We start from the raw sequence: 72,089 nt of genomic DNA, 5'->3' as shown, positions 1-72,089 counted from the left end.
AAAAATGGTGATATTATATGCATGAACGAAAATAAGAAGTCACATGTTCTACGTGAGCAAAAGGATTATCTGCTAAATTTAGTTTTGCTAGAGGTTATTAGTTCAATAGCATAAATTGTGCGCGCGTTGTCTATTTCACGCAGTCCAAGCTTTATTCCCGTGTTTCGAAACTTCGGTAGGCGTCGGGACGCGTCCCGTTCGTTTTGCTGCGCGCGGCTGGGAACGCTAGAGTTCACGCAGCCATCCGCACTTTTCGCTGCGGTCGGGTAAATAGAGAGTTTTAGCAAGTTACGGAAATACGGTACGCAAATACGGTAAGGCAGTGCGGTAGCGTTCCTCCTTTCCCGCTGGTTGCACTTTTGCCGCTCCCCGTTCCAGTGACAATGCGTACCCCATACGGCAGGTGTCTCGTTAACAATGTGTGGGCTGACAGGCAACAATAAGCCGTGACAACCCCACAGTAAATTTTGAAAAAGCTTTTGTGGTGTTGGGGTGCCTTCACCGGCAAAAGGTCGACGACCTGGAAAGGAGGAGCGGTACCGTCATACGGTAGCGTATTTGCGTACCGTATTTCCGTAACTAGCTAAAACTCTCTAATATGGCTCGCTAACTGACGGCTTGCAAAATAGTTACTGCGCATATGCGAGCAAACTTGTTTTCCACACGAAAGCATCAACCACAGACTAGCAGAGGAATATTTCCCATTTACCACTAACCCCTGTCTTTCCTTTCTTTCGTTTTCCCCTTTCTCTCAGAGGAAGAGGAAACTTACAATGAGGCGTGACATTCCTGAAGAAGCCTTAGTGCTGATCCTGCACCTTCGTATGAATGTGGGGGGGTCAACACGCTTAGAGGATAAAGCAGTCAGGGAAGACGTTTTACAGGTGTTTGCAAAGTGGGCGCCAAAGGGGTATTCAGACGGGGGAGAAATGCTCGGGGGGTAAAGGTGGAGCCTAGTGACGTCAGCTCGCGAGGAGAAGTCTCCACAAATGCCCCCCCCCCACTCACACGGACGAGGCAAACGGAGGGGGAGACCAGTGTTACTAGGCTACTCTGGTGGCTTGCACCACCCGTTTGACGAGCTGCTGACGACGAGCTGCAGACGACCATCCAGCTGCAGACTGGACACCCACTGCCGCTCTCTGCAGGAGCAAGTGCAACAATGTGGCCAAACAAGAGCCCGAAATTCCGCCACATCCTCCACCGCAGGGGGATCGTTTGTCCTTTCAGGGGTATTGAGACGGGGGAGGAATGCTCGGGGGAGACGAGGGGATTGCGGATCACGTGACCGCGACGTCACGGATTATCGAGTGGGCGTGACCCCCCCGCGCCTCCTCGGAGGAGACGGGGACGTTTTCCCCGAAAGGACAAACAATCCCCCGGCGGTGGGGGATATGGCGGAATTTCGGGCTCTTGTTCGGCCACATTGTTGCACTTGCTGCTGCAGAGAGCGGCAGTGGGTGTCCAATCTGCAGCTGGATGGTCGTCAGCAGCTCGTCGAACGGGTGGTGCAAGCCACCAGAGTAGTCTAGTAACACTGGTCTCCCACTCCGTTTGCCTCGTCCGTGTGAGTGGGGGGAACTTGTGGAGACTTCTCCTCGCGAGTTGACGTCACTAGGCTCCGCCTTTACCCCCCGAGCATTTCTCCCCCGTCTGAATACCCCTTTCGGGGAAAACGTCCCCGTCTCCTCCGAGGAGGCGCGGGGGGGTCACGCCCACTCGCTAATCCGTGACGTCGCGGTCACGTGATACGCAATCCCCCCCGTCTCCCCAGAGCATTCCTCCCCCGTCTGAATACCCCTTTACTGTCGTAGGTTTTCGATAATCTGTATTCTCTAAAAAGAAAAACACCCAGTATACTATACATACACGAGGGATGCTTAGAACTTCATAAGAATATTAAAGCGAAACCTAGTTGGACCGATGGCGATGTGTAATTTAAACTGAGCCCACGCGGCGACGTATTGAAAGTTGGTAAAGTCATTCCAGTGTACAAATCTGGTGACCCGAACCACCCGGGTAGTTATAGACCAATAACTATTCTCAGTACAGTGAACACCCTATTCGAAAAACTCATTGCATTACAAATAAATGCATTCTTTGAGAACAATAACATTATCTGTCCGCAGCAGCATGGTTTCATTGCAGGTAGATCTACTGCAACCGCCGTTTCAACACTTTCACAATTCATTAACGCCGCTCTAAACAGGCAGGACGTTGCAGTATCAATATTTCTCGATGTAAGGAAGGCGTTCGACACAATCTGTCATGCTAGACTATTTGAAAAGTTAGTCTTGTGGAGTCGTTGGAAACGCGCTTCAATTCATCCAGAGCTATTTCCACGCACGTAGACAGCAAGTTGTAATTGACAAACATTGCTCTACTTTTGCTGATGTCACATGCGGAGTACCACAGGGATCGGTTTTGGGTCCCATTTTCTTCTCTTTATACGTCAATGATCTACCGCTAGCTCTTAAGTTCACAAAAGTCCTAATGTATGCTGATGATACAGCATTACTTTACTCAGGTAACTCACTTCCTTCACTGCAAGACGTTATATCGAAAGAAATGACAATAATAAATAAGTGGTTTACAGAAAACAGGCTAGCCATAAATACTGAGAAAACTCAATACGTCGTATTTCACTCAAGCAGAAAAATAGTGAACTACAGCAGCCTTAATATTTCTCTGACCAACCAAACTCTGAATAGGGCCGACTTATTCAAATACTTGGGAATTCTTTTTGACCATCACTTGCACTGGAGAGACCAGATCAATGCTGTGTGTAGAAAACTAGCTTTCAGCTGTTATGCACTGGTCCGTTCCCGCCAATATTTTCCTCGTTCTCTACTTCGTTGCATATATTTTTCTCTGTTTCATTCACACCTCGGCTACTGCTGTGAGGCCTGGGGCCTAACATACAAAACTTATTTAAGACCTATACTCCAGTTACAAAAACGTGCTTTAAGAATAATAACACTCTCCCCCGTTCATTACCCCAGTGGCACCCTATTCAATGATCTTCATATTCTCTCATTTACGGCGCTAAGAAATTATAAGGTAGCTTGCCTAGTTCACAAAATACTGTACACAAACTTTCCACTACCCAACACCATATTCAACTTCCCGCGTGCAACACCAGACAAACAAGTCAGTTAAATTTAAATCTTCCTCCCTGTAACAACGTTTATGGCGAACGATTGCTAGAATTCTTCGGAGCTGTAACCTGGAACACTGTGCCTCTGGAAATAAAAACTACGCGTAACTTCAACCTTTCTTGCAAACGCTTTTTCTTGTCTAATGAATTGTAATCACCTTCCGTACGTAGATTGTACATCACTGAAACTTCCATATGTATAAAAGCAATCATTTTTCATGACCAATCATGTGCGTTGCTAACTTTTATGTATTTTCTCTATTGGACCGGCTACTAGCCACGTAGGCTATTGGTCCAAATATTATGTACGCATTTTTTGTATACATGTCTTAATAAACTCATTTTGATTTGATTTGATTTTGATTTGATATAGGCAGTGTACAGTGGGGTTTTCGAAGTGCGACAGCAGCGCAAAAGCCCACAGCGTAGCCAGCACAAGCCGCCACTTTGAACCCGTCCCCGGCTAGAAGCGAACACGACTCGTGCTTCTCCCACCGTCTAGACCGTGCATGCTTGGCGGGGCTATCGCCGCAGGACCGGTGTGGAGCACGTGTTCCACCCTTCTTCACGCCCCTATTCGCCTTTTCGGTCGGTTTCAAGATTGCGATAGCAGCAGCAGGTGTTGCACCCAAGAAACTTCCGGTCACTTCAATTATCACTCTCTAACACCGAAGCAGAAAGCATGCTTTTGAAGTTGTGCCAGAGTAAGGAAAGACTCTTTTTCCGCTTTCAAGTAAAAAGAAGGCGCTGAAAGTGAAGGACTAACTCTTATAATGTTGCGTGTGCAGCTCAGTAAAATATTTTATAAAATGTTTGGCCAGACACAGGGAGAAAAGTGTTGAAAATGTGCCGGTTACTCGCTAAGGCTTTTGTTCCTCGACAACGCTACTCGGCTACTCCGGCGCACAAAACCGGAAGTCGTCCAGCAGCTTTGTTTGTAAACAGCGAAAGGGTCTATACTTCGTCTTTGCGCCCTTCGCGTGACCAAGCAGTGAAGTGGACGAAGTGGACGCTCACTTAGCGCGCTAATGTCATTTTTTTTTTCGCTCACGCGAACGCCGCACAGACGAAGTAGATGCGCAGCTGGCGCGCTCAGTTTTCTTTTTTACCGTATTTTTTGTACCACGACCAAAAAAAAAAAAAGCTTTGCAGTCAGATGTACTTAACTAAACCTGTACCGGTACTACAGCTTTCCGCTGCGATACGTGACAATAGCTTGAGCGTGTTAGACTTACACAAAATTGGCACCATCCGGCGCAAATGTATCTTTCATTGCGTAATAGGGCATAAAAGCGCGCGAGTTCATACGTCAGCCCTTCGCTGTTACCCGCGCTTTTGACGTGACGGAGTTCGTTTTGCTATTGACGTATACGTTTCTGACGATATCAGCACGGACTTTCTTTATTTCTGCAACTTCCGTACTGCCGAATAGAACAGCTTCAGGTTTACCTCACAATTGAACCAGCGCTACGAAAGGTCCTCGACTGAGGTAATGTCCATAAACATAACTCTCGCGGATGTGCGATTCCGCGAGTCCCGGCCGCGGCGGTCTCATTTTCGATGGAGGCGAAAATGCTTGAGGCCCGTACTTAGATTTAGGTGCACGTTAAAGAACAAGATAGATTTACCAGCGCAAAAAAGACAGGACATTTAGGAAGGACACACACACATAGCGCTGCTTGTTAAAGAACCCCAGGGGGACGGAATTTCCGGAGCCCTCCACTACGGCGTCCCTCATAATCATATCATGGTTTTTGTGACGTTAAACACCAACAGTTACTATTATTACTGCGATTCCGCGACACACACACTCAGCTGCATTGCTGACTATGTCCGTTGCGTGCAAATGTATCCGTTTCCACAAATGGCTGAAGCATACGACTGTAATTCAGCGTCCTAAGCACGTAGGTGATCATTCTCTTTCCTTCTACGTTTGCGATCTGTGGCAGTGAAGTGAAAGATGCGACTAGTTTCACATTTTCATCAGCGTTAGTTTTAAGCGTGGGATAATAATAATGATAATAATTGTTGGGGTTTAGTCCCAAAACCTAGATATGATTATGAGACGCCATAGTGGAGGGCTGCGGAAATTTCGACCACCTGGGGTTCTTTAACGTGCACCTAAATCTAAGTACACGGGCCTCAAGCATTTTCGCCTTCACCGAAAATGCTGCCGCCGCGGGTGGGATCCGATCCCGCGACCTTCGGGTCAGCAGTCGAGTGCCATAACCACTAGACCATCGTGCCGGGTTTTAAGCGTGGGATAGACAAGACGTAAACAAGTTGTTCACAACATGAATAAAAGCCAAAATCAGACTTGCCAGTATTCGAAAGTGTCCAGAATAGCACCCCCTGGACCTGGGGTGTCGTCTGCTAACTAGTCGCAGCAGACGACTGTGCGCTACGCCGTGCGGTTTCCCAGTTTACTTATCTTTATTTTTGTCATTGACGTCTTTTGGGTACAGAACTTCGTTTTAATCATGATACTTCATGCAAGAAAAGAAACAGTCAAAACCAGGCGTCTATCGTGCTAGAAAAGCGAACGGTCTTACAGAAAGTTAACAGAAAGATGCACGTCGCGCCATCTGCAGCGACAGAAGAGAAGCGCTAAGCAGACGACGGAGGGCGCACGAAACGCGGCATCTCTTGAGCTTCTGTGTGCTGTACAGTTCTCTGTTCGGCTCTATCTTTTACTTTTATTTTTTTTCTACAATGGAATACGTGAGCCTACTGCTCCACAGTTACGCTTCCCGAACCCAGGTAAGCAAACTAGAAGTCCGTGCATCATGGTTCGCCACGACGTAAGATGTTATACCGGTGTGACACGGGGCACTGCTGATTGCGATTAAGCCCGATAGGTATCAAATCTCTCAGCAGTGATTGGCTTCCTTTATGCAGCTTGCGTAAGGAGCCAATCGCGATCGAGAAATGCGATCCGGATCAGGCCCGATCGTGATCAAAACTGACCGCGTGATCAACACCGGTAATTAACGCTACTCCAGCATGTGCTTATAGCTATAGCGAAGACATGTTCTCTATACAGCTTCGCCGTGAAATCCACCCCAAAACACAAAATTTAAGGAAATGTAAACAACTTTCGGGTACTTGTTTACCAATGACTTTTTAGCAGTGTTGTCGGTAACGCGTTACAAGTAACGGCGTTACCGGTAACGCGTCACTTTTTTCGGTAACTTAGTAACGTACTCGTTACTATTTCGGAACTATAACGGGTAACGTACTTCCGTTAAAGGGGTACTGACACAAAATTTCGCGGCCGAGATAGCCTGCTGGATCGATTTCCGTGTACGTGCGTGCACCATCTGCGAAATATCGACAGCGAATAAAGGTTGGAAGGTATTTTATATGAATATTGAAGTTCGCGTGCGCGATCCAGCATTATAGGGCGCACCTATTGCATTGACACCCTCGGAGGTGACCCGAGGTGACCCCCCTACTTCCCCTACGTAACCGTTGTAGCCGGTACAACAAGTTGTGATGACGTCGTAGCCGCCATTTTTGTTTTGACGCGCTCGCCGCTGCGCTGTTGGTGTCTCAAGGAAATCGTCGCCAACAGACGACAATGAGGAGGACGACGACAACGAGGACGATGATGGCGACGTCATCGCGCAGCACGTGCGGCAAGCGTGCGAATGCGAGGAGACGACGCGAACAGCGCGGAAGTGCGTCACACTTCTGTGTGCTGACGTGATCGAGCGCTGCAGCCGCTAGGTGGTGATAGTTGCACCCGGAGGCTTGTCGTTTTTGAAACCAAAACTGACACTGGTCGGTAATGAGGAGCCTGTAATTAATTATCTGTCGCGCGCTGCAGCAAACGATGTGCCGTGTTATGACTAACAGGCCCCCAGCAACACATTGCAGCAAAAAAACGCGAGGCCAAAATTTTTGTGTCAGTACCCCTTTAACATTTTTCGGTAACGTGAGGTGTCACGTTACTCGTTACTTTTTCATCCTGTAGGTGCCTTTTTCCCAGAGCTCGCCACGACGAATTCTTTTGTCGCAGCCTCGGAATGTTGTCGGCCTGCCAGGCATTAACAAAGAACGTGGGGGCGGAATCACTTTTGTTTGTGGAAAATGCGGGGACCAATTCCTAAGACGCGCCGACTACCTTTGGAAAAAGTTGGGCCATCGCCACACAAAGCTTAAAAAAAGCTGCGGAATCCGCCATGAGAAACTGTACGGACATGTTTTTCGTGGAAGTGGATTGTAGCAGGTGGATTGCTGGCACCTGCGCCTTTTCGTGCCCAAGAGACAGGCTGCCCGAAGAAAAAAGCGCATGGGCTGGTTTACTCCATACCATGTGCTGATCGTGAGGCTTCGTACGCGGGGGAAACAAAGAACATCTCCGAGAGGCAACATAAATAGGACGTTGACGGGTGACAAAGTCGTAAACTCGCTGGGCACAGCGTGGTGAAAGACCAGCGCATCGAATTTAACAAGCCCCGCGTCGTTGACTTAGAAGCCAATTACTATAAGCGGCTTTTTGTGGAACCCATCCAGGCGACAACTGGTAACGTCAACCGGTCTACAGGTGCTCTGCCGATCGAGAGTCTGCCTCAACGGAATTCTGCACATCATGGAGAATAGGCGTGACCCCACGGCAGGAAGAAGACCCTCAAAAAGAAAACGAGTGGGACGCGAAACGTCTAACTTTTTCTTGTAACGAAAAAAAAAAAAAACTTACTCACTACCTTGGTTGGCGTCGCTATGTCACACGAACAGCTTTAATCGCGGTTAAGCCAACTACGGTTACGGCTAACCACGGTTACAGGCAGGTGTTTATCGCAAACGGGTAATTCCACGAGAGATCGTCACGGATCCGAAAATGGATGTTTTAGATTGAATTGATTATTTTGCATTTTATGCACATGTGACCCAGTAGCCTGAAGAGGAACCTAGTTTTATTATTAGCTGCATAATTTACGAGCAAAAAATAGCGAACATATTCAATACAGAGGGACCGATTTTATTACCTCTCGTTCTCGAACGTTCACAGTGATGAAAAACGCAAATATTACCGTTACAAAGACATTTTGTGTATGACATGTATGCGCAACAAAGAGTAAAGTAACATTGTTTGGAACTTGTAGAGCGAAGGAAACTATTTTTGAAGTGTCTAAATATGCGACATTTTTTATAGTTGCTACATAATAGTTGCTACAACGTTGATAAGGCTTATCAACTTTGTTTTGAAAATGAATATTGCTTCTTTCTATCTGCAACTACAGTTAAGTTTCTGGTTATTGAACTCCTGAGCGAATCAGGCTGATCTTAAACACTCTATACAGGTTAACAGGTTGTATAGGTTAAAGTGAACAAAAAATGTATATTCTCCGATATTTTTTCAGTGACTAGGCTATTAAATCATTCCTTTATTACTACAAAATTTGCGCATCTATTTTGCTAGTAGAAGCACGCCGTCAGAATTACTGTAAACTTATTGAAAGTTCAGTGATGCTTTCTTTGCGGATAGCTTTAATAATTGAATCTCATAGTGTGTATAATGTCACATTGAGAAAAACGGCTTCACCATGTGCCAGTTAGAAGCCATCACATGCAATTCTACAGGCAACTTTAAGCCACTATAACGTAGCTAAAGTCCGGTACATTTGTGGAAATAATTCTCGTTAAAGCAGCATTTTGGGTGCAATCGTTGTTTGGGTTCTAAGTTTTATGTGAAACGTAAATTTGTGATTTAAAAAAATTCCTAATCCGGGTTCCTGCAGCAAAGACACATTGATTAAAATTTATGATTGCGGAGTAACGGCAGAGGTAACGTCCGTTACCTTTTTTCGGTAACGGTAACGGTAACGCGTTACATTTTTTTGTAGGTAACGTAGGGCGGTAACGCGTTCCTTTTTTTATGGTGTAACGAGTAACGTATTTAGTTACTTTTTTTCAGTAACGCCTACAACACTGCTTTTTAGCTACCACGAATTAGCAATCGGACACGCTACGTTATAAGCGCGAAGCTGAAAATCCTGAAGATTTTTTTTCCGCCTTATTATAATTGGTAGCTGTGATGTTGGTTTAAAAACCAGCTGTTTCTGAACGGTAGCAGCCTTATCTCAATCTGCGTCATGTAATAGAAATGCTTTTCTCGGTCTCCATGCCTCAGCGATGACGTTGCCGCGAGTACTTATTTTTCATATTGTACCACTGTCTGGCGGGAAATTTCGCTGCACGGTCCACGCGAATAACTCTCGTGTCACTACAGGAATGCTGGGATATGGAAAGTTCGGCTTGCACTCTTCACTTGGTCCGAAACGAGGCTGCGCAAAGAGCTTCTTGGAGTTTCGGTTTTTCTCCAGTACATCCTGGCATACAGAGCGTCGTTATGCATAGGTCGGCATACTCACTCGCGCGAACCACTGATTACCGCTCGTCCCACACTCATTTCACAGGTCGAGAGCGTTAGCGAGGGACGAAGGGTTTGAATAGACGTCGTAATAGCCAGTGAGTTTGAGCGCACGCGGGTCGGAATGGTTGCTAGCAAGTGCGTAAATGGGAGTTTCTGTCGACCATTCAGTGTTGACCAGTATGAGTTTACAGAGATTATGTGAACGCACTGTATGAGCACTCTTCCAGAGAATGAGCCAATGTCCGCTTATTTTGCGAACCTATTTTCAGGTAACTTGTGCTAAGTATTAAAGGGACACTAAAGTGAAGCATCAGATCAGTTTAGACAAATCATTTGTTCAGAACTCTGTTGTCATTAATTTCGCCATCATGCGTTAATTATTAGAAGAGGAAGGTCAAAGTTTCATCTTTGAATTTCGTGCCGAAACTTCAGCACTTTTTTTTTTCCAGCAACCTTTCCTTTCCGAGATGTCCGTATGGATTTCCTTGTGGCTTCGTGCTACAAATGGGTGGTTGTCAATCCGCTTTTTTCACGACGCCCCGGCGCATGTGCCCTTCCCCTAGCGGAAAAGTCGCGAAACGTCTCTTCATCTCGGAGGCTTTGCTTCTGGCAATACCGGTTGTCCCGGCCCCTACCAAAACGGCAGAAGGCAGCGCCGGAAAATGGAAGAGGCCAGGGCAGTAACTAGGTTCTGACACCCCCCGAAATTTTTTCATGCTTTAACTTTTCGGGTGGCACTAAAATACTTTCACGCCTTCACAGCGACCACGAGTTGCCAAAGTTAGCCGTTCTACGCAAAAACACCCCCCGAAAAAAATTCCTGGGTACGGCCCTGGAAGAGGCGGATTATCCCTTTCATTACCCTTCCTCCACCGTGCGGTGTTCCGCAGAACTCGTTCGCAATATTCTGTGTCCATGTGATTTGAGTTGTTGACTAATACGCCCTCGCGCTGCCAATTGCTAACATCCTGGTTAGCTCATTTGGTAGAGCGACCGCCCCGGAAAGGTGTTGGCCCCGGTTCGATCCCCCAACCAGGACGAATTTTTCTTCAACTTGAACATTTCCTTTCCGGGAGGTCCGTATAGATTTCCTTGTGGCTTCGTGCTACAAACGGGTGGTTGTCAATTATCCCTTTCGTGAACGTCAGTGTTACGTCACCAATTTCAGTCTTTTTGCGCATTTTGGCCACATGGCTCAATGGAAGTTTCTGAAGCTTGCTGTGTTTAGACTTTCTGTCCCTTAGGACACAACGTAATGTTTAGCGACAATCTACTACGTACGTCCTGGGGCGTCGAAATCTATGACGTCATGGCGAGCTGGTGCAGGAGCCCAAAGGCGGCGTCGCCAGCTGTATTTCCTTATCGCGCGTTTTCTCGCCTACTAAAGGCCTGACCACACGTACGCGTTGCAGCGCGTGGCGTGTAGAGAGAGAAGAGGTTCTTGGTGGAAAATAGAAAGGTGGGGGAGTGACATAACTGCCTCTCAGTCGAGGACACCACAACCGGGGTAAAAGGGAAGGAGGAGATATATGGTGGGAGGGAAGGGAATGTCACAACAGGTAGAGGGCAGAGGAAGGGAGAGATCCCTCGTTGTCATCGCTAATCAGGCGTTGAGCACGGCCTAGACGCGGTCTGCGAGTTGCGCGGCATCACGAGCACCGCGCGTAGGGCACCGCGAACACGGTCCATGGCTCCGGCCGGGTGCAGCACATCGTTCATGGAGGCGCGCGCCAGGTGCTCCGGTCCCTCCTGCTCGCACTGCGGACCGTCTGGCCCGCCGAGCGCCGGCACCGCCCTGTGCGGCGACTGCGGTGAGGAAGAAACGCTCCATCTCCTGTACGTCTCCTGTACAGCGTGCAGCGTGGCGTGTAGACGCGGCGCTGCGCCATCTCCCAATGGAGGGAGAGGGCGCGCGGCTACACGAAGCTGCGCGCGCTCTCTTTACAGGGAGAGTGCGCGGCGCCGAGTCTGCACGCCACGCGCTGCAGCGCACACGTGTGGTCAGGCCTTAAGCGTCTTCTCGCGGCAAGAGTGGTGCTTTTGGTAATGTGAAATAGTAATTCACTAATAAAGAGAACAATTGTTTAAAGGGACACTAAAGGCAAATATTAAGTCGACGTTGATTGTTGAAATAGCGTTCCAGAAACCTCGTAGTGCTTTTTTCGTGCCAAGGAAATGCTTATTTTGAAAGAAAATCAGGTTTTAGTGGTCCGCACGGCGTTAGTGCACTTCAAATCACCCGCCTGAACGGGCCTTCTGACGTAGTCATATTTAAAGAAAAGCGGCGCACAAAAAGACGAAGACAAAGAAGGGAACCAAACACAGCGCTGTTTTGTTTCTGACGTAGCAGTTGCCGTGCCCATCGTTGCCCGCCTTTACTGCCCGGCCGCCGACGCTAGGGTTTCTTGCGGCCATAAACAGCGGCCATCAACGTTGCCAAGACGCAGCCACGGGCCACAACGAAACTATGTATAGTTCACTGTAACGAAGCTTAGCTTGGCCAGCAGCAGTAGTAGAGTATCAACAATGTGAAAATAGCGAGAGCCAAGCACACGCAGCTTTACGCGATACCGAAACTACCATTGAGACGCGCAGCTCGGAGAAAACGGAAGTTTTGAACCACTCGCGCAGTTCCGCATGGTAACGCCGAGAGGTTCTTTTTTCCATGATTCAAACAGAAACGAACAAGGAGCATTTTATTATGTCTTGTGATGAACGGAAGGTTCTTTATCGCAACTAGTTCGATTACTAGTGGTTAATTGTACTCGGACTCTTGACGTCATCGGGATCATTTCCAAAATGTCCCACTCGTGACGCACATCGTGTCCTACATTTACCTTAATTTCTTGATTAGTAGAGCACTGTTGCTGATACTAATGACGTTTTAGACATTCTCACACATTGACCTTTCACTCTGACATAAATTGTTATTTGCCTTTAGTGTCCCTTTAATGTCACCCAACTACACGATTAGAGAACATTAACTCGTCAAGCAAAATTGTCATCGGGAAAGTCCACTCCCGAAAAAAAAAAAATAAGTCTGTTGCTCAATCCGTGTGATACGTGGTAATACCTTCAGAGCTCGAGCGAAAGCGCACGAAATACGAAAATCCAACGGGCGACCATTATATGGCTGACCACATTCTTTAGCATGTGTGTTACGGCGACAAGTATTCCCGCAACATTTGACTACGTTTTGTTGTTCTTGTTTGTTTTTGTTCCTTGGAACAACTATTGAATCAGTGTAGCTTCCACAAGCGACGCTTTCGCTTTTGCCCGAACGTCGAAGAGTATAGAAAATAAGTCGGATTAATGCCCACTGGTATATTTCGTCTTATTTTGCTGTTTAAATATGATGTGATTGTTTCTCTCTCTCTCTTTAACCTGAGCTAACGCGGATGTTTTCTTTAGGAACGCTACTAGTGCGCCGCGCTTTGCCATCGCGGCTATCTTTATGAGGCGAAAATCTGTCATGATCACGAGACGGTACAAGCTGAAATATACCGTAGCTCGAGGCGCGCGAGCTACTCGTTCACTTCGTCTTTGCAGCGTCCGCGTGGCTTAAAAAATAGACTAGCATCCTCTCAAGCATGGCTCGAGGTGCGCGTTCACTTCGTCCTGTGTTTTGTGTGTCACGCAAGCCCTCGTTGACATACGTTATCGTTTGCAGATGCCGCATTTCTATGGAACTTGAAGTGCGAGAGGCCCGTGTACTTAGATTTGGGTGAACCCTAGGTAGTCGGAATTTCCCGAGCCCTCCTCTATGGCGACCCTTGTAATCATATTGTGGTTTTGGGACCTCAAACCCCAACAGTTATTAATCGTTTGCGGATTACTAATTTACCACTCAACCATGATCAGCCGGGTCGTTGAATGTACCGTAGTTAGGTTAACGCTATTTCAGCGTCACAGCCACCGTTCGCAATGTAAAGCAAGTCAGTGCTGCGATCGCTTCATACCCGTGGTTTGCACACATGCGATTTGCAGGGAGAACGTTGAGCGGGTCCTTGTAAACGCGAGATCTGAGTGTGCAGCAAGCTTTCGTTCACGGAACGCTGGCAAACGCTTAATTCAGTGCATATGTCGGATTTTCGCTTCGTTGTAAGCGAAAAAGGAGCATATGCGCATATCATTCTAGCCTGACCGCTTGCTCGCGCAAGGATGTATAATCAGCTGTTTACCTTTGTCTTGAGAGCCTTCACTGAGCAATTGCAGAAATGCGTATTAGTGCGCGCCTTCTTAGTCGAGCAGCGCGTCTTGTTTAGATGAACTGCGCTCACGTTGACGGAAAAACGTGCATCACGAGCGCCGGCGTACCTCGAGTTTTCCCGCGAAGTTACGGCGGCGGCCGTTTCCTCCGTCAGCAAGTGCTGCTTTGCAAACACCTGTTTTGTGAAAGTGTAGCAGTGTTTGTGAAACTTTGTAATTCTCCATGTACCTTAAAGGGGTATTCAGACGGGGGAGAAATGCTCGGGGGATAAAGGCGGAGCCTAGTGACGTCAGCTCGCGAGGAGAAGTCTCCACAAGTGCCCCCCACTCACACGGACGGGGCGAACGGAGGGGGAGACCAGTGTTACCAGACTACTCCTGTGGCTTGTACCGCCCGTTTCGCCAGCTGCTGACGACGATGACCCCAGCTACAGATGACCCCAACTGCAGACTGGACACCCACTGCCGCTCTCTGCAGGAGCAAGTGCAACAATGTCATGTACAGCGCAAAATTGAATTGACATGTACAGCGCAAAATACAACTCGGATGGCAAATAAGCACGCACGGCCAGCGCTGTTTATTTCTCTTTCCCCATCTCTCGGCAAAGATGCGTTCGCAGAATCGTATACGCGTAGAAATAGCTCAACATCGGTATACTACAACGGAAAATATTTATTATTACTCATATGAATTCATCTCGCCCGCTGCTATAATTAGCCTCTGCCTGTGTGAGCGGCGGGCAGCCTTCCTGAATTGCGTCCGGAATGAGACACTTTCCGGCTATTCCGAAAAAAATGTTAGCTATAGTTCAGCATAGTAATGCGATGCTTCGTGTGCATACGTCATTATAACGCCGCGAGATTTCAGATTTGTGATGTCCCGTAAGAAGCAGGCCATTTTATGGCAGACCGAAAAATTTTCGACGAATGGCCAAGAAGCAATGGTCAGAAATATGCTGCATTAAATATAGCGTGTTCTCTTAATTTTTACGCAGTCGTGCATAAGTGGTCACTACGTGACTGATCATTCTCGCGTCATTTGTTGCATCGCGTTACGAGCAGGTGTTGTGTGCATCGAGCCTGAAAATTTCGACCAATCAGAAACACCTAACGACCAATGCGGAAGGAAACAATGCGGGGTAGGTTAACGTTATAATCGCCCACATTTTTTCAAAGAAAATTCGCGCTTACACTGTTCGCATGTGCGCATTTCCTTGGAGGGGCCGGAAGGCCTTCCAAGCAACGTCGTAAATGCAAATACGTTGAGAATAAAGAATGTAATACGCCTCTAATACAAATTCTTGATTTTAAGGGAATCTTGTGGTTGACAAGTTAACAACAGTGGTAATGTAGTAGCAGTAGCAGTAGTAACAACGTACTAGAAACACTATTTCGACTAAAAAAAACAAGCAAGGCAAAATATAATAAACGCAAACCTGGATATGTGCAAGAAAGTGCACTATTAATTAATGCAAAGAAAAGATGCACTAATTGCTGCCTACATTATAAACGCAATTATTAGTGAGCAGCTTTTAGACATTAACGAAGTGTCATTGAATGATACAAATCTAATACTGGGAAGGCCGCCATGGACATAATTGTATTCATGCATAAAGTTGTTGCGTGGTTAATGTATAAAAAGTGTTGCTCGTAATACTATTACACGCATTACGCACAGCATATGTATGGTTGTCCCAGGGTATGCTACGTAAAACGGACTACACTTTTTCTGTAATGTTATTAAATATAACTAAGCAAATTCTCATCGTATATAAAAATCACATCAAACTGAGTGCGAATGAAGTGCTCTCTCTATCTCTCCATGTGTATATATATATATATATATATATATATATATATATATATATATATCGAAAGGACGTTTATTGGCGGGCACTACAGCGGCAGTCAAGGCGGGGACCGACTCTCAGCACGAGCTGCGTTCTCTCCTAAAGGGGAGCCGAAGAGGGCGACCCACTAGAAGGTGCTGGAGAGAACCAGGGTGTCGGAACGAAATGTTTTTCGTTTCGGTTTTTGTTTCGTTCCGCCGCAAAAAAGTTCCGTTCCATTTCTGTTCCGGAACGAAAAAAAAAAATGTTCCGTAACGGTTCGTAACGGTTTTTTTTTTTGTATGTAAAAAAATGAAGTTAAGGTAATCATAAAGAACATTGGATTTGTGATGTAGTTACTAGCCCTCCTATTAGGAAAGTGGGACAATGGTAAAACACGTTCTTCAGAGGAGCGGAAGTAACTGTACCACGAATTCCTCCCAACTTGCACAAGCTAGTATTAATTTCAAAGTCATAGTATTTATTTTCTCAAAAGACAAATACGAATTTTTTAGTGGGCTCAATGCTTTGTGTCAAGGGAGTGAGCACGATCTCAGAAGCAGTACGTCATTGCGTGTACTCTCTGAGGTGCGAGACCGCTGTTCTGATAAAAAGATCGCCAGGCCTGCGCGGAACACGCAGCACAGTCACAACGAAAGCTGGAAGAGCGGACTTTGTAGAGCCCGTTGGAGAGTCTCTTGGGGCAATAATACAAGTACACGTGCAAGGTACCTACTACGCCATCAATCATCCCAATTTTTCTGAAATAAAGAAGTTCCCACTATGCCATTTTTCGTCATTCTTCGGAGTCTCGTGGTACACGCTACACATCTGTAAGGCATTATGTACAGTTTGTGCTGTGACTGATGATGATAAAGAATTATGGCTGAGTACTTTGCAGTTGGTGGGAAGCAGTGTTGCGGAATGGGCGCCTTCATTCCATTTCAATTCCATTGCGGGGAATTAGAACTTGCCGCAATTTCATTCCTTTCAATGCCTCGGAATGAAAAAATTTACCCATTCGCACTCTGGGAACAGCCGGGCAGTTCAATTCCATTCCTGCAATTCCTCAACGTAGAAGAGGCATCTTGATAGTTTTATGGAGTTAAAAATGAACGCCCCATAAAGCTGATGTCATCAGATGCATTAAGAACTGTAAAAGTGCGCAAAACACGTTATCAAGGTCGAGGGACAGTAGCTTGGTGACATATCTCGTGCAGTACAGAACGGTAGCGTCACTTCGGCGAAGTTCTGTGTAGAGAATGGCTGGGCGTCGCGTTTACCCATGCGTATGCATTCCGCATAGGGATGGCCGACACCATCGCCTGTGAACACTGCGGCGACGAAGAAACAATTCGACATTTTCTGTGTGACTGTCCGGAGTATAGCACACAGAGACAATCTCTTTACCATGCTTTCAAGTTACACGACCAGCCTCTATCAGAAGAAAGACTACTACGCCATCGTCTAGACATAACGTCGCAGAAGAAGGCTTTACAAGCACTACTAGCCTTCCTGCGATCCCCAGCCCCAGTGCAGGTTAGCATACCGGATACAAACTTCTGGTTAACCTCCCTGCCTTCCTCTGCTCCTTCTCTCTCTCGTGCAGTACAGCCACCCTACTAATTTCCATAGGGGCAGTTCTCCCGCTACCTATAGTATTTGCATGGTCAGATGTTTGAACGAATGGTGGTGTTTTAATATTGTTTATGCTTAAATGCGTTAATGCTAAAATGACGACATGGCGCATTTTTATGCTGACAAAAGTAGTATTCAAGAAGACTAAGCAGTTTTGCCACGCGTCTGGAGCGGTCGTGAATATGGAGAAAACTAAGATTTGGTTAATGGGGAATAAGACCCTCTAGATCTGCTGGTATTAGTTGGAACAGTGCACCGCTCGGGCACCTTGTGCCTTTGTATCGAATACGGAACACTGGGCCGCACAGCTCGTCAGCACTCACGCTTGTCAAGCGCGCCTCGCAAGCATGGATGGGGTGAGGAGAACTTTCTGTGTTCGCCTGGGCGCAGGTATGCAATGTCTTCCTTGTCGCAAAGGGTATTTACGTGTGTCAGGTACTAAACTGCTCGTGAGATAAAGATCAGGCTGTGCACAGAGTATTCGCCACTTTGGTGTGGGGGTATCAATGGGAACCAACGCGCAGGGGTAACTTGTTTCTCCCTTCAGTATCTGCTGGGATAAGGCATTTGTTTGTACACTAACTTACGCCTCGGTTTCTAGTAGGCGCATTTCTTATAAATGTACCGTGCTTGTAATCAGCCAAGCCATTTTAAAAATACTGCTTTATTGTTAATTTCGAGGCTCTGACTTACTAATGTTTGAAGTTTGAAAAACAGCACGTAGACGAAAACGTGCTCTATTTTCGGAAAAAAAGCGTAATTTTATTCCCATTTCATTCCGTGCAAAAGCTGCTTAATTCCATTCTCATTCCATTCCTCCAAGCTTTGTCCCCATTCCATTCCGGGGTCGCGAAAATGTGGAATGATTCCCGAGTCATTCCAATTCTGGTGGGGCAACTCCGCGACACTGGCGGGAAGCATTAAACAACACACTCTTTGCGCTGTTAGCATTGTGTGATGACTGGTTGTTATTTTATTCTGCCAGGCTATATTACATATATTAACACGATTCCTTGCCCGACATGACGCCTGTATTGGCCGCGAGATCGAGCAGAGTCGGCACCTAGCGGCGAGTGGACGAAACCCCGTGGTGTGGATGGCTACTTGCGTCGTCTGCTAGCCACACCGTGCTCGCATGTGTGCGTACGTCATGCACGTACTCAGATTACAGCTTATTCCGTTGTGCTAGCGCAGTATCAAATGCTTGTACGTATGCCTACACGATATACATAAGCATTTCGCCTTACGAGACTTGTATGCATTCTGAGTGCATGCACGTGTCGGTATGGCGTAGGTCTAACCATAGTACCGTCCATTCGCCAAAATATTTCAATGTGGGTACCACTTTGTCGTTCAAACACATCACAGTGCATTTGCCGTCGTCCTAAACGAGAAAAAGTACTAAAAGTCGAGGTGGGAATGCAGAATTTTAAAGGGGTGGTGCCACTAAATTTGTGGCTTGCGCATCCTTTGCTGTAAGCGTTTCCTATAGCTCCAGGAAGCATGATGCACGCACCAAAATTAATCTATTTTCGCTAAATAATGTAATATCGCATTTGGATGTGGACAACTTTCGGTTTCGGTTTCTGGGCACCGAGGTTGGGCAGTGACGTAGAAGTGTAGGAGGCGTGGTCACGTGACCACACAAGGCTGTGACGCACTTAGCCAGGAAGCGATCGAAACTCGGCGAGTGATGTAGCAACCGATGCTTTGCCGGTGCTATAGTGAATTAGAATATATTCTAGTTCACTACAGCCGGTACGTACGTTGCGGAAGTGGCGGAGGTCCGGAGGTCACTCACGTTACTGCAGCAGACTTGGTGTGACGTCACTACAACTTTCGTTGACCATCCTACAGATGTACGTCAGTGTTGGCGCGCTAGCGATGGGTTTCGATCGGGAGAATGGGCATTTAGGTACACTTTGGAAGTGAATTAAAATATGTTCTAAACGTTTGCAGTGTCCGACCCTTCGTGTGGAATGTCCTTGCATACAGAGGAAACCCACAACAGGCTTGTTATAGCCTCGAAATTTGACGGCACCACCCCTTTAACGACACCATCTCGCGAAGTGTTGGCGATTTGGAAATCCTTGTGATACCGCAAAGGATGAGCTAGCGTCTGCAGAGGCCGGTTAGCAGCAAAAAAGACCTGAAGCCATGCATTTCTATAGCAGTACGCGCATTCATGCGAACAGAAAAGCAAGAGTGCACAAAGTTCTGCTTCATCTAATTACGCAGAAATACAGGCTCTCTCTCTTTTTTTTTTCTGTAGCCGCTAGAGCAAGAAGTAAATACTTAATTGACTCAGCCGCGCAACACAATTTATATTGTGGTATAGGCAAAACACAATTTAAACACGTGCAAATAAAGCAAGATAAAACATCGAGCACAGTGCAAAACACAAATGTGACCGAAGGCCAGCACCCCATTGATCGGCACTTTGCGCCTCTCTCACACGTAATACGAAGGTTAGGCGGGTTTCGTGCATTAATGTGGCAATGGAGAGCGTATACATCACCATTAGGCTGCAGTCAACGCGCTTTATTCGGTGACAATCGCCTCAAACCGCAAATGCGCCGACGGTGCTGCTACCTATAGCCCGATCTCGGCGAATAGAGTATTTTTGCGAAGGAGTTATAAGCACCAGCGTGGCACTGTGGTGAAAGACCCGACTGCCACGCAGAAGGCGCGGTTTGAAATCCCATCCGATCCTGTAAATTTGTTTCTCATTTAATTTTTTCTTATATCACGCGATTCGCCGCGAGATCGGGCTATAGGTGGCAGCACCGTCGCCGCGTTAGTGTGGATAGGCGGTCGGCGGCGCTTATATGAATGTACGCAGCGGCGCTTCGCCGTAGGCGGTTTGTGTCGATTGTCGGCGAATAAAGCGCGTTGATTGCAGCCTAATGGTGATATATACGTCCTCCATTGCCCCCTCAATGTACGAAGCCGGCCTAACGTTTCTATTACGTGTGGGAGAAGCGCAATCTGCCAGTCAGAGGGGTTATTGGCCTTCGGTCACAGTCGTGTTTTGCACTGTGCTGGATGTTTTTTCTGGCTTTATTTGTACGTGTTTAACTTGTGTTCTGCCTATACCACTATATAGATATAGTGTTGCGTGACTGAGACAATTAAATATTTACTTCTTCTGTATGTCTGCGTAATTAGATGAAGTAGAACTTTGTGCACTGCTTTTTTGTTTGCATAAATACGTAACCGGCCTCTGCAGACGCTACTTCATGCTTTGCGGTATCACAAGGATTTTGAAATCGCCAACGCTTTATGAGAGTGTCGCTAAAATTCTGCATTCACACCTCGACATTTAGTACTTCTTTCGTTTAGGACGACGCCAAATGCACTATGTGCTCTGCTTGAACGACAAAGTGGCACCCACATTGAAATCATTTTGGCGAATAGACGGTACAATGGTTAGACGTAGCGTCATACCAACACGTACGTGCATGCACTCACTTATTAGTCCATACAAGTCTCGGAAGGCGAAATGCTTGTGTATATCGTGTAGGCATATCGTACAAGCATTTGATACTGTGCTCCCACAATGGAATATGCCGTCCTCTGAGGACATGCATGACGTACGCACACATGCGAACACGGTGTGGCTAGCAGACGATGCAAGGAGCCATCCACACCACGAGATTTCTTCCGCTCGCCGCTAGGTGCCGACTCTGCTCGATCTCGTGGCCAATAGCGGTCACAGACACCGGCGGTGGCGGACAACTATGGCGCCAAAATCAGCTGTTGCGATCTCATAACAGCTTTCGCTGTAACAAACTTCGGCGCCAACAATGCCCTCTCTACGCTGGCCTGCGTGACAGGCGCGCAAAAGTCCACTTGCGTTAAAATAAACATCTCTGGTTGCCACTGTTTTCGTTTTTCGCACAATTTCAACATGTCTTTGCTTTGGAATTCCTGCCTGAGGTACGCGCTGATACTGTACCCTGAGAAATGCTCACATTGCATGAGCTAAGTTGCCCCGGATCGCGAAGTTTTCTCGTGAACCGAAAAACGGTTGAAAAAATTTCGGTTCCACTCCGGAACGAAATAATAAAGTTTCGGTTAGGTTTTCGTTCCGGTCGAAAATATTTCTTTTTTTTTTTTTTTCGTTTTCGGCTTTCGTTCCGTTCCGACACCCTGGACAAGTTTGTACGCCACTGCACTCGAAGGCATTCGGGAGGCGTCTTTCTTGCCAGAAGTGCGACAGGAAAGCTCCCTCGGCAAGGAGTGATAATTTCAAGAGCCCCGATGTCGGAAGCTCTTGACGCAAATATTATCTGGGGTCCTTGAGTGTTCACTTCCGATTTCCGCACTCCTGTGACAAGTTTTGTGAAAAGGCTCTTTCGTAAAGGTTCAGGTGAAATACGGCGTATAGCACAAAACAGTATAGAACAGTACCTAGAAAAAGAACAAAAAAAACCGAAAGCTCTGACACGTCTACGATAAACGCATAAATACTCGGAATGCCTAGGATAATGCGCGTCAACAAGGGCTTGTGAGATAAGGAAAAGATTAAGAAGCATGCGCCTGCACGCGACTATTTGTATTTTTTCTTTTGTTAAAAATGCAGACGACAAAGTGAGGAAGGAATGCGCAAGAACGTTTTTATTCTATTTGTTCTTGTGTGAGATACATGTGTAGCAGGGCAGAGATGGCCGGGCTGAGCGATATAGCTTGCTCTGGCCTGCTCTGGGAAAGGAGCACAAGGAAGCAAAAGAGCGATGAATGACGGAAGAGTACGGAGGTGCGTATGTACTGATCCGTCTTGTTGAGGCAACTCTAAAGTCGCGCGTCTGGTCCACTTGCCTGTGACTGCAACTGCGCTGTTGGCGTCAGGGCCAAGGACCTACACAATCTCATCACAACTCGTGCACTAGAAGATCTCATGTGTGTAGCTCTCTTGGTCATATGTTGCTGTGAGTTATCCCGCTTTTGTCAGCAAAATTTTCGGGTGTCTGCGCTAATAGTTTGTGATTGTTGCCGCGAAAATAAATATCGTGCTTGCGGCTGCCAGACAACAAAAGCCCCGATTTCCCTCTTGAAAAATAACGCGCGATTTTTAACCCTGAAATTAAAAAAAAGAAGCCAGACTGAGGGCTACAATTGTCCCACGCCAGCAGCGAATGACGTACTTGAGTATATATTTTCTTTTAATGTACCAACTGTGAGGATTTCGTTTTGATGGATTACTATATTACAGCTTTTTAAACAGGAGATATAAAAAAGCAAGGGTAGTACCACGACTGGCACTTTTGCAGCTCCTCGGGAGCAGATGAAACGCAGCTCGTTTTTCACGAGTCACTGCAAGACTGTTATTCTCGTCAACGCTTTGTCCTGTCAGGTTTTCCATCATCGTTACGTATGCCAGCTCAAGTTATTATAGCGACTCGCAAACACTTAGCACTGAAAATGACTAAGGCTCGCGCCTTTTTCTTTCTTACACCGGACGTAAATGGCAGGGATCTGTGTATACATGATTTATTCCATCGTTTACGAAGTGTCTGAGCCCGGTGCTCGACTGCTGACTCGAATGACGCAGGTTCGATCCCTCCATTTCACCTTCATCTCGATGGAGGTGAATCGCTAGGGGCCCGTGTACTGTGCGATGTCAGTGCACGTTAAAAATACAAAAAAAAAACAGGTGGTCGAAATTATGCGGAGCCTTCCACTACGGTGTCTCTCGTAGCTTGAATCGCTTTGGGACGTTAAACCCCATAAACCAATAAACCAACCGAGATGTCGGAGCCCCAGTATAGTGATACCGACTGACCTTATTCGCGCTGAGTCATTTTACCGGGATATTTGCCCAGCCATAGGATGCCCGTCGATCCAGTGAGCTAGCGTCACACTGGGCATTGCGTCACATAAAAGCGGAAATGCTGTACAGAGTGGTTGGCCGAGAATATAGGTTCTGTATCTCTACCAAGCAATGTGCGCATGATTTTTCCTAAACAACGCTTCCTGCGTATGGAAATCACGCTATATACGGCATTTTAATGGGCGAAATGTACCGCTTTTGGGCGCAAAATGTTATCAGCTCCTATGGGGGTAAGATTTTATTAGAGGACCATTCCGTAAAGTGGAAAATGCAGAAAACCTTTTCAGGATGACGGAAGGGAGGTGGAAGTAGGCCCATTGCCCCCCGCGACAGTACAGTCAATGTCGCCTGCACGTCCGTGGTCACATTCACCGCACCATGTGCACCAATCGATGGCTTTTGGTCTCGATTGGCCGACTGAGGACATCGTGAGCTGTAAACGCGCGCTCTGGTTGGGTGGGATCTGACGATTGCGGCGCGAATGTGTGTGCGCAACCTTGCCCCCCCTCCCGCGCCCTCAGCCTTGTTTTCTCTTTCGGTGGGCGCGTTCACCTTCGGCGCCTGGGAGTTCCTGCTCCGACTCAAGAGACCGTGTCAGGAGGAAACGGAAGCAGGTCACGCGGCGTGCGCCCGCGTATCTGTGCGCGGGACCGCGTTGATCAATCGGACGCTCGCGGGAGGACTCTTGTTCCGCAGTGCGTCGTTCATTGTCACGACGAGCCGAGTGTTTTCCGCGCTCTGTACTTCGAGAGCGCGACGTTCGTGACGAGCATCTACGTGAAAACCGTTGAGGCGGAGTTCCCGCTGCTGCACAAGTCGTTCGCCAAAATCAAGATTCTTCGGCCATGCGCGCCTTCCGCTTTTTTGAGCATCCAATTCAGGCCCGGATGTCACGTCTTTTTCAAAGCTTGGGTGGAGGGGGGCCTTAATCCGAAGACCGACCGGCGAACAGAAGAACGCTGGGAGGGTACAGAAGAACGCAGACGTCAGGGGCCCCTATCGCTTGGGGGCACCTTACATTAATACCTATATGTCAGCTTCGCGGTTAACTCTTATTACCGAGCGGCAGTTTCAGGTCCTCAGAGGCACTGGCGTCTGTCTTCAGCCTGTTTTCGAGTAGAATTTTCCACGTGCTGGACTGTTACTATGGTGTAATACACAATGCATAACGTTAAGCGCAGTACTGAATTGACGAGGACGGGACAGGGAGTGACACGCAGGGAGTGACACCTGTCCCGTCCTGGTCAATTCAGTACTGCGCTTAACGTTATGCATATGTCGCACCAACAAGGCCAAAGATCCACCCTTGTAATACACAACCTCTTGGTGACAAAGTGCCTGCACATGTGCACGGTCATGTTCCTAATATCACACTATATATGTAGCGCAGTTCAGGATTTCAAAAGATAATCTTTCAGTGGTAACAAACCAGGGCTATCTAAGATCACAGAGGTCACGTGAACCGTTGACAACACTCACACGTCCTCTGCTCGATTTGCGGCCGCCTGCTCACGTCGTTTCGGCGAAGGTAGCAGTGCGCGCGCGCGTTCTTAAAATGTTGGTGCAATGTCGATTGCACAGCTGTCGCTGCTTGTGGAGCAAAATGCAAACGCAAGGTTGAAAAGCTGCCTCGAAGAGCCGCTTGTGCTGCGGCGGCTCCTCTTGACCGCACAGCTGGCGGAACTGCTTTGCCGACACTTCCGCCGGAGGCTCGCTCGTCGCGAAAGGAGGAGCACAAAGGAGCGTGTTCCTCCCTGGCTCGCTTTGTTTTCCAACTTGCAGACACCGTGTGGCGAAAGGGAAAACAACCCCCGAAAATATCTGCGGCCCTCATTTATGAGGAAGTGCCATTTCTGATAAGCCGGCTAGCTTCTCGTTTCCCCCCGTTTCCCGAACAGCAGCACGGGCCGCTTCCGCCAGGCGGCGACAAACTGGTTTTGGCGCGACCACTTTCGTCTTCCATTTCCTGCGCTGACCCGAGGCGGGGCCGGTTGCCGGCGGGGCAGGGTTGGTTGTGAGAGTCGTTGGCCGGCCAGCGCCCAAAGGAAGGGGCAGCCCCGAAGGTCGCCCGGTAACTGACTTGCGCAACATGGGTCCTCTGAGGCTACAAACTTTCGGAGCGCTACACGGGGTCATTTTGCTCATTCATTGCGCTGCACCGTAGTGCATTTGAATATTCGCGGGGTGTTTCCCGACGTAGTGCTGTAAAAATGGCTTTACGGACATCATCGGGTCTGCGCTAGAATTCTTACGCTAAGTTTTGGTTCTGAACATTGTTTCCACATCTTTGTAAAAGTGCAAACTACTGATACAATAGAGAGTTTAAGCACTGGGGCCCCCTAGTGGCTTGCGTACCCGAGCTCTTGTGTAGCATCTCACTTATTCTAGCGGCAGCAATACTTGCCTTACTGCTCACGCATATAGAGTGTGTCTAACATGACGTGCGCTAGTGAGTGCATTTTGTTCATATTGACAGGGTTTTAGAAACTGTTGCAACTTTACAAATACCAATTCTGTCTGGCTATCATTGAAAGCTTTCCAATTTCATTCCCGGTTTTGGTTTGATTGAATGAAGTAACATAATGGTTTGCAAAATTGGCAGTGACAAACATTTTCACGAAATTTGTTCAGTGCAGTGCATTTGATCCTTGTATCTCATGTTGTCACTGACATGGTGTAGGCTGGCTAATAACACCTTGTTAGTATATGTGTGTGAATTTTGATTCAGGGTAATTATGGGAAAGTCACTAGCATGAGGTCGATATAGCACGGTTTGTTTTCTTGGGATTTAAGCATGGAAATTTAACGTTACAGAGCAACAGCAAGCACCTATTTTCTAGTTGCAAATTGATATGCTTAGATGGGTTTGTGTTTTGCAGAGAGGAGTGTGACCTCTAATGCTTTTTATTGTGTGAATCAGCGCCTATTAATGTTTGTCATAAATTAATATTATCGCCAATAAGTGCATGAAACTAGGTGTGCTTCGTAAACAACTTAAATAGTGCTGATTAACGTGCTTCCTCCGCCTAAATTTATAATTGACATTTGATGACAAAGGAGGCATTAGTTGCAACTTAATAGACAAGTAGAAAGATGAACCAAAATGAAAATTATCCCTAGCTTTTTCACATGTAGAGTGGTGACTGGCTATTAGGTATCCTTGGTAGAAATCATGCACACTGTAATCGAAGAAATGAAAACACATGCCTTTCGATATAACAAAACAGTGTTCGTAAAGCAACAACAAAAAACAGGCTTTGTAATTACCATTGGCTAGGTCACAAACAAAAATAACACCATTGTGATTTCTAAACTTCAGTCTTGTGAAAGTACGCGATTCATACTGACATTATGTAAGTGCACGCAAGTACTGGTGCTTTGTTGTAGATAAAACTGGATACTGCTCCAGTTTCCCCCACTAAGATAATTGCATAGCTCTATTTCACTTTATACCTGTGACTAATGAAACTGCCAAACAGGCTTCGTTATTTGTCTTGCTGATGTTGCCCGCCATGAATTTTGATAGTTACTTGCATTGCTGAGGCAACAGCAGTTCCATGTTTCTTTCCGATGCCGTATGCAAAACATTGTACATGGCACCTAAAGACTAAATTTTCATGTTCTGTTAGGGTATGCAAGATATTGTACCCCAAGTGCAGAGGAAAATGAGTGTATGTAAAATGTAGCTGCAGACATCTTATATGCTTCTTGCTGGACCTGTGCCGCATTGTATAAATGCCATACTTTATAGCCACTGTATTAATGTATTATACAAAGTGTAATATTTGCTTTATCATATGTAGCCATAATGTACTAAGGGGGTGAGGTCTCCATCAATCCGCGTTTCTGCGGCTTTTTTCCCTCATCCACCTCCATTTACCTCTATGTTGTACATGTGTGTAAATGGAAATCAATAAATCAAATCAAATGCAAGTTTGAATATGTGCAAGTGCTTTAGTAGAACAGGCTGAAAGGTCTTTGCTTTTGATATCAGTATACCATCGTATAGTGGGTTCACTTCTGCTTTCTTCTTGCACAGCGCTAACATGCAGTCATTCACTTGAGCACTTCTAATCATAACCCTGATGTTGCTGTGAATTCCTTGTCAATAACAAATATCACAAATGCATGCACATAACTTTATTTAAATAAATGCTGTAATGTCAGGTGCTTTTTTTAGCATACCTTAGAGTGGGCAATATTTGCTCCAATAACTCTGCTATGGAAGGTGGACAGTGATTGCGTCAATGGTGGTTTCTGGTTGTGGTGTGAGAAAAGCTGTGTGTAAATGTGCCATTCTAGCAAGTGTACTCTCAGTGTTTTTTTTAGACCTACTGAAGCCTAAAGAGAGAGCCATTAAGGTTAGTGCATTGCACCCCAACTAAATGGAGTGGTTTATTAGCTTAAACATAACAATACGTTCATGTAAAAAAAAAAAAAAAAAAACTTCTTACAGACGAGGGTCCCATATTCCGAGGACAATAGGGACTATATATATGCTATATATATATGATGAAAAGCACAATGTTAAAGAACATTGAAAGCATCAAGAAAATCTAGATAATACTGAACACAACCAAGCAACTATAAAAGCAAAAGATAATATGAAGCACTAAAGGCAAAACATGGAAATATTACAGAATTCCAAAAAGCAAATAAACAGGACAATTAGGATGGGGAAAAAGTCAATTTAATATATTAAGACAAAACACATGCGGGCTTTTTCAAGTGTGGAGACAGTGACCCTAGTTAGACAGTAAACAATTCCTAGATGAGATGGCTGGGAATGGCAAGGTTTTGATTCCGCGAATAGTAAAGGCTCTCATGGTAATATTAAACAGCCATATAACTCCAAGTTTTAGTAGTGTTTAGTAATGCGTCTCTGTTAATAACTTCGAAAGGTAGTCGATTAAATATTTTGAAAAATAAACAGACGCACTTGTATTAAAATAGCTTGCTCAGTGATAAAATGTGTTCCTTAATTAATGTAATGGCATTAGAAAGGACTGAAGGTAATTACACATACATATTGCTCCGTGATGAATGTGTTGCGCAGATAAATTGTAACAGTGATGTGTGGTAATCCCCAGGCAGCAATACCTTACTTCAAATGGCTATGGATGAATGAAAAAATAGACAGTCAGGCATCACATGAAAATATTGGGTGTCCAAGTTTCAAGTGCAGTTTTCTTTGTTAAGTGCAAGCCAAAGTTAAGATATCAAGCCATACTCCAAGTCAGTGCCACCATGAATACCGACTCAATAAGCCAGAAGTGCCCCTTGTTTAGAGAACATTTTCTATTATTTTTATTTAGTTTTGCATAATTGGCATATTTAAAAGAATGCAAATCAAGAAGAAGAAATGGATATGGGCCGGGCACGTAGCACGTCGGCAGGATAACCGGTGGTTGTTAAGGGTAACTGACTGGATTCCAAGATATGGTAAACGCGTGAGGGGGACACAGAAAATTAGGTGGGTAGATGAGATTAAGAAGTTTGTAGGTATAACGTGGCAGCAGAAAGCACAGGACCGGGTTGATTGGCGGAACATGGGAGAGGCCTTTGCCCTGCAGTGGGCGTAGACAGGCTGATGATATATTGTATGACAATTCTGTTTTTTGTGCTATGTTACGCTCCAAGATACCTCTAGGCCTATGCCAACTCCTTGTGGTGATGTATTTAAAGCTTAACCTCTTCTCTACCAAACAAAAATGTAGGCAAGAAAAAGAGATGCAATTTGCAAAATCTTATTTCACGTGGTTCCACAAGAAAAGCACTGTCATTTTCAATGGGTAAAAATGGGCGTCCACAAACTTCAGTCGGAAATATGGCAAAAACACCACCGCAAATGCGAAGTCTCACTTTCAGTGCTTCAAATATTTTTCAAATTAATCCCAGAGACAATAGCATAACTTTTCTTCACACTACTTTGTATGCAAAAAATATTAATTGCAAAACTTTAAGCAGTTAAACCTAAGCAGCCTTGCGCTGCGCGATCTGCCCTCCACCATTTTTTTTTTTTTTTGCTTGCATACCAGCTGCTAATGTTTACTTCTGCTGCTCCCTCTTGGACACTCTGGGCGACAAAGGCGCAAGTTGTGTAATTTGCTTAAGAAGTCATGTCCATGAACATGGACGCAGGTAACAGAGAGGTCGTATAACTGCATGTGGAATCGTTCCGGACTCCATCTAGTTGCCACCTTCATATGACAGGCCTTCGCCCAGGATGTCTTGCAGACAAAGAATGCTGGTTATAATAGCCCTCACCACCCTTTCCTATTGGGCTACATGCACAAAACAAATGTTTGTGTTTTTCCAAACATTTATTGTGTCTAAAGGGGGACTTTCAAATTAAAACTTTGAATGGGAAAGCAGGGAGGTGGCAACAGTACTACAACATTTCTGCAACAGCTTTCTGTGATGTCACAAATACTGAAACCTTTGCTCACAGCGAATAAATCGTTTATAAGTAAAGAAAGCATTGCATTTACAGTTTTCAAATCAAATGAAATCAAATTTTATTTCATCATACAACTGATGTTGAAAGCCGTGGACAAAAAGCCAGTAAGGCTTGACGTTGTTCATGGCCCCGTTTTACAGGCAGCTACAAAACAAAGGATGAGCACAGTTTAACTCAAGAAAATAGAAGGATAAGATTTCTGCACTCATAACTGCAAACATGTTATTGGGAAACCATGAGAAAGTACTAGGGAAAAGTAAAGCACGTGACATACTTGTAATTTTCAGGAATACAGCTACTTATCAATTCATTATAGAAAACTCAAGAATAACCCACCAAAAATGCAGCTCTATATACATAAATTTTATAGGACACAATGTATGGAATATTTCATACAGCAGCATATACGGAAGGACTTGATACGCATAATATGTGCTGTACCCAAGAAAATGACAATTTTCCCTTTTTCTTTTACTGTACAGCTTAAAACTAGGCAGCAGCCACTGCGGTGCTACTTCTCACAGACAAGCAAACAAGTTCTTTGCACTTCTCTTGAGTTTAACCAAGAAACGATTAAGCACTACACACCAAACGCAAAGAATAAGCTGTCCATTTGGGTATTTGGGACAACTTGCCGTTTTTGTAGACCGTATTCTGCTGTGACGCGCCTTTTTTTTTTTTTTAATTGTCACATGAGCTTCCGGTCTGATGTAACAGGGCTGGCAGATTTATTGCATGCCCGGTGCGTTCAGTCTCAGTATTGCTTCGATCAGTGTCTTGAATTTCGGTGATTATTATCACAAATTGTGTGCATTTTTTTTTTGTGATTTAAAAAAAATGGGCATGCCATAAATTGTCACGCCCTACAACATTTCCTTATAAACAACGGCCCTAAAGTTAATAATTAAAAAGGTAATTAACGAGTTCTGGTTAATAGATCATCTGAATGTAACTTTCGGTGCGGCAAAGTTTTTCCGTCTCGGCATAGAGTTTGTTTGCGAAGACGACAGGGGCCTGACTGTCATAGCATTTTAATTAAAAATCTGTATTGTATTAAAAAACGAAAGAAAACACCCTGTATACACATTTCAAGTGTGTATATGATGTTTATATACACACTTGCAGCTAGATATATGCGTATTCTAGCACCGAAAATTAATTATTATGTTATGTTTGCCTTGTTTAAATGGTAGCGTAGTCAAAAACATAGCGTTGGATTAGTACAATTTGTTCTAGACGTTGGTGATTCCTCCATTTCAGAGCTCCTTGTACTTGACCGTCTTATGCTTTGATATCAAGTTAGAGGTACATCATAGGGTGTCATTGGGCCTCCCTAGCTTATAGTGTTGTAAGTCTAGGGTATGTTGAAGGAAAAAATGCTGGACATTTTTATGTTATGAATGTAACAGCATGTGCCATGAAGACAAAGTATGATGCTGAAAACAATGAAAGCTTAGTCTTTCCTGTGTTCTTTTTCTTTAGGGGCATCGTGAAAGTGACGAAGGAATACATTCATCTAGTAGCCATGCAAGCAGCTGTGGTTCACAGGAAAATGCAGCCAGCAGTGGTTCAGACTCAAGCAAGAAGTCATCTGCTGAGGTGTGTCACTTTAATTGCTTTATATTTTCTCCAAAATGTTTTTTATAGGTTGGTCAGGTTGTTGCCTGTGTAGACGGTTTTATAGTCTCCTTGTTGAAAAATTTTTCTTGCTTGTTGTAGTTTGCATTCGTACGCATGTGCAAATTTGGCAGTGAGGTGAATTTGCTAATGTATGAATTATTGTGTGTACACATGAGAGCCGAGGAGAGTGTTGATTACATTCAACTATAGCTGTGCAATGTGGTGTTCAGTGCAGTTTTCTCACTGATCTGCTGCTGTGCATGCTCAATGTGTGGAGATCCTTCTTTTTTTCTGCGGGTGGATTCATGATTAAAAATAGTTGCTCTGTAAAGTACTTGGACTACTTTTCTGTCATCTGTGCGAAGGCTGAGTTTTGAAATGTTTTCAACATTTTCCTGATATTGAGGCTATTGGAAAAAGGTGCATCTGGTTTATAATTTAATTATGTTCAAATAAATTATTTTTTAAAAATAAATTGGTACTTTCATAGCGTAAGTGCGATAACTGAAACCAGTAATCTCTTTTACAACCTGAGTATGTAAAAGAAGGCAGCAGTCCTTTCCTGAAATTCTGTCGGTCTTCAATACCATAATGAGTGACGCACCTGGATTGGTTCTTCACAACTGCCAGCTTAAATTTGGCATAATTGCTTCAAAAATGTTTCATATGTGTATGGAAGCATTTTCATAATGCTGTCTGTGTGTCATGATCTTAAGTTTAAACTATCATGGAGCATACAGGAGCACATTAAATGTACTTACAAGGCATGGACACTTGCTTCAGTAGGCTAGAGCACCATGATGCATAGCAGATAAAATTGTAATTTATTGCTTGCATTCATTAATAGCTGTGCAGTGTGGTGTTCAATGCAGTGTCTAAGTCAGGGGTCTCAAACACGCGGCTCATGGACCTTCCACTAGCGGCCCAACCCATACGTGACTGTCTTTTTCCCATATTTTTTTTTTCCTAATAAGTATGTTCATGAGCTGCACAGATGTGACTGATCTCAAACATTCTTTTTATGAGGCACCCCATCCGGTCACCATGTGTTCAAACATAATCATGGATGGAACAGAAACTATATTTCAGAATCGCCATTCAGATTTCTTCCATTCTGGAGATGAGTACGTATCGATATGTTTCTGACGTCAAATCCCCTGAGAAATGACCCATACATGAGATATGGGAAAGGCCTTCTTTCAAATGGCAACATTAGCTGACATTTGGTTCAAACCACCCCTCTACAATCGTCACTGTCCCGGCCCTTGTGGGAGACTAAACTTCGTGACTGTGGCTCTCTAGCTGAGATGAGCTTGAGACCCTTGGTCAACATTTTCCAGCTGATCTGTTGCTCTGTTGCTTCAGCTGTGCAACACACTCAGTGTTCTATATCATTTTCTAATGCTTTTTAAAAAAGTGCCTTTGTTTCCTAATGCAATTCAATGCCTTTTGCACTGCTGATCCATTTGCGTTGGCATTTCAACATTCTCATAGAACTATTCCATTTCTTTGTTGTCATCGCTACACTTTGGAGCATACATACCTTAGTGCTACTTTCAGTTTATATCTACTATTTATTTTCATCACAACACATGCTACTCTTTCAATGGTGCTGTGTAATTCTTCACTGCTGCCTGGAATTCACTGCTGCTTCACTGCTGCCCTGTGGATTAAAAACCTGATGCCATACTCTCTCTTTTCAGGGAGCACTCTGTTACAAAGGATGTAGCCATTAGCATTGTATGAACTTTTCCAGTTCTTCTAATTTCACTGAGGCTTATAATACCCCATTGAACTTTTAGACACAATATTAATGAGAACTAACACAATAGTGCCAAGGAAAGGACAGGGGATGTTATTTGTAGTAATTACGATGTAGGTGTGAAGAAAGTAAAGTGGGCGAAAAGATAACTTGCCACCGGCAGGGACCGAATCTGCGACCTTCGAATAACGCGTCCGATGCTCTACCAATGAGCTATGGCGGTGGTCATCCTCCCGCCCATTTTATGGGGTATATATATGTGCATTTAAACCTAGGAGTGTTAGTAAGCGCCGATCGCAGCCATGGTGGCGAGTGTGGAACACTCTTTTTCTGCCTGTTGGCCTCAAGTAGCATGTGATCTTTTTACGAGCTGGCAGCTGACCAATAATCCCTTGCATACTACCTGAAGGCATCAAGTCTGCCAGAACGAAAACCCTCGCTCTGAATGAAGGAAAGAGTACTTTTAAGGGCTCATTTTTCAATATGGCGGCGGAAGGGCTGCGCGTGCTTCCAATGAAATGCATTATTGAATAGGCATGCATTCACTGACGTCATTAGTCCTCGTCAAGCGAATATAAATGCTGAATGAAGCAGTGAAAATGGCGGGAGGGAAGGGGGGCGCCTGCTTGGTCATTGGCGGATATTTCAAATTACAGAAAAAGGGAGGGGGGGCTCTTGCTTGGGTAAGGGCGCGTGCTCTGGATTCTATGGTAGTCCACTGTAATGGCTCAGGGGTTGTGGCATTTTGCTTCCAAGTGATAAAGGGAGTCTGATACTTAGCTGCAGTGGCCACATTTATATGTGTGAAGAGCAAAAATGTTAATTTACTTAAATTTAGATGCACCCTAAGTAAGCCCATGTGGTTAAAATTAATCCAGAACTCCCCTATTGTAGCGTCCAAATGCCCACTGTGCGGGTTTTAGATGCTGACCCCCCCCCCCCTTTTCTGTTCAACCAATCGAATAGTTGGGTGTAGATGTCACTGCACCCCTTTGCTAATTTCTGCAAGTTTGTACAGTGCAGAACGCACCACATCTGCGCATCCGCAGATTGAGCTTTTTTGTTGAACAAGGAATATGTTATGTATGTAGAGTGCATCCTGGGATGGCCACCGAGGACTGGAGGGAGCAAGTGTTCTGGATTCTATTTCCACTACTGGCAGTGACGATGGTTTTGTGTCAAGCCTCGAGGACTCCTTTCAGGTGAGCGGCCTTACCTGTGAGCCTGTCATCACTAGGCCATTGATATACTGGAGTTTGTTCCGAGCTGGCCGTCCTCTATGCTTCAAGCGATATGCAAGAGAAATGGCGAAAATGATAGGCTTGCTCATATCCTTTTTCCAAGTCGTTTACTTTAACTTGCTTTATTCTCATCGGTCACAACTGGAAGCTGCAGTTCACTATGAGTGAACGAATGGCAGTGCTCGCTGATGGTGCCAAATTAAATTCCTCAGTCACTGAAAAAAATATTCCCTGAAAAGAGCACATATATGGAACAAATGTCAGCTCAATGTTTTTGTTGTGTTCTTAGGATGATGCAAAATGCACATAACCTATATATGTTAATTTTATTTTCTGTAAAATTCAGTTGCAATGATTTTGCAATGAGTTGCTTTTGCATTCGAAGAATCAGCAGGCATGGATATATGGACCTGTGTTCCTTTAATTACCAAAATGAGTCGGCATGGCTCAAACTCATATTGGCGGTAAGAAATATGCCAGTCATTTTGTTTAGAGCATTGTATATGAAGATGGTATTCCTTTTGTCGTTATGGTAAGGTATTGCGTTACTACAGTGTGTCGTGTAGTTACTTTGCCATAAGTTACACCCTTGCAAGCCAAGAAAATTGGCTCGATTGCAATTGATTGTCTCGCTATGGTGCATTTTTTTGTTGCAAGGTTTGCCACCTGCTTTAAGCCACCTACCTTAGGCAAGACAGTATTCTTGCTATAAAAATTGTGTTGCTGATTGGTTATCCTTCAGGGCATAAGTGTCGTTGGGAAACTTAGGCAAATTCAGAAACTGTCAGTCTAATTGCTTGCCACGTGGTTTCGGAAAATATGCCCTGCAGGGTTGCTATACCTTTCAAGGCATCCTTGGGTTTGTGGTAGATCTTTGTGACGTCTCCATCCCTAGTGACCTTTGCCATCCATTGTTTGCATGCTCAGGAACTAGTAATGACTAGATGTGTGTCACATGAATAGGGCCTGTTTACCATGAGGTTTCCCTTGTATTTTTTTCTTATAAATATAGGCTTCAAAGTTTTCATATGTTGCTCCCTTTTAGTTTGTTCACCATGCCACTTAGCCTGCATGTTGACTACATAAGTGAGTGGTAGGTGGCATCCAGTTTAGGTCAAATGCACCATATCATCTTCCATCAGGAGATGGAAAGTGTCTTTGGCTGCAACTGATTGTTAGTTATAAAAGCTATGTTGGTTCTAGATTTTGTACGTGGCATTGTAAACTCAGTACCATGCACACTTTTAGTGTCGTTTTTCTCATCTTTTGAGGATTTGTTCAGTGCCGAGAGAAACGAGCAACATAAGCACTGACTTCTTTGTTGCAGACTGCGCCATGTGTTTGATTTTCCGAAAATTGTGTCTGCTTTGGAGTTCCTCACCAGGCCATATTGCAGGTTTAAGTTTATAAACTGTAACTTTTAGGGCACCATCTATGGTGTGTTTTACTTCAAGCATTTTTCTATATTTGGGTTGTGCGTCTTGCAGTGGACATAAAATAGGCTGAAAATGATGATTGTGAAAGCAAATATCAGAAACTGAAATGTCTCAATGCCAGCGTAGATGCACTCCCCTTTGCCTCAACTAGGGTCCACAAACAGTATCCCTTCGCCGCTTTCTCTCATATTGAAGCTAAAAAACCACACCATATTTACGATATGAACCCTGCCGCAGCTTTCTTCCATTCCATTTTGTTGCTGCATGGCACACTTCCAGTGGCAGCATTGTGCATTCTGCATTAGGTGATTTACTGATGTCATATGTCCTATTCACTGACAGGTGCAGTCATTTTATCTGGGGGCATTTTTGGGTGTGTAACCTTGACTGTGGTTGGAAATGGAGCCCCCTCAAGAGAAACGGTGCATGGAATCCGGTTTGAAATTTCATCTTCTTACGTCCTGTGCGGCCATTTCATAATTTGCAGACGCAATGGCCACCACGTCTTTGCTTGTGTTGCTCAAACCTGGTGAGGTGCTCCTTTAGTCACTTGTGACTTATTGTGTGGGACCTATATAAAAGAACTTGCAAGTGCCTGTGCTCAGAAATATAAGGGGATGTGTGTGTACCATAACAATTTTTCATTACTGACTGCTTCTACTTTGTGACAGGAACGAGAGTCCTACCTGCCGCACTCCTTCCACAAACTCTTCCACTCGCCCCTCACCCTTGGGTGTATGCCAACTTCTTGCACCACTGATAAAGAAAATGTGCCCAATACTGACAACGACTTGGCTGGCCATGTTCCTCAGTTGGCTTGCTTTTCTGCACGGGAGGTAGGTTGCTTGCATGTCTTGTTGTTCTTGCGTACCTGATGCTATGAAAACAAATCCAAAGCAGCCAGAAATAATTGCTGTTGTGGAAAAGAAGCTTGTGAATCAACAGCAGTAGCTAAGAACTCAGACTTTTAAAGCCTGCCCTACACAAGCATTTTTAGAAGAGATCACACCCCAATCTGTGGGAATATGCGCTGCCACTGCATTCAACGCACATGTTCTGTGAATGGCATTGATGCAGAATCAAAATCTTACAACAACAGTGACAGCATGCCTGACCACTAGAGTTGCCACTCTCCAAAAATGATGTCAAACAGCCAATCGTATCACATTGGCAAGTGTGTGGCAAAGAAAACTGACTGGCAAGTGAGTTTTGACACTTTTTTCGTGGTGTGTTTGCTGGCTGTTAGATCCTGTGATCAACACCAGAACAGGCATGCTTGTTTCAGTATTTGCTATGCATAGAGATGCATATGCTCATAATTCACAATCAAAACATGCATGTGATTAGGTGTTAACAGCTTCATTGGGTGCCATCTGCAGCCCACGGTGACATGGGAGGCTTGCACTCAAGTGGGACCAAGAAGTCTATCTTTCTAAAATGCTGCGAGGTGAAAAGGGAATGAAAGATTGGTTGAATGCTGACATTTAGAAGTGTCGGTGACTGATTGGTTTTCCACCAAATTTCGATGATGCAATCCTCTTCGGCTACAGTTCTAGACGGCTGTAGTTTGAGAAGGTTTTCAGACAGGAAGCGAAACACAGATAAACATGAGTCAGCATAGTGCATGTACAGTAAAAGCTCATTCATTCGGATTTCACGGGACCGGAAAAAAGTGTTCGAATTAACCGAACGCCGAATTATTGAAAGTATTAAGAAAACGATAAATAAATGTCTATTACGTGAATGCACTTTCGCTTTCATGAGGAATATGTAAATCCAGTAATTATTTTGCATACAAGCAGAGTGCACAAAATGCAATTTTCGTCATTCCTGACTTCGTTCACAATGTCAATGCTGCTGAAAACCCCCGTGTCTTAACCCAAAACATGCTCTGAACTCATACCTTTTTATGTACCAGCAACACGATTGTGGATGGTGACCACGCCTTTCTGAAAGCCTGTGGTCAGTTTGGCTGTCGGCGAATGCCGTTTTCGTTCCTTTGCGGCACACGTTTGCGGCACTTTGCGCTCGGCACACTCCGAGGATCGTCCGATTTAACTTGGTTGAGGCCTAGTGTGACCAGGATTGTCCAGAGTTTGATGCCATTAAACAGTGCACGTGCTGGCCGGGACGAGAGAAAACGTCTGAATTATCTAATTTTCCAAATTAACAAGCTTTTACTGTATACGCAAAAATGTGAGCTGAGGTTGATGAAATCAAGAGTTCGATGAAAAATCGCCTGGTGGGCAATGCTCATGGCCGTAGGTAAAGGAATAGACCTCATGTAAAATTCCTGCCATCTGTCGGAGGTTTGACGAAGCTACCAATTTGGCACCATGTTGGAGGCTTGTGTCCGAATCGTATTGCTGTCACTCCTATAAATTTTTGCTCGTATCTGCTTTGATAATAAGCAATCGGGGCATAAAAACATCAGATGAGTGTGTAAGGGCCTGTACACGTTACCGGCATTTCCTAGTTATTACATTGACAGTCATTACGTGTAAAGAACTGCCTCACAGCAAGGAGACGGTACAAGTTTGTCACCGAGTCACATGTAGGCCTGCCGTCGTCGAGAATGAAGCTTTGTGCAAGGTCACAAATTTTGTCTGTCTGTTTTCAGTGTAGCGAATAAAGTGTTGTTAGCTATCTGAATTTCATGTGTGTAGTGTAGGTTAGTTCGGAGGAAGCTTTAGCACGCGACACGACTAGGCACAACTATGACGGTAAGAAGGTACTGTTGACCCATTTCAAAGCGTATTTCATAAGGGACAGCCTACATCGACCTGATGTATTGTCCATCTAATTTTGAATAAAACGTTGTCCTCTTTTTTATTTTTGAAATAATATATTTCGCTGCTGTAGTCACCGGCGTATGTTATGTATAGAATTGCCACACAATTAAAATGTGAAACATTTCCGCATCTCACGCACGTGAAAAGTGAAAATAATAAGTGTTAGTTGCTCCAAGAAGTAGGTACCGATCAGCTGGTATTTTATTCAATATCCTTCCAACATGTGCTAGTAAATAACATGATACTACGCCAAGAATATTCGCGTTCTTATCATCACTTTCAGGGCCTACTGGTGCCTTACAGTTTCAGCCCATTGCAGCAAGGCAGTGTTGCGTTGCCGACTGAACGCTTGCAAAGCCTCCTCAGTGTGTAACCAATGGTAGCGCACTCACGGTCGAATTTAGCACATTTCCCGGAATGGCACCTTTTTTTTCAGTTTCATAAGAAAAGTGCCACACACTTGAAGCATCTGTTAACATTTCATAGCACACAGGGGTGTATACAGGATTTTTCCAGAAGGGTGGTCAGCTTCTGGGAGAGCCTGATATGTGCTTTTCTTGGGGTATAAATTAAAAAAAATACGTAAGGGGTGCGGTCAGGCCATCCGGGCCGCCCCTCTGAATTTGGCAGTGATGGCACATGAAATATTTGAAAAATACGCATAGTGAAGTAATACGCGTGCACAGCATCCCACCAAACGCTACCTTGTTAAACTCCACAATCGAAAACAAGCCACAAACAACACACTCCAGCACAATCGGCCCGTTCGCTGAGAATCAGTGACGTGTACGAGCTACCTGTCTAACATGTAATTGTTATCGCAGTGTAATAAACAAGGTAAGGTTGTCAACAGCAACGCAAGCATACACAAATCCAGTTTCTCTATGCCTGCAACCTAGGGATGCAGAACTATCGTTAAATTGACTATTGATAACATCGATACGTAGTTTTTTTAAACTATCGATAGTGTAAACAAACTATTGATAGTACTACTATAGACAAACTGTCGATAGTACAGTCGCTAGTACCATCGTTAATATTACTAGCAATATTACTGCCACGTGTGTTTATTCTTTGTTTTGATGTATTCGGGTTCACCCACAAAGACTGTAATTAACGTTTGACGCAGACCGCACCGTAATGTTCAAGAAGCTTCACGATTGTTTGAGATCATTCTGTTAAGATTACTGGACGCGAATAGTCAAGTTTATTCGAGAGCTTACTCGAGCACCAGCGATAACACTGGAAGGTTCGATGACTGATGCATAAAACACGAACCGTTCCACCGATGATCAGATTACTCGACAGCCGATGACTGTTCTCGCCGATATCAGTGCACAGCATGTATCGCTTGTATTTTGAGTTTTGATTTTCTGGGCACAAGTTCACCCAAATGAAGTGCTCCATATTTCCCAGTCTTGCTGCAGCATTCTTCACCGTCACAGCCACATGCAATACTATCGATAGTGATGTGAATAATGATGCTTTTGCTGGCCGGCCATATTGCCAAAATATTTGCGATAGCCTACTATCAGCTTCGCTTAATTTATGAGCAATTTTTGGCGAGAGAAATTATTTCCACAGTGAAAGTGGCGGGATATGTCCATCAATAAATTCACATCCAAAAGCAACCAGTTACACCTTACAATTGACACTTAGTTCTTGATATTTCTTTTTTCGAATTTTGAAATCATAACATGCAATATAAATTCGAAGCCGCGCAGTTTCACATGTAACAGCTTCCTTTCCTTAAGCTGAACAGTTGGACTTCATAATCATGTGTGATCATGTGTCAGCAAAGCACTCTGCTGAAGAACACAAGCATGTCAACTTTCTTGCCCTTTTTTATGCTATCGATAGTACCATCAATGGTTCTGCATCACTACTGCAAGCACACGGCATGAAAATTGTCTCGTTCCGGCATGACACAAAAGTGTGTTCTCTGATGAGTGCCAATGCTTTCACATACCGCTTAATTTTTCTTTATTTCTTGCTAGATTTTGATGAAACTTGGTGACTTTATGCATATTTGTGTGCTGATTTCAAATATGCAATTATTTTTCTATTATATTGTGTAGTTTTTAAAGTATAAAATATTCCATGTGCCTTTTGGGGAGCAAGATTATTTCTAAACTGACTTCATTACAAAGTAAATCAGCACATCACAATAATCTGCATTCGGAACTGTGTGCAGTGCAACAAAAATGGATGTTCTAAACCCGTTTGAGCAAAAGTTATGGTATGTTGAACGTTTGCGAGTGAGTCAATTTCAAGTTAGAATTTCACTCGTGAATGTTCAACATATCATAACTTTTGTTCTAATGGGTTTAAAACATCCATTTTTATTGCACTGCACACAGTTTTGATTGCAGATTATCGTGATGTGCTGATTTACTTTGTAACTAACTCAGTTTTAAAAAAGCTTGCTCCCCAAGAGACACATGAAATATTTTTATTTTAAAAACTACACATCATATTAGAAAAATAATTGCATATTTGAAATTAGCACACAGATATACATATACTCTAGAAGTTTCATCAAAATCGATCAAGAAATAAAAAACTTTTTTTCAAGTGCCATGTCCCCCCTTAAGAACGGCGAACGTAAACATGACGTTAGTCATAAACAGTATCCTGAGCAATGGAACGATCTGTTGATTCTCGTCGGCCGCGAGGAAGTCTAATAATATGGAGGTTAGTTTCTTGCAAACCTTTTTTCAACATCCCAATTTCCTCGGTCTGAGTAACATGGCATACAAAAATATGTTGGCATTGCTGTTCCTACAGCTGCCACACGTTGATACGTACGCTCGTGTGTGCACATGCGGAGCGCGCTTAGCCTTCAACTTGGTAGAAATGCGCACGGCGGTCACTAGATGGTAGCAGATTTTGCATAAGGTTTATACATTCTGAACAAGGCCCCCCTCATACGGGGCGGCCAAATAGTCTCTTATTTGAAAGTTTTTTTCATATTTGGCCGCCGTCTTCCTTTACCTTTGACTGTGAACTAAGGTTTCTCAGAAGAACGGCTGTGGCCGCAACCACTGCTGCGCACTAGCTTGCGTATAAATCGGGCTTAAGAAGCACATGTAATTAACCATCTTGTTTGGTTGATTGATGTAAAAAAGTGTGAAATTTTCTTAGAAACACACTGTGTTATTGTTCAGAGAAGAAAAGTCCAGGGGTAGATCGAGGCTTCAAATTATAAGAAATCATTGGATAGGTAATTTTTCTGGAGCCAACATTCTGGCATGTGGACTTGCCTTCACCAGGGCAGCAACAATTTCTCATCACTGTATTATCGTCAGTTTTCTGCCTAAAGACCATCTCAGTAAAGAAAAGTAGTGTTTTATTCCATCCTGTATCAAGCTTGAGGTTTGAAGCACATTCCTTTGGCAAAGGATGTATCCATGAGCATCTCAGCCTAATTTTAATTTGCGTTGCACATGGAGCTAACAAGCAGAACATATAAATAGTTCCCCATCTTTTTGTAGTGAGGTTTCCTCTTAATAATATTCAGACTTGGCAGCCAGCTGCCGTCTGATATCAGGTGACAGTAGCTGAGATGTGCCAGCCATTGGGCAAAGCATTTGTGGCTGTGAATGGAGGTACACCGCAAGGTTCAATGGCCTTGCCACTACTCTTCAGCTTGGCCCTCCTCAAACCTCCCCACCTTCCAGACACTGTCCTAGGGATACACCATGCTTTATATGCAGATGACATCACACTGTGGACAAGAGGTGCAAGCATGAGCAAACAGGAGGACTGTCTTCAGGAGGCTGTTAACATCATCAAATATTACCTCAACACCTGCAGGCTTCAATGACCATCAGAAAAATCCGAACTGTTAATGGGAGACCCTGCTTCAGATACATATTTCTTCATTTTTGAGTGGGCCCCGCCACGGCGGTCTAGTGGTCATGGCGCGCGGCTGCTGACCCGAAGGTCATGTGATCGAATCCCGGCCACGGCGGCTGCATTTTCGATGTAGGCGAAAATGTTTGAGGCCCGTGTACTTAGATTTAGGTGCACGTTAAAGAACCCCAGGTGGTCGAAATTTCCGGAGCCCTCCACTACGGAGTCTCTCATAATCATATAGTGGTTTTGGGACATTAAACCCCAGATATTATTTTTTTAGTGGATTTTTATTCAATTTTCGCAGCTTTTGTATTTTTATGCCCTAATTTAAAATATGCAATTATTTTTTAGTACAATTTGCTGTTTTTAAATATCAAATATTTTATGTATGTTCTTAGGAGCAAGATTTATATATAAATTGAGAGTTATAAAGCGAATCAGCTTATTACAATAACCTGGAAAGAATACTACATGCAGTAAAACAAGAATGGATGTTGTAGGCCCATTTGAACAAAAGTTATTGTGTGTTGAATATTTCCAGCTTGATCCCAGCCTGACATCGCTCACTTGGAAATCTTCAACGTACCATAACTTTTGTTCAGATGGGTTTAGAACATCCATTCTTGTTTTACTGCATACAGTATTCATTACAGGTTATTGTGATATGCTGATTTGCTTTATAAATTTCACAGTTTAGCAATAAATCTTGCTCCTAGCAATACAAAGACTATTTAATAGTTTCAAAACTACATATTGTATTACAACAACAATTGAATGTTTGAAATCAGTGCATAAAAGCTGTGAAAGTTTCATAACGATATGCTCAAAAACAAAAAGTGTTTCTGAAGCAGGCCCTTTAAAGGAGTCCTGAACCAACCCTCGGGCTTGGTAAAAAACACACAGCAGACAGTGGACGCTGCTGTGAACAGCTCAGCCAAATCTTGCAGTCGTGTGTGGCAAGGAAAGTTCATGAGCGGAACACAAAGTTGTCGCTATCTCAGGCACCCTTTCTTCATACAGAGGCCCGTACTCATGCTGTTCGGAGTGTGCTACTATTGGCTGATAGCTGATATAAGCCAACGACCAGATGCGCTCCTTGCCATGGGGTACTGCTATGTGCCAGGCACCACGTTCTATAATGTGCTAAAGTCAGCAGTAGCCACACTAGCTCGCACCGGAATCGCACCGGGAGATGGTGATCGCATCTGATAACATGTGCTCATGGTCATGACATGCGCATGACGTAGCTTCTTTTTCCTTTGTCATCTCCCCTGTGTAGCATTCAGCACACTCGTCAGGACGAGAGAAGAGAAAAAGTGCCCAAGCATACGACAAATCTGATTCAAAACATTTTTGTGGCTATCAATTCATTAGGCAATAGGCTCTGATACTGAGGTCAGTGAATGATTACTTTGAAAAGTGGTTCAGAACCCTTTTACTACTTGAAGCATGCACCCGGGGCAGACCACCAAGCCGCGATGCGCCGGACCTGCAAGCGTTTCTACAGGGCAACCTGATAGTACCAAAGGTTAGCTTGCCCTCAGACTCCATGTACGAGGGCAAGTAAAAAATTATCTACACTTTTCATTCAACAGTTTATTAACATGAAGCTAGGGTTATACTATGCACATCATTTTTCTACGTAATCTCCCTCCTTATCAGTGCACTTGGCCCAACAGTCAACGAGCTTGCGTATTCCTTCCAAATAAAAGGTTTTCGGTTGGTCGTGAAGCCACTTTTGCACTGCATTTTGCACGTCTAAATCTGAGGCAAATTGGCGGCCACGCAAAGCATCCTTGAGTGGCCCAAACAAGTGTGTCACATGGAGCTAGGTCTGGGCTGTGGGGAGGGTGTTCAAATAACTCAAAGTTCATCTTTTTGATGTCTGACCCTTTGACACCCTCCGACCAGAGGAATCTGATCACTGCTCGTTGTTCCTCTTTGGTGTAAACTTCTAATGGAGCAGCCATGATATATCTGCAACAGAAGGAAGAAAAATGGAGGAATTAAGATCAAACTTTCACAGCATTACCACAACAGTATAACAATAAAATATGTGAGGACAGAATATAAAGTGCGCAATGTAAGAAAAGTTATGACAAAAGTGCAGATAATTTTTTACTTGCCCTCGTACATACGGGCGGGCAGGGGCGTAGCCGGGGGGGGGGGGGGGGGGGGGGGTGTTCAAACTCCCCCCGAAATTTTTTTATTTTGCTTGCCTATATATACACGCACACATACAAACACATGCACAAACATACATAAAGTATGGTTGAACCCCCTCCCGAAAAAAATTTCTGGCTACGCCCCTGCGGGCGGGTCTGGCTCCGCCGTACTACTCCGGCTGCAAAACACCGTGACATGGCTCACTTACCTCATATGATGGGTGGCCAACCACCGCAGTGGCTTCAAAGAACACGCCACCTTGAGAATAGTACAAGCCCTCCTTTACAGCCGTACAACATACAGAACTCCACACCTCAACCTGAAGACCGAGGAGAAACAGTCTTAAGCTACTGATACGAAAGGCCACAAAGCTTGCCCTCGGACTACCATAAACTGGCTCCACTGACCGATTGCTTCACATGGTTGTTCACAATACTTTGGAAGAACTTGCCGAAGCACACAATAACCAATTCGAGATATTCGAGCTCTCTCAGACATGCCCAGCAGTCCTCTGACGCACAGGATACGCAACCATCCTAGAACCCAACAACGAACATAAGAGCAGGATACTGTTGTAGCTCCGAGAATGTCTGGAAATTGAGCGGTTCCCTCACAACATGCATCCTCAACATCACTGAGAGGGACAGCTCGCCAGGGTAAACAATATTAGGCACACCCAACGTAATGACCCAAACGCGCGATAGGTGGATGCAGCCAAGTATCTGGGACAAAACCTTCATGATTAGCATCAGACTACAAGTGGACAGCACTGGCGTTGATGACTATCCTCACCAAATGCGCGGACACGGCCGCAGAGGCCGCTATACCAATACAAGCAAGGATCCCATAGTGGTCCTCGCCAACTCCCAAATGGCGGCATGCAACTACATGAAAGGCAGGATCTCCACTAGAGCGATAAAGATATGGAAATGCAGCTACACTCCCCCCCCCCTACACCTTCATCCTGTGGGATCCGGGACACAAGGGCCTAGAGGAGAATGAAGCACTACACACCACAGCCTGCAACAGCGTTGACCGGACCTCCCCGCACAACATGGGAGGCACGTCTCACACAACACCACCAGTAGAGGAAACAGGATCCATACCACTAACTTGCCACGCACTGCTGCAGCACTACCAGCTTGAATGCAGGTTATATCCTCCTCCACATCCAAAAATCACAAAAGACAAAGGCACCGACTACAGGCGACTTCAGTGCAATACGTTCACACACAGTATCCTATTGCACCATATCTGACGTTATACTGCTACACCTCTCTACATTGTAAAATGCCCGACACCCTGGCTCACCTTTTACTGCAATGGGAAGGAAGCATCACCTTCCGCTGCCAAATGCTACAACCGCAAGAAACAGACCCAGACCCAAACCTGTTCACTGAAGCGTTGGAGGCGGAGATCTCCAATCTGGACCTGGTCAACCAGTGCCAACTCGTCGCCTGGGCCTGGCGGATTATGCAGACCAGAGGGTTCTTAGAATAATGAATAAAGGACCCTTGCGCTTTTAGTAGCAGCATATCTGTGAATAACTGTTTATTATGCCTTTCTTACATTAAAAGCTACTGTGGAAGAGTCGTAGGCAATACCTGTGATACTTAATGTTGGTTGATTGGTCATACTCCATAGTAGACACCCTTTCCAAGGTTGACTTAAGGTTCCATTTACGGTTACCTAATGTAGTTAGGAAAACTTCAAAGGAGGGTGACGTAAGTGCAGTAGGTGGGTGCTGGCATCCCTCTGCCCTTTCACTGAAAGGAGTAGGGGAGTTGAGGGATAAGGGAGAAAGTAGTTTGATGGTACTTCTGCTCATATTACATTGCTTGAAAAGCACTGAACTTGTTGCAGTATGCTGCCTAGGTTATTGGTTTTTTCAAGAAAGGTGTTTCAGGGCACATTTAATTCCTGCTGACCTCCAGGTTAATAAAATGCCCAAGTTCCAGCAAAGAATGTGTGCTTTTAGGGCTCAGAGAAAAATGGTGCTCAGGCCAAAAGCTTATGGGGCATGCCATATACGTACACTGAAAATTATGCATTCTATCAGGCAAGCTGCTTAAGAGGAAAGCTAGCTTGAAATCCCACACGTCACTTTTTTTTTTCAGTCCTCTGCATGTTGCAACCCTAGTGGTCAAGCAACTGTTACATGTATTAGTGCCATTGGACAGGCAGAGTTAATGCTATAATAGGTGTTACGCTTGATTGGTGTGGAGCCAGAGTTGGTACAACTTAGTGACCTTGGCCTGTTGGTGGTGTTTGATGTTTTACCAATTCATTCCACCATGCTTTTCGAGCAGGCAGCTGCTGCCGCACATGGCGCATCTGGCTTGCTGGACCCCACGAATGCAGTGCTCTGCGTATATCCGCAAGGCAGTGCTTTCAAACGCCCGGTGTCACCAGGAGACATAATATCTCCCCCGTCTCAGAAGCGCAGCAAGGGCAGTCTTTTGCAGAGAGTCACTAGCTACACTGAGGTAATGTCCTCTACTGTGTGTGCAATTGTTCCCAGAACTTAACTTTGCCATTACTGTTTCATTTTTGAATGTGACATGTATAAGTTGTGTGCACTGCCTATGGCAGTCAAGATTACTCAGTAACTTACCAGCCATTTCAAAAGCTGTTGGTCATTCTTTTATTTTTTTTCTTCCACATCTGACAGCTACAGGTAGTTGTGTGCTTGACTATATCAGGCTTTGTGAAAATGTGTTGAGGGATACTGTTTGTGCAGGTCCACAAGGTCTTTTTGTTGCTTTGTGCCTTAGGGACTAACCACAAAGTATGTCTCACCATTTATGTTTGCTATTATGGCATTTGCACCACTTTTGGCAAGCTGTGGAAAGGGAAAATGTGCCGCGTGCTTCTATGAAAGGTTTCCTGTTACAATGACGTGCCAAACCATCACTAAAATGGCAGTGTAAGTTTGATCACCTGCAAATATGTTCATTTATTGCGAAAAGTGTGGTGGGAAAAATGATCACCTGACCAGTGATTTTATGATAGCGTGCTGTCAATGACTTCGCTATCAAGCTTCAGTCAAGCAATGGTTCTAACATTAAGGGCATGCAGGCCGCGCAAACATGTGTTTAAAGAAATGAAGATTATCTCTCCCTATCCTCTCCAGAATTTTAACATTTCAACATCCAGATACTGCTAACAGGAGCTATGTTCTCGTTACAGAATGGCGTTATTTTCTTTCTCATCAAATCAGAATTATGTTACCTGATAGCCGCACTTTCCTTTCCTTAGCAAGAAGCACAGTACTAATACACTAGCAGTAAATGGAAAAATAAGCACAGTGTGAAAAACTGGAGACACACTTAGAAAGACACACACGGTCCTTTGTGTCTTTCTGTTTTTCGTGCTGTGCTCATTTTGCAATTTATTATCAACATGCCCAAGTCCTTATCAGCATCCAGTAAAGCCAGAGGGCCATGTGGGCTGATGTCTCATGCTCACCGTGGGCATTGGAGTCAGGTCGGTGATCTTATGCAAACTGATAGCGATGTTGCAACTGAGTACATCATCTAAGGAGATTATCATAAAATGTGTTCTTCTTTCAGAGAAAGAACCATGTAAGATCTAAAACACATAAGTAATGCAGACTAGGCAGGTTAATGAATCCTGTAACAAATAGTGTAGTTGCTTAAGTGCAGAGGATGAACGTGAAAGAGATGCAGGCTGTGGAGCGCACCAGCTATAGGTAATTCTATAAATTGCATTTTGTAGCGGTACCATACTGTTAACGCTGTGACACACTACTGCATAGGTATTTATGAGTTAAAGCCTATTGCTTCATTGTTGAAAGTGTTCATCTAGAGTTTCATGCGAATTTGCACTACGGTACCCACTTGGGTGCCCTGCTTTTAGTCCTTATCAGCCCCGCCGCGGTGGTCTAGTGGTTATGGCGCTCGACTGCTGACCCAAAGGTCGCGGGATTGAATCCCGGCCGTGGCGGCTGCATTTTCGATGGAGGCGAAAATGTTTGAGGCCCGTGTACTTAGATTTAGGTGCACGTTAAAGAACCCCAGGTGGTCGAAATTTCCGGAGCCCTCCACTACGGCGTCTCTCATAATCCTATCGTGGTTTTGGGACGTTAAACCCCAGATATTATTATTTAGTCCTTATCAAAATTATCTTTGAAGGAACTATGTAAAATAATTGCCCTGGACCTATAGTCTGATGCATGTGGTCTACTGTATCAGACACATGTGGACTGCAAAATTCAGGATGCAGCTTCAACAGGCCCAGCCTATGACGTCATATCACTGTTTCAGCAAATAAAAGCAGTTTTTAAGAACAGTCGTCGAAGCTCACACTATGAAAACAGCTGCAGGGGGCATGTGTGTAAGCACTTTGTCGATAGCGCTCAGCCAAATGGAAATGGAGCTGATCAACGTCGGTAGCTAGGGCATCTCTGCGCTTGCATGTAGTCTCTGTATACAAGGTGTTTCAAGAAATGTGTCCAAAAATCACCAAATATAAGAGAAATGGAATATTTGCTCGCTCCTCTCATAATTACTTTTTCTGTGGTGGGAGACATCTTAAAGATGACAAGACACAGTAGTTAAGGCAGTAATTAAATAAAACAAATTAACTTTTTAATTAGCAAAATAGGCAGTCGAGTCAAATGGGAAAATTGCTGTCCTTCCTGCGAAGAGGCCATTGCTGCTCTCAGATTTTGAAAAATCGCCTCTGGTAATTGTTGCAGAGCAATGAAATTCAACCAAATTCACCAGTGAAACTGAAACCGAAGCTCTGATGAGCGCAACTAGCAGACAACCAGAGTGACGTCGCTGTTCATGACGACGATTGCAGTGGTGTGAGTTCTTCTGCATTTGTTAACGTACGTGCACCATAAGTGCTCAAATCGTAAACGAAACCCGCACATCCATGAAGCGAAGTTGGTTGATGGTTGGTACAACAACGCTTGCTCATTATGGTGCATTCAGACGACGGACCGAATCCGGATGTGGCGGGGCGGACAGCGCGTCACGTGACCTCACATCAGCGATTCTCCTCATCCTCGCCTTGTCCGCGTGGCTCGCGGACGGATGAGCCCAACCATTTTTTCACATAGGGATTCTGGCGGCGGAGCACCTCAGCTTTAGCGGACAAGCAGACTGGCAACCAGTACACTTTTCTTGTGCTGGAACCGTACGGCTGTCCTCGCAGTTGATTTCAACTCTGCTGGTGCTTATTTCTGGGGCCGTATTCTCAGACGATCCTCTTTGAGATATATATCTTCTTTAATGCGCGCTGATTGGCGGGTTGGAGAGCAGCGGGTAAGTTGTCGCTTTAATCATTGCACACGCAGGATTCTTCGGCGTTTGAACACTGATTTTAAGGTCAAGATGCGAACCGAGAGCAGGAAACATAATGTGCAGCAGTGCCATGTGCACTGTCGCTACCTGTTATCCGCAAAAGAAAAAAAAAGCTGCCGATATCGGCGCATCACTGTATCCTCCCTTCGTATGTGGGGCCCCACGCATGACAGCAGCGAGGTCAGTCTCCAGCAGCTCTCTGTAAAGCAGATTCTTCTTTTCATTCAACCATTCCGCCAACAACACTGATTTCACCGAAACAAATTACAGTCGTTGACAATACTCGACAAAGCTCGGCGAGGTTCACGTTCTGTCAGCTTCCATGTTGTTGAGTACTCTCAAACCGGTCTGCTGCCAGCGGGCGCAGGTGAGCGCAGTCTGCGGTCAAGAGTAATCCGGCTGTTCTCTCCTACGACACCGTCCGTCATGTGGATGCGCCTGCAGGCGGATTATCTGCGGATTAGCCGTCCGCGTCCATGACAAATCCGGATTTGGTCCGCGGTCTGAGTGAACCATTATGGACGTCTCTGAAGAGTATGTCAGTTGCACTCTTCCGAGTTCTGGTTTTGGTTTCACCGGTGAAATTGGTCAGATTTCATTACTCGTTAATAATTTCCAGTGGCTGCTTTTGCGAAATCTGAAAGCGGCAGCAGACTCTTCACAGGAAGGGTTGCATTTTCCCATTTGACTCAACTGCCTGTCCCCACTAATTAAGAAGTTAATTAACTTAATGTCTTTAATTACTGTCCTAATTGATGCTCTACTCATCTTAAGACGTCTGCCACCAGAGAAAAAGTCATTATGAAGGCAGCATAAAAATATCTCATTTTCCTTATTTTTGAGGATTTTCGGGGGATTCCTTGACAGCTTGTCGAACATGACAAGCTTGACAGCTTGTCTTCAGCACAGTTATCCTCTGCAGCAATACACAGCACGGTGAAGTTAAACGAGTGCTAGCTGTCCACTAAGTGAAGTGTGCACAAATGTGCACATCACATTTCAAGCCGGTTAAAGTAACATGGAGTGCGTTACAAGCGTCTGCAGTTTGTGTACAGTTGTGTACACACCACCGCTGAAGGGGATATACACCACTACACAGCTGCGTGCATGTGTCTGTAATGACTCTTACGAAGGAGGTCCTGATTAATAAAATTATTGGTTAATTAGAGTTTATGATGTAACCTCGGTAATGGTCTTTAAAAAATGTAAAGGCCTCGAGCTCCTCAGGCCGTGCCAACATCGTTGAACTTCTTCCTGTCTCAACCTGTTTTCTAAGTTCCATAAGAAGCAACATAGGGAAAGAATGTAAAGTTACTTGTGTTACAGTTAAATCTTGATATATCAAGGTCAGTGAAATTTACATTTAATTCTGTTACAACAAAACTTCATTATATTGAAATTCAAACTTTTTTGAAGAATATGGTCATCGACTAGTACTACCCCCGCCCCCTCATTTTTGTTTTTGAATGTGGAAAGTAGTGTAAAAAATATTCGATTAAGGGGGCAGTTAAGAAAAGTTTAGTTCAATAACATTTGATGTTTTTGATTTGTTGCTGCGCCGGCTGATTTTCCTTCAAAGTTGTAGCTGAAACTGGATTGAAGTTCTCACTGGCCAGTATGGCCTCCACAAAATGTACAGGCACTTTGGTTCTGGGTGGCATGGTAATTTCTTTCAGTTAGGCCATTTCTGGAGCCCTCCACTACTGCGTACCTCATAATCATATTAATTAGAACTAAGACAAGAAAGCCAAGGAAAGTATAGGGGATCTTTTCCTCCACTTTACTTTCTTCACATTTACATCATAATTACTACAAGTAACATCCCCTATACTTCCCTTGACTGTCTTGTCTGTTCTAATTAATGTTGTGTCCAGGAAAAAAAAAAAGAGCCCTTAAAATTATTTTTCTTTCATTCATAATCATATTGTGGTTTTTGCACGTAAAACTGGGATATTATTCTTGCATTTAGATGCCTTTCTTTTTTTTACATTCAGTTAGTATGCTAAGCTGCCTCTTTTTTTGATGCAGCCCAGCTGTTCTTTAAAAGTGACCAACTTTACCAGGTCACGCTCCGACACTGACGCATCGATCAAGAATGCCTTGCAAAAATGTAAGAGAATCCAGGCCATGTGGTTAGTGAAAAGAAACGAATAAATGTTGACATTTTCGTTTTCCAGCTACTGATGATCCTGATCTCATAGGAGATTATACAAAGGTGAGATGTTTTTCCTAGGCTAAAAAGAAAGTAAGTCATGATGTTCACTCAAATTTTTTTTTAGCCTTATGCCTTGCCTTTGGTGAAGGGAAAGCATCATGATCTCAAGATGATACTCCCATCCACGGTAAGTATGTGCGTACTCATGCTGTCCGTGGGCACTGACTGTAATTGTTGCACAATGCTTTGCTGTGCAGCTTGCTGATGTCTTGCAAGGAAAGTATGACTCTGTTGTGGGCGACTACACGATAATTGACTGCCGGTACCCTTTTGAGTTTGATGGAGGGCACATAAAGGTGAGAATGAATTAGCTATGGTGTGTTCCTGTTCCAATTTGAGAGACAGCTTAGCTGACTTGAAGAATTGATTTTTGGACAATATGCCTTTAAATATCAGAGCCAAGAAAATTTCCTTATAATCATTTTGAATGCTTTAGTACTAGTACATAGTGGGTGGTGATATGGCTTTTTTTCCTGGAAAAATGCGCATTTATTTCATCTTCTATTTTCCCTTACTCAATATCCATAGTGTGAATGTGAATCCATTTAGCCTGACTTTTCATTTATTACAAAAGTTTGGCCAGCTGTCATCTCAGTTAATTTGAACCCAAAGGCAAAGTAATGTTGTCTTGTAACAATTTCAGTTTCTTGTCACCAAGTTCATTCTTAGTGATAGGAGAAGAGAGTTCTGTTTTTTGCTTTTGTGCTTTGTACTCATGGCACACTAATATTTTTTTCATGGTTGTCTGGTTTTCCAGAATGCCATAAATGTGTACAGCTCGGAGCACCTGATGTCGGAGTTCCTGGAGAAATCCACATCAACCCCCGATTCTCGTCGAATCTTGGTATTCCACTGTGAATTTTCCTCGGAACGGGGTCCGAAGCTGCAAGTACCATATTTTTCCATCTGATACAGCAAAGCGCAGTCATCATCATCATCATAATTCGCATTTATTTTATGTCCACTGCAGGACGAAGGTTTCTCCCAATTATCTCCAGTTTGCCCTACCTTGCGAGAGCCAATTCCATGTTGTCCTTGCGAGCTTAATTTCATCGCTCCATCTAACTCACGGCTGTCCTTGGTATCCACTCTGTAGCTCTGACCACCAGTTGTTTGTCCTATGGGTGTGTCCAGATAAGATCGAACACGAGGTTCCGGTCACCATTCCCGATTCTGATGAAATTTACTGTAGGTCTAGGCATTACACCCAAAACAATGGTTTCGCAGTTAGTTTTGCGAAAAAAAAATATACTTTTGGCCGCAAAAAACGGTTTTCTGCCAATTTCACGATTTCTGAATTTTGAGCGCACCTAGGGAAAATACGGTGCACTTCTTCGTCACAATATTTATTCCCCTTAAAGAACAAGTAAAATACAATCTTATGAGTCTATTATTTTCCTTGCTTGTCGAAGCACTTTTGAAGAAAAAAATCACAAACTTGGCAAATCGCACAAAATACCTGTATTTCAGGAATTTATTGCTGCAAGCAAGTTAAAGTGAGGATAATAAAAATCGGTACATATTAACTTTCATACTTTCGCTCTCTTTTAAAATAATTTGCATGGTTTTGTCGTGCTCAGTTTTACTTGATAATTGGGCTGAAACATACGTGACTTACCAAAAACGCCGAACTTTGAAAATGATTTCTCAAAAAGGCCATTTTAAATTTTTTTTTAAAATCCCTCTGATTGAAGTCAAGGATGTCATCTACCATTGTGCAGAAAAAAATGTTGCATTATTTTGGTTGCTAACAAGTTATAGTGCGTCAAATGTGACCATGCCAGCCTAGCGGCCGCGTCGTTCGTTATGGGCTGAAACTCGGATATAAGTTGCTAAAAATAATTGTACGTGACATAATCACAAATCAGCAGCTCCACACTAACAAATGCGCAGCCCGGTGTCATGGTTCAGCAAGCTTTGTCTTGGGATCAGCCGCTTGACAAACCCGCAGCAGCGGCCGCTCGATGCTGCGGGCACTCACATTACATGAGTGCCGCTTCGACTGCGGATGAGCTCCGCTTGCGCGCCAAACTACGCTCAGAGGACAAACGAGAGAAGGAATGCATCACTGTGAAAGTTAAAGGCCGTTAAGTGCCAACAAATGTCAAAGTATGCAACGAAAACTCTGCCGGCAATTTCCCAGTGAGCGCCTTCAATACAGCACGGATGTATTTTTTTTCCCTGCTGTTATGCCCGAAGCCGCATAATATCGTGATAAACGCTCGAATTGCGTTGAATATTCTTTCTGCGGACGCACAACAATACAGTATTCTAAAAGCGGTTCTTTAATGAAGTAAAGGACATGGACACACTTCTTTTCACAGCCGGCTGACACAAGTGTTCTGGCACGAGATGAACAACTGCAGTTAGAGTTGCTCGACCATCGGAAGCACGTATGACCGCTTTCTTTAGATGTCAATGGCTTTCTTTTGTGTCATATGTTGCTCATAGAATGAACCTAATTATCCTTAGGGCTTCAGAAGAGAGAAAGCACCACATGAGCGCACTACTGGAGGTGCTCACTGGGAAATTGCCGGCAGAGCTTTTGTTGCATACTATGACATTTGTTGGCACTTAACGGCCTTTAACTTTCACAGTGATGCATTCCTTCTCTCGTTTGTCCTCGGAGCGTAGTTTGGCGCGCAAGCGGAGCTCATCCGCAGTCAAAGCGGCACTCGGGTAACGTGAGTGCCCGCAGAATCGAGCGGCCGCTGCTGCGGGTTTGTCAAGCGGCTGATCCCAAGACAGAGCTTGCTGAACCATGACACTGGGCTGCGCATTTGTTGGTGTGGAGCTGCTGATTTGTGATTATGTCACGTACAAGTATTTTTAGCAACTTATATCCGAGTTTCAGCCCATAACGAACGACGCGGCCGCTAGGCTGGCATGGTCATATTTGACGCACTATAACTTGTTGGCAACCAAAATAATGCAACGTTTTTTTCTGCACAATGGTAGATGACGTCCTTGACTTCAATCAGAGGGATTTAAAAAAAAATTAAAAATGGCCTTTTTGAGAAAATTATTTTCAAAGTGCGGCGTTTTTGGTAAATCACTTACGTTTCAGCCCAATTATCAAGTGAAACGGAGCGTGACAAAACCATGCAAATTGTTTTAAAAGAGAGCAAAAGTATGAAAATTATTATGTACCGATTTTTATTATCCTCACTTTAACTTGCTTGCAGCAATAAATTCCTGAAATACAGGTATTTTGTGCGATTTGCCAAGTTTGTGATTTTTTTCTTCAAAAGTGCTTCGACAAGCAAGGAAAATAATGGGCTCATAAGATTGTATTTCACTTGTTGTTTAAGGGGAATAAATATTGTGACGATGAAGTGCACCGTTCTTTCCCTAGGTGCGCTCAAAATTCAGAAATTGCGAAATTGGCGGAAAGCGTTTTTTGCGGCAAAGATTTGTATATTTTTTTTCAGGCGAACAAAATTTTTTTTTGCAAAACTAACTGCGAAACCATTGTTCTGGGTGTAATGCCTAGGCCTACAGTAAATTTCATCAGAATCGGGAATGGTGACCGGGACCTCGTGTTCGATCTTATCTGGACACACCCCTATGCATTACGTGGCTGGCCCAGGTCCACTTCTATCTTCTATCTAGTATGAACTAGAATATCAGCTACACCTGTTTGCTCTCTGACCCATTCTACTGTCTTCCAATCTCTTAATGTTACTCCTACCATTTTCTGTTCCAATATGCGCTGTGTGGTCCTTAACTTTTTCTCGAGTTTCTTAGTTAGCCTCCAAGTTCCAGCTCCATACCTTAGAACTGGAAGTATGCAATGATTGTATACCTTACGTTTTAGGAACAGTGGCAGATTGCCTGTCATTATTTGGGAATGCCTGCCGTAAGCGCTTCAGCCCTTCTTTATGAGTTGGTGAATTTTCTTTTCCTGAGTAGGCTTCCCTGTTTGTAGTTGACTGAGGTATGTATAGCTTTTGTACAGTCTCGGTTTGTTGTCAATTGCAAATTCTTTTCCTTTTGCTAGGCTGTAAATCATTACCTTTGTCTTCAGCATATTCATTTTTAGACCTACTTTAATTCTTTCTCTGAGTCCTCAATATTTTTGTGCAATTCGTTGCCATCTTTGCTGAAGAGCACTGTCATCTGCAAATCTTGGGTTGCTAAGATATTCTCCATTAATCTTTCTTCCTGTTTCCTCCCAGTCCAGTCCTTTGATTACTTCTAGGAATGCAGCGAACAGCATTGGAGAGAGTGTGTCTCAGGGATGCAACAACTGCGCCAATTGCGCCAATTTGATACAATTCCTTATTTTGCGCCAAGCTGAGCCAAAACCGTGAAATTGGTTAAAATTGCGCCATGCTGCGCCAAAATGCCCGACCAGCTTAAAATTTTCTGCAGTTGCGCAAATTTGAGCAAGAAATGGAGGCCGCGTTGGTCATCTGCAGTGTGGGCATCGTCATCCAATACAGACGCACAGACCCTAACCCCTCGCGAAAGAAAAAAAAAGTCAGTTTCACCGCAAGGACGAAGCAATAAATGCGATAGCAACAAATTGTAATGTTATACGAAGTGAGGCTGGCAGCAAACTCTTTTGTATTCGATCTCGCGTAACTCTACAAAACGTTAGTGTAAAAGAATACGGCCGCTCCAGGGAAAGACTCTCTTTCTGCACAGTGTCTTCGCATTGAGAGCGCAGCACGTAGCAGGATATACGAGCCGCCCGCTGATGGCTGCCGAGATGGCGCGCGCGCCAGTGATCACGACCGTGGCCTTAGAATCTAAGTTCAATGTTGCTACTCGATCGACAGCCCCCCCCCCCCTCCCGCTTCTTTTCATGCTCGTTGAAAGCGGGCGGGGCGTTTTCTCTATGCTTTGATGGCAGGCTTCCCGAGCGGAGTGGTGTTATCGCATACGCCCTCCGAGTGACGGAGATGCTCGTTTGATATCTGCTTCAGCCGCGTTCGTCACCCGCATTCGCGCACTTTCACCCGCGGTAGAACATACTATGCACTGGGATATGTTATCAATTTGGACTTTATACGGGAGATAACGGCAAAAACTTGTGTCCATATAGTTGCTATCGCAATAAAAAAAGGACAGTACTTCTCAAATTTCCTTGTGCTTATTTTATTGCGTGCAGAACGCTTTTTACGCCACTTTTGTCGTAGTACACTGGTGTCCTGTGGAAAAGCACACTGAGATTTAGAAGGGGCTATTAGTACTAGCTGTCAGGGACACAGCACATTTTGTTCCTTAATTACTCATTCGTGCACGCGCCTTGTAATTACGAGTACTAGTATGATCACTGACGTCTAAAAAATTATTGGCAATCATTTGGAGCTGCTGTGTATGGCGTTTTTGCGGCCTTGAGAAACAATAGACAAAAGCGTATGCCAGTTTTATTTTTTCGCTACCCCCACTTGCTCCTGCTTTACGAACCTCCCAAATTTCCAGGTTGCCAGGTTCGCAGGTCCACATAAGCATTTCCAGTGCCTGTCGAATTATTTGACTGGTCCTGCGAATGCTAATGTGGACTCGGTCATTGTTCGCACTGTTGGGTGGCTCAACACACTTCTTTTATTGAAATAGCAGTGTTCACGTGCACTGTGCACGAATTAGCTGATGTTGAATGGTTTTTACATATTTTTGTTTTCTTTTCTAAAAATAAGCCTTCTTTGTGATACTGCTCCAAATTGGGGATATCGGGCTAAAAAAAATTCGAGTTTTTTTTCGTAACCTGCTCTAAATTTGGATTTTTGTGCTCCAAAAGCAACATTTTGCTGCTCCAAAAATTGCTCCAAATCCTGTTTCGGCTGTTGCATCCCTGTGTGTCTGCTTGTCTGACCCCTTTCTCGATCGCTAAGATGTGAAGCATCTTATAGCAAACCCTATCCACTTCCCCTTCCCCTGCCTCCCTTCCCCCTCTCTCCTTTCTCCCTCACCACTCCCCCTCTGAAACGCAGGCTCTACATGCCGAAACACTGCTTCGCATCGCCTCATGGTCCCCTTTAGCGGGAGATGGTGTGATTTTTTTGTTGCTCTTCTTGTGGAGAAGCATGGCAGCTGTTGAGCCTTTTTAGATGCTAGCTACGGTATTTATATATGTTACAAGTGCTCCTTGGTGACTTCAACACTGCTGATATCACTACCGAGCTGAATGCCTTTTTGTAGTCTATCAAAGTCGTATAATGAGGTTTGTTATACTCTGCACATTCCTCTATTGCCTGATAGATCACGTGGCTGTGGTCCATTGTAGATTATCCTTTCCTGAAGCCAGCTTGTTCTCTAGGTTGGTTGAAGTGAGGTGTTTGTCGTATTCTGTTTGAAATTACCTTCATAAATAGGTTGTATAATACTGAAAGTAAGCTGATGGCTCTGTGATTTTAAATTTCCAGCATCTCCTTTCTTGTGTATTAATGTAATGTTGGAATTTTTCCAGCTCACTGGCACACTTAATGATTTGGGTGTAGTGTCACGAGTTTCCGTAATATGAAATCCCCTCCATCTTTTAATGAATCAACAGTTATGCCATAGTCTTGGCCGCTTTTCCGAGAAGCATACCTCTAATCGCCTTCTTAACCTCATCTTTTAACTTCAATTACTTTTTCTAGCTTAAACGAAAGAAGGGGATTTTAAGGGCTCATTTTCTTTGTTATAGGCACAACATTAATGACATCCAACAGACAATCAAGCCAATGAAATTATAGGGGACATTATTAGTAGTAATTATGATATAAATGTGAAGAAATTAAAGTGGACGAAAAGACAACACACCTCTGGCAGGGACCGAACCTGCAACCATCGAATAACAGTAACTTCGAATGGCTACGAGCGGCGCTGACTAACTCTCCCAGGTTTAAATGCACAGATATACCCGATAAACTGTACGGGAGGACGACTGCTGCCATAGCTCAATTGGTAGAGCATCGGAAGCGTTATTCGAAGGTTGCAGGTTCGGTCCCTGCCAGCGGCAAGTTGTCTTTTCGTCCACTTTAATTTCTTCACACTTATATAATAATCACTACAAATAACGCACCCTATACTTTCCTTGGCTTGCCTGTTGGTCGTCATTATTGTGCTACCTTGATTTCATTCGAGAATCGATGGCTTACCTGTGAACTGTACAGTTCCAAGTAATTTTCTGCTACCTTCAATGTGTCATTGAAGTTGCTCATGTAAGTTTGCCCTGCTTATCTTTTAGTGCATGCATTTTGGCCCTTCCTACGCACAATAAACTGTCGTAATTACCTTTGTTTTTGAACTAACTTTGCACATGATATTTTCGTAACATTGTAAATAAAAATGTAGTTATTTTTGTAAAGCCACGATAGTTGTTTTATTCTGCATCATCTCTCTTGTATTCTGAACCTTATTTTTTTTTACTATTTTACTCTTATGAAAAGCCATTTAATAGTACATAAACTTAATACAGTTACATTACTTAGTAACACTGCTCTGTCTTGGAGGCATAGTCCGCGGAGCTGCACACTGCTTGCTCGGTTCCAGGCCCCGTTTTGCTCCGGACATTTTTGTCAAGCCAGTAAATGTATTTCCCATTTCTTGTTTATCTATAAATGCTCATCGAGTGTGTTGTCAATGTGCTTCATATTTTTGTTACACAGGCAGTTTCTTCTCGCAGAATACGCTATGTTTTGATTGAAGCCCAAAGCATGATGGAGTACTACAGCAGTCAGTGTCAGTTGTTATGCTTTGATATGACCTTGCAGCATTGTTCAATTTCCATGACCCGAGCACGCTTCAAAGCAACCATGTGACAGCCATCGATAAAGCTAGCTGTTCAGATTGATTGCTTTTTTTTTTCTTGCAACACAGGTCACGCTTGCTGCGTGAAAGGGACAGGCAAATGAACAATGAAGAGTATCCTGCCTTAAAGTATCCTGAAATATATGTCCTTGAAGGTGGCTATAAGGCATTCTATGAAGAATTCCAGGTGGGCTTTGCAGTGGTTGATTTATGTGCTGCATGGCTTTTGGCTTGACCTAGAACTACCTTTTACAGGATACTTGTACAGTGCAGGCTTTGCATGCTAGCTTTTATTGTTAAAGGCCCAATTGCAACTATTGATTTCACCTTGGAAGTTGTAAGGTGCCATTTAGAGAAAACAAATTCTTCAAAGGGGTTCATTATTTGCCAAGCTACTATAAATTTAACTGCGCTGCTACTATGGTGCTCTGAGAAGGTGAGCTTAACTGCCATAGCTTAGAAAGTACCATTGCAAAACTGAAGTATTTAGGCATTCATACTTTCCTCAAACCATTAAAGAATGGAATGTGCTGCCTGTGACAGTGGTTGTTTGTGACAGTGTAGGGTCATTTTTAGACAGACTAAAACTGTTATAGGTGTACTGTGGAGGTATATTGAATGCCTTTCTTCACTGCATCCTGTTCCACATGATTCACACAAACTATGATTCACGCATTTCACTATGAGAATGATGTAACAGCACATGACGCCCATCAACATGTTCTAAACATAATTGCATTTGTCTCCCGCCCCCCATTCTCGTAGTCTAAGTGTGCCAAGTGCAGTGTACTAATAGCTCTGAAATGTGATGTCTCTGATGCCTCATTTTTCATGCACTTTCATGTTATCTTTTGCATTGTGTATTCAAAGTATTACCTGTACATGTCTCATAACCCCGTCTGCCTAAGGCCTCCCAACAGGGGCCTGCAGTGCACTTGAAATTGTAGGCTTATGCCACAGGAGCGAAGGAAAGACTTGCCTGTACGATAATCGATGCCAGCAAGGAACGTGAGCCGTGGCTTCACGTGCCACAGCCTAGCACCTTCTTTATTTTCTTTGCACGATGTAAAATCCTGGATGTGAGGTAGGGGATAGCTGTTGTGGACAGTCTTGGCGTTCAACGCTCGATAGTCCCCACAAGGATGCCAGTCACCATGATCACGCTTTGGCACCAAATGCAGCGGGGAAGCCCAAGCGCTTGACGATGGGCGTATAATGCCGAGCTGCAGCATGTGGTCAAACTCCCGTTTAGCAATAGCTAGGCGGTTTCCAAACAGGCAGCGTGGTCGAGCGGCTTCCGGTGGACCCCAGGTGACGATGTGGTGTGTCACCGTACGTTTAGGCGGCTGAGTGAGGTTGCACGGTTTTGTTAACTCCGGGAAACTCACCGAGATTTTTTCGAACGGTGAGGAAGGTGTCAGCATGCGGGGATGACCATTGCAGCGATGTCGGACAGGACTCCCGAGATGGAGAGACGAGTCTGACCGTCTATGAGACGGCGCCGCCGCACGCTGACGTCCAAATTGAAGTATGAGAGGAAGTCCGAGCCGATGATCGGTTGCACCACGTCTGTGATGACGAAAACCCACCGGAAAATGCGGCGAAGGCCGAAGTCGAGGGTGAGAGATCGGAGTCCATACGTCGCTATAGATGAGGCATTGGCAGAATGAAGCACTTGCCCCTGTGACTTCGAACGATCAGCCTTAGTCGGGGGCACAACGCTAATCTCCGCGCCCGTATCTATAAGGAACCTGGCGCCCGATAGCTGGTCTGTGACCATGAAAAGGCGGCTGGAACGAGAAGTGAGATCACACGCCGCCGTCAGTAATTTCGGCAGGCGTTTCCCTGCCACGAACATGGAGATGTACACTTCGTGGCTCGGTGTCGGAAACGCCGGTGGTACCAGCAGAGAGGTGGAGGGCTGGGACTCCGAGCATCTCGTGTGCGTGGAAGAGCTCGACGACCGGAACGAGGCAAATGAGTCTCCTGCAGGGGGCTCCGGAGTGCGGCAATGGAGACGGCGAGTACGTCGATGTGGGCCTCAAGGCACGAAATCACTGTGTCTGCTGGTGGTAAGACAGCATTGACAGATGGGGAGTTCGCTTCATGAACCTGATCGGCGAGCTCCGCCAGGTGGTCGAGGTTGACGTCGCCGGCCGCCGCGAGGACGAGGTGGATTGGCTGAGAAAGGCGTTGGAGGAAGAGCTCACGAAGCAAAGCTGAGTGGGCAGAGACGTTTTGTTCCCCAAGAAGCTGTCGCATTCGGCGCAGTAGTTGGGAGGGGCACCTGTCGCCAAGGTCCCCCGCTGCAAGGAGCTGCTGTAGGCGGACGCGTTCCGAAGGCATGAATTGTTCAAGCACCTTGGTTTTAAGGTGCTGATATGGCGTAGTGTCCCAGGGGTTGCAGAGGACGTCCGAGAGCTCGCTGGCAACATCAGGAGGAAGGACTGAGGCTACGTGGTAGTAGCGTGTCGTTTCCGAGGCAATGCGGTACAGGGAGTGACCTAATGCAGTGCTAAAAAACACACACACCACAAAGTAAGGAATACAAACCGACGGGACTTCGTAGTGCGTGTTCTTTGGCGCTGCATTATGTCACTCAGCAAGCACCAACTTGCCCAACAACACGTTCTTCTGCGGTACAGGGAGAATTGCGCCTTGACCTGGTGAAACCAAACTTGCGGGTCCTGTGGCCAGAAAGATGGGAGACTCAGTTGCACGGCCGAGATGTCCTGCAGACGTGAGGCTTGTTCAGTTGAGGGTGCATTCGAGTCAGTCATTGTCTTCGCCCTAGGTCACCACTTGTAGGCTTATGCCACAGGAGCGAAGGAAAGACACGCCTGAACGATAATCGATGCCAGCTAGGAATGTGAGCCGTGGCTTCATGTGCCACAGCCTAGCACCTTCTTTATTTTCTTCTCTCGCCATTGCGCGCTTTCCGGTTTGCGCGCCACCCGAACGAGGGCGCTAAAAAATAAAAGAATTCACTGTTTTGCAGCAAGGGTGAAGCCATGAATACAATGCAACAAATTGAAGCCATGAATGCGATAGCAACAAATTGAAGTAAGGCTTGCAGCTCACTCCTTTAACATCTGACCTGACCTGGCAAACATCTGACCTTTAACATCTGACCTTTAACATCTGGCCATCCACTGTTATTGCAGCGGTCGTTCCTTCGACGTGGCACTAGACCTCGGTCTCCGTAGTGTCAGTGTGGCATAGCTGTTGTCTTCCATAGCAACGACTGAACTTCTTCACCAGCGTGGCGCCAGACCAACGTGGCACTTGACGCAGTGTGCAGCGTGCCAAGTAAAAGACGCTAGCAGGTAATTGCCCGTGGACTTGGGTGCAAACAGGTGACAGCTGCGTGGTCTGAACCGGAATTCCACGCTCGGCATGCACGTCTCCAGGCCATGGCTTGCGAAACGACTGCCCGGATTCCCGCACACATCCGCCAAGCCCACTCTTCGTCTCCTGCCATTGATGCTCCTCCTGAGCTCGCGCTCTTTCCAACTTCTCCCCGCTTCTTCTTTTTTCTTCTTCGTCCCTTATTCTCGTCGGGTGCTTTGTCTCTCCCAGCAGATGTCTTTTTTCTCTTCTTGGTGCACTTTTATTTGTGATACACTCCCTCATTTTGACGAGTTTTTTTTTATATTAAAAAAAAGAACTGCTCACTTAGTTCACCAACATAAACTGTCACACAGAGTTTACAAAATGTTCACAATACTAACAGTAATGCCACACCCTAAAGAGACTTTCACAAAAGCCTACTTTCACAACGCACAGATGCTTCTACGATTTCTTACTGCCTCTATATTGTATAAACTACGCTGTTCATTCAGAAAACTCTGCTAAAAAATCAGCGGTAATGTTTTTCCTCTCCTTGATGAATTCCACATGAAACGAGTAGTATTAGACAGAAAGCCTCAATCTCCTCATTCATTCCTTTATCTACTTTCGTACTTAGCTATGATTAACAACTATACCGGCTGCCTGGGGAAATCGTTCCTCTATTGTCCATGGATACTTCGCGAAATGGAAGGTCTACTGTTGGTCTGTTTCCTAATGGAGCATGACCCCTTCTCCCTTTGGGTACAAATCGCCAACAAAGGCCACATGACTGTATGAATCTTTTCACATCCGTCTGGGTTCCGGGCCAAAAGAATTCTTGAGTGATTCAGGTCAGAGTTTTCTTCATGCCTTGATGGCCTATGTCATGTCCATGAGTCAGTATAGTCGATCTAAAGGCCTTGGGTACCAGAACCTGATATATTTCTTTTTCCGAATTGAACCACCGACATCTCCTATACAGCAGCCCGTTGTACACCACAAACTCAAAAACAGTTCTACATCTTGGTCTCCTCCTCACTTCCCCAATATTAACACGAAAGTGTTTTATGCCGGGGTCCACCAAGACTTCAGTGACGTATTTCCGTCACGGAAATGACGTCGAAAAAATATACACAATCAGATGGCAAAGAAAAAAGGTACTGTGAACGGGCATCGAACCCACGACCGCTCGGTCCGCATCAACAGATGCCGGGCATGCTATCCACTACACCACGGTCACAGACTCTGGAGGCTTTACAAACGCGCCTTTTATATCTACCACTCTCCCGATCAGCTGGGTGGTGTTGAGCTCTGGGAGTGGTAAGGTAAAGTAATCCGTCATTGCTGCGGCCTCTGCGACTAGCACCTGCAATGCGTTAAGCGTCCGTCCCGTTCGGCGCGTTTTCAATAGAAGTTGAATTTTGTCAATACCCTTAACACACCACGAGGTGGCGACCTTTGCCCAAGCGCAATAAAAGCGTCGGCCTCGTTCATAGCATCACGCTAATATAAACCAAAAATAGCTCTGCGACGCGTGCCTGCCTCACCTGGCTGTAACACCGCGTTCCACTTTCACGCGCTCGCCGCGAGAAAAATCACGGCCGAGCTACGTACCGAGGCGGCACGACGCGCTTTGCGTTTCCCTCTAGTTCGGCCGTGGTGTTCAATCACATTTTAACATGCCGCGGGATGGCGACCAAGATCTGCGTCCAATATGCAACGCTCTTCTGGCTATCACACCTCGTTCTCTGATTACACTTTCACCGTTAACTATTACAGCTACCACAAGGGTTTGTTTAATCATTTAACATGGACGTTAGTCGTCGGGATGGAGATGTACCACCAATCATCAAAGTGGGTGCATACACGTTAAACGGTGCCATTAGCTGCCAGACATCAATATACATTGTGCAAACTCTCTCATATCAAGGTACAGTAAGCATTCAGTTACTTCTGTAAGGGCACGCTTTACTTTCGTGTTATTCCGATTCCGATGATGGAGGGATCAACCATGTTTTTTCAAAGCAGCCCTTTAGGGATTTATCATTTTCCTGTCGTTCCCTAAACTCCTTTGGTGTTACGTTGAGACCCTGAATTGCCGGCACCTTCAAGACAAATTCATCCCTGTTTCTAACGGTTGGAATTCTTACTATTACGACCGAAGACTCTTCTGGTATTCGTCCCTCCGTTTCATCATGAGAATCACCGCGCAGTTGCGAAACGTGCGGGGCAGGGAAACTTAACACCATATTTCAGGGGTGTGCTAATTACGTGGGGGTGCAAAGTACCAGAGTAAATAAGAAGAAGACAGACGTTCAGAGGGATGGTGTGGGTTTGAAGTGATGAGGAATCATTAAGCAGGGAGTGTCACTGGAGCTAATGTTTTGACAAGTGGACTTGTCTTGACAAGTCAGTTAGCAACTGGAGTTAATACCCTACCAGAGTAAAATATGGTAATGTAGGTCAGATCCAGTGCAATTCTATCTGCGTTAAGCCCGCTGCTGCTGTGGACTGCAGCCATATTAACCATTACCAGCTGTCTTTTCTTTTGTAAATCTAAGAGTTGTCATTAATTTTAATAGTGTATTTATCGTAAAGGCACCTTCCAGCCAAGGGAACGTAAAGCAGCCTGGTTCGTCATTTATGGAAGTGCCCAGTCTTTCCTTTTTTTACCATTCGAGTGCTCGTTTCCAGTACGCGGACTGTCCGCTTTCCAAGCAGGCTTACCACTCGGGCAGCATGCATAGAATCATAATGCAAAAATCTGGAAAAGTTAGAGAATTTGGAAAACTTAAGAAGTTGGTAGACACCCTGATTGGAACATACTATTTTGCCGCATATTAAGAGACAGCAGAAGGAACACACAGGTGGTAGCAGCGGTTGTTGCATGCGTGTATCTGCCATTTATTCGTGGTCCTGTACCCTAAACAAAATCATGGTCAAGAGGTCATCGCATTACTTGACCCTGAGCTTGAATAGTTGCCAGACCGCCTCTGTTGTAAGCATGTCTTTTTCATTTCTTTCCTTATGTGCATGTGTGGTGAAGAAACATGTTAAATCCTTTCACGTGTTCAGTGCAGCGCTTGTCTCCTTTCTTGCCCCGCCACGGTCGTCTAGTGGTTATGGCACTCGACCGCTGATCCGAAAATCGCGGGATCGAATCCCGGCCGCGGCGGCTGCATTTTCGATTGAGGCGAAAATGTTTGAGGCCCGTGTACTTAGATTTAGGTGCACGTTAAAGAACCCCAGGTGGTCAAAATTTCCGGAGCACTCCACTACGGCGTCCCTCATAATCATATGGTGGTTTTGGGATGTTAAACCCCAGATATTATTATGGTCCCCTTTCTTGTGACTTGCTAATTCACATAAGCCTGCGTATACAGTACCTTTTGTGTTTTTCATTAAGAATACTTGTGGAACCAAATAACTTTTCTAACATTGTTCCACAAATATTCACAGGATATCACGAGCAGTGTTGCTGCTACTATCGACACCTCTGGTGTTTCAGTATTTGGTGAAGGGTGACACACATAATATGGCCAAGTTTTCTAATCAGTCATATGGCACAGTCACTAAGAGATCATCAGGTTGCCCAAATTATTTGAGCTTAGAAAGAAGGGGAAGGGGATGATTTCATAAATTTTAGTTTGTGTTTATCAATTTGGTCACATATTCATGTGATAAGTGGTAGCGTAACACCAACAGACACTGAAGAACAGACAAGGACAAGCACATCTCCTTGTCTATTCTTTCTTCAGTCTCTGTTAGTGTTGCGCTACCAATTCATCAAATGGAACCATATCAGCTCACCCAAATGTATATGCAACTTGGTAACGTATACTACTTGAAATTTTTTTATGAATTTTGTGTTGGCCCAATATATAGCCTGGCAATTGAATTATTATTTTTTTTGTTCCCAAGAGCTAGACAGTGTAGTGTGCATTCTTCAGAACATGCACTTCACCATAATTTGCCACTGATGTTATTAAATGATGTGTTTCTGTCATATTGGCGACGGATTCTAGAAATCCGGGAAATCCAGGAGAACTTTGCATTTATGATGTTTTTTGCTAGCATAATGCTCATAAGTGGTGCCCTTCTTGTGATACCTGCAGGACTTGTGTACACCACAAGGCTACGTTCCAATGCGCCACAAAGACTATGAGGCTGACCTTCGACTGTATCGTGGTATGGCCAAAACAGAAGGGGCAGCTTGCAAGTCTCGCAGTGCCCTGCAGGTTCGACCCCTAAAGAAGTTCTAGGCACTCAAGCCATCAGTTGCTGAATGGGTTGGATGCATTCATATTTTACCGAAGGACGCTGTAGGCAAAAGCCAACCTGTCTTGGCCTAAGCAGCGTTCAAAGCTCTACATGATATGTACGGTAACTTACGATCATAATTTGCACTGCCACTTCTTCTGCCTTTGGTGGTACTGTGTTCTTTTTCAGTGGGCATTATTGAGTGGTTTCTGGAAGCATGGTTGTTTCGGCTGTCAGTGATTTTAGTTTATCATGCCCACTGTCATTTGACATCATAGAAGTTGCTCTTGCGGAGTCTCTTGCTAGCATCTGTCAAAGTGGCACAGACACATATTAGCATTGTCTATGTTCACAAAAGAACGCATTTTGCATTTTATCTTATGGTTTGCTGCTCAGGGGTTACGCATGTATTTATTGCTTCACAAATATCGCGAACTTCAAGCCCATTGTTCGTAACGCTTAGGATATTTTCTTTTATTTTACTGTCTTCAGTGCATGACACTGACAACTGCTCAAGTCATTAAGTGAGCTCCCACTCTTTATTTCTGTCAATATTTGGGACGTTGGGAAAGAAAGGTGGGTCTTCAGAAAATTCACAGTGAATACATTGAAAGCACATGTACGTATGCACAATTTTATTTTGTGTATTAATAAAACATTTTGCAGACTTTGATGTTTTTTGTATCATTATCACTTGTGGAATTGGAAAAGTCCAGACCTCAAGATACCCTTGCCCAAATCTCCCATCATTTCATTTTAATTCTGTCCACTGTCTGTACACATGAGCTCCCTCTGTATTCTAAGGAACACGCTCGAGCAAACGGAGCACAACTATGATAATTAGGTGTTCATCCACAAATAATCAAGTGAAGCTAGATGATGCAGAAGCTTGCAGACCTCGCAACAAAACTAATCTGAATATGATTGCCACTAGGTGCGGATCCAGTTTTTCTTAACCCTTTGCGGTCATAAACTTCCACCTATGTTACCACTGGTTCGGTCGGAAACGATTGTCAGTTTAAGGTGCTGCGCAAAAACGCACTCGAATGCTGACGGACAGCAAAATATCTTTTTCTCCGTTCTATTACATTCCCTTGGCGCTACCTTGAAGCTGTGTGGTACTGCTCAAAGCATTCCCCAGGTAATTTACCATCCGGTGTTTTTTTGGCATGTAGACGTGCACATCGGAAGCTGCCGTTGGCTGTATTGTCTCCATGAATACTTAATTGGAGCACTCATCTGAAGAGCTTTCTTCTTCATCGGATGGAGGAACATAATTAACCTTTTCACTAAAGTCAGTCACTTTCTATAAAGCCAGGAGAGCCACTCCTGTAGAATGCGCACAGCATGAATGCTGCCATGCCACTACAGAGAAGAAAAAAAAAACTACCAGCAATACATACATTGTTTTTTCCTTTTTTGCCTTGTGTGGTGCTGCCACCTCTGGAGAACACAATGAGAACTTTTGTGAGCACTTGTGGCATTATCCAAAAAATGATGCTGCAAATATTTCCCAAACAAAAAAGCACACACTTTAAAGCGTCGTGACGGACGCCTCCCGACAGCGGACCGGACAAGCCATTTCGCAATGGCGGGTGCTTTCTAACAGTGGACCACAAATAAGTTCGCTTTGGAATGGTGATTGATGATAATGATTTCACAGATATGTTTACTATCAATATTAATAGTTATGATAAAGATGTACAATACATTTGTGGACGATATGGACAACACCAGCTGGAAGACTCGACAGCGTGGGCATGGTTAGTAACAGCAGCAGCAATGTCTAGCTCGAGCCTCTTTTTTTTTAGTGCTAGCAATCTGGCTGCAGAGCTCTGCAGGGCACACTACTTCTTCATTACAATAATAACTGTATTTGAGTCAGAATGAGCATTCTAGCATGAGCCTGGAGGAAGTACTTGACGAGTTCGTCATGTGCCGTATGCTGCCATTGAGAATGAAAAAGGGGATTTAAGTCATCCGGACATCACCCCCTTGGGTCTGTGCATGGTTGCCACAATAAAACTGAATTTCATCCCTGTCCGAGCAAGCTGCCAGAAATTGAGCTTCCTCTCCACAGGCTTGTGCAAGGCCGGTGCTATCCACTTCCAAAGTGACTGGCTGTGTGTCTAGTAGCATGTTGAACCAAAGTTAAGATTTTACTTCAGTACCACTTCCAAAACAGAAATGGCATTTTGAACTATGGAGCTAGGTCTACTGTATCAACTTGGTCGGGGCATGATGTAGGACATAGTGCCAGTCATACGTTGTGGTGCCTTTACATGTGGTGAAAGAAGTGCATGCAAATTTGCCTTTTCACAACTCCTTGATATCAATGAAAAAGCTCTTGCAGCTGGTGCTTGCATCTTTAACACTTCAAAATTAGAGGTGTTCAATATGTTCAAGATAAACAGTCTTTAAATACTGGAACTTTTTATTTGTAAAAAACGGTTGTATCAGAGTTGGTTTCATAAAAAGTGTTTACTTGCATTAATATGCATGTATACAGTTCAGAACTTCACGTCTGGTTAAATAAGCTTGTGAATGGTAAACTGCCTTCACTTATCCAGTGCACCATTTCAATGGTAGTATTGGAGCAGAACAGCATGTCACCTGATGCATGTAATGTGTTGTGCTTATTAAAGGAGTACTGACACGCTTTTGAGACAGCGTAAAAGGCACATTTTTCGTTTCCTTGGCACTAGCCAGGAAGCATGTATAACATATTTTAATTTGATTTGAAAGTTTTTATCGTCCAGTTCTTGCAAGCCAGCCCCAGTGCAGTGGATATTACGAGTCGACACAGTACGCTGGATTTGCAAACTCTGTGGCCAAAATCTCTGTTGGAGTCGCTGGACGACAATTCATTCATCATTGTTTGCAACTTTCATGTGCAACTGACAGCAGCCGACAGAGCTGCTGTCAGTATTCATCTCGAGTTGCTGTCCCCATGAGACTTTGACCTACGTCAGACTGTGTTGACGCATCACTGTGCAACCACCCCCTCGATATCTAAACCGAAAGTGTTTTTTTAAGGTGGCCATATTAAAAATATATTTGATGCATTCCAATAGGCACCACGATACTCTTTTTAGGGTTCTCAACCGCAGTGTTCTTATTTAAAGCAACAAAATGAAAATTCCTAAAATTCATGTCTGTACTCCTTTAATTATTGAGACACTGATCTGGGAGGTGAAAAAATTTCTGAAAAGTGATTTTCTGGAATATTATACTTTTACATAATCGGAAGGTCCAAAAATAAAAGCTGTTTCTAAAATATTAGAAATTTCATGCATATTTGTCAAGTTAATTTGCCTCACAGTCAACTTCATGACCATTTTCGCTTGCCAAAGCACCTCCAAAAGTCATATTCAGCAATGCAACGGGCAAGAACCATGCTAAGTAGCATGACCATTTTGGTCTCATTTGAAAAACGCACACTTCTATTATTTGTTCCTAGCCGAAAAAACTTTGTCTGGCAAAGGCAAAATTTGTGCTATAAAAAATTTTTTAAAAACCTCGCAGACTTGCAGAGCATGGGTGCATTTCGATCATATGGGGCAATTTCTTCCTTCCCATTTGGATGCTGCGGGATTCATCTACTAGGCAGCAGTGGATCGTCATGTTGTCTGCCATTTTGCAAAGAGGCTTAACCAATGACAGCGCGATGCCAGGTGGTCATCAAACATTCAGAATGGCTCATGCGCTCGGGAAGAAGTAAAAACTGTGTCCACAGACATGCACTATTTGATCGAGACCACAGTGAAAAGGAAGCATACTAAGGAGAATAATGATGACCATGTTCCTGGTGGATCCTAGAATCATAACGCTCATTCATACCTCTTCCTGTTAAAAATAAATGCTTACTATGTTACTAAACTTATTTCCCCTTTTTCTCAAAACCACATTTTTTATCACATCATATCATAGGCTGTTGCTCACAGTATCTTTTGGTGTAGTGGTCAGATTTTGATAATTCTTACTGTAAATTAAAATGTGTGCATTTTAGTACAATAAAACAATGAAATTAGGACATTTTTATCTATAACTGTGATTTAATTAGCGGTAGGGTTGTGCACATATTTCGAACTTTGAATATTTGATTCAAATAGTTTGATTTTCAATTCGATTTGCAAGGCACTTTTACTGTTCGAACACCACAAAACTTCATAACTAGTATTAAAATCTGCAGAAAGTACACACCTGTGCTAAATTTCGCCAAATTTGATGCATAAATAGCCAAATTAGTTTCATTTGCCACATTCCACCAACCACCCTCCACTGCTCTTTTGCAAACGTGCCAGTATTCAAATGGAGTGGTCAGAGCATGGCATGGTGTGTGAGGCCAAGCACGTTATTGCAATAGAGTGCTTATATTGTGCGGGCTCATGCTCGCTGCAGTTCATGACCAGGTGGCATTATTCCCCCACTTAAAAAAAAAAAGCATCGCCCTGATGCTCATGCAAGTGGGAATACATAAGAAATGTTATGCTGAACAAAACCCGAGATCAAAGTGTTTAGTATTTTTATTTGCTCTAGAGGTCCGTTTTTATTTACACTGACATTAGCATCGCACACCAAAATTTTAACAGCAAAGCTGTTCAGCAAATCGTGTTTAGAGACTAAAAGAAAGAGAAAAATTCTTGCCAAAAAGTTTTAGCACATGGTGGGATTCGAACCCGCGTACCCTCGATCCTAATGTGAGCGTCCTAACCACTCGGCTATCCAGGCACGCTAGCAGAACATAGCATAGCCTTGTACAGTATAGTGCAGCAAGAGGGTGGGGAAAGGGAAATGAGCGTGAGGAGGAGAGATTTGGTGGTGAGGAGGA

The 72,089-nt window shown here is 44.4% G+C and overlaps 1 protein-coding gene across 1 annotated transcript; it reads left to right on the top strand.

Moving 5' to 3' along the window:
• Positions 1-30,991: 30,991 nt before the first annotated feature.
• Positions 30,992-67,931, top strand: LOC119379285 (M-phase inducer phosphatase 1-B). The gene is made up of 11 exons (XM_049411925.1): positions 30,992-31,104; positions 33,979-34,089; positions 36,236-36,400; positions 46,690-46,866; positions 51,742-51,823; positions 51,891-51,928; positions 51,993-52,055; positions 52,126-52,224; positions 52,686-52,811; positions 59,736-59,855; positions 67,114-67,931. The coding sequence occupies exons 3-11, from the start codon at positions 36,302-36,304 to the stop codon at positions 67,258-67,260; spliced, it is 951 nt and encodes a 316-aa protein (XP_049267882.1). The 5' UTR covers positions 30,992-31,104; positions 33,979-34,089; positions 36,236-36,301; the 3' UTR covers positions 67,261-67,931.
• Positions 67,932-72,089: the final 4,158 nt, after the last annotated feature.

The sequence above is a fragment of the Rhipicephalus sanguineus genome, chromosome 1, assembly GCF_013339695.2.
Source record: "Rhipicephalus sanguineus isolate Rsan-2018 chromosome 1, BIME_Rsan_1.4, whole genome shotgun sequence".
NCBI classification, from domain to species: domain Eukaryota; kingdom Metazoa; phylum Arthropoda; class Arachnida; order Ixodida; family Ixodidae; genus Rhipicephalus; species Rhipicephalus sanguineus.
This window is presented reverse-complemented; position numbering and strand designations above follow the sequence as displayed.

Bases quoted from the DNA above. Each gene is read 5' to 3' on its own strand.
- LOC119379285 (XM_049411925.1), top strand. From the start codon at position 36,302: ATGCCAACTTCTTGCACCACTGATAAAGAAAATGTGCCCAATACTGAC. The intron at 46,867-51,741 runs GTAATGTCCTCT...TTTTTGATGCAG, and splicing joins GAGTCACTAGCTACACTGAG to CCCAGCTGTTCTTTAAAAGT. The intron at 51,824-51,890 runs GTAAGAGAATCC...TTCGTTTTCCAG, and splicing joins CAAGAATGCCTTGCAAAAAT to CTACTGATGATCCTGATCTC.